Below are 72,089 nucleotides of genomic sequence, written 5' to 3'. Positions count from 1 at the left end.
CAGCTCACAGCCAGGTCCCTCTCTGGGCACTGTCTTTGGCAAAAAGAAGCAGCCTTGCCCAATATTACACACCTTTTATGAGAACAGCTCACACTCAATGACCAGTTGATATGAATCAGTGTCTCCGGATCTGTTTTCCAGGAAACGCTAAACTCTGGCATTTGTGTTCCAAAATTAATATGTGATAATATGTTACATTATAAATCACAGCGAGTCGTGCCTTGCTTCCACACAGGTTGTAAAGTAGGATTTAGAGAATGGACACACATAATGCTTTTCCTGTAAGACATTGGATGTGAAACCATAAAGCAGTGATGCACCACATTTCAGGGCAGGGAGTATAGTAATGTCAACACTGAGCGCCACAACCCCATATCCCTGTTCAAGTTGATAAGGTGATGTCTGTTTGGAGTCCTAGCCCTAAGCAAGAAGTGACTCTTCCAGCTGAAACGGTTTGAAATCCTCTCGGAGAGCATGCTGATCCGAGTGAGAGCTGACACAAACCACATGACTTTAACACAGAGCACTTGGTCTAGAGTCAATGAATTATGGCATCACAGAGACACTCAGCACAGGGCAGCCTTATGGGAGGAAGGAAAGTCTTCCACAGAGACCGATGAGGAATTACCTCACAAAGACTGTATTTTGATCAAGGACACATTTAGAAGATTAAGATATTGTGTCACAAAGTGACCTAAGAAAACTCAGTTATGTACAACTGTTAAGATATTTTAGGTGATCATGTAGCTGCCATTTCCTATACTTCCTAACCAACCAATAATGTAAGCAAGTGTCAGATCAAATTCGACCACTCACAGAGACATGTATTAAACAATCATGTGTTGGCAAGTAGGCATAGAACATTTCAAACAACTTACTCTATAAGAGGAATGAAACCTCACTCCCCTATATTTGTAGGTTCTATTATCATACTTTGCATTGGAGGGTAACTTGAAGCAGATATAACAATATTCTAGAGACCAATGGCTGGACACAAGACCATTAAAGGATCAAGCCTCAGGCATCATCCCTGTGGCTATGCCCTAAAGGGCTTGTTAGAATGTTATACTCTGTTCATGAGAGGGTAGCTTGTCTCTGAAATAATTAAGCCAGTCCACATAACTGAATAGCATTAATTTTACTAGAGAAAGATGATTTCCAAAATCCATTAACATACATGTCAAAGACACGAATTTTACCAGTGAAAACCCCTCTTTGAAAATGGATTAAGCTAAACAGCTAAGCCTCTATGTTGCTCAAAGTTATGAATTGCTGGAGTGATTATATTAATCTGAATCATAGGAAATGGACAATATTCAAGCATGTTTGATCAACAAAAACGGCACCTGGGAGCATCCTTTCTAGTTAGATATTGACTGCCCCTTGGAGTGAATTTATGATTAGGACAGCTGACCATCTCCAAATAGCTGTCACATACATAAATAACCTATGCCAAGATATTTTTAAATAAATTCTAGTCCTCATATGAAATAACAATAAGGACATTGGAATACAGAGCAGATGTTCTTGATAGTCCGTTTCTTGTAGAGATCTAGGAAGTAGGAGAACCAGAAGAGCAGTAAAACTGAACCACAGCAGTTTGCTTAGTCATGCCTCTGGTAACTATCGCCAACCTGCTGGTGAGAAGAAACTGAAGACCACCAGAAATCACACGCACTATCTAGGGTTTATTGTATGTAAGTACTATCTCATTAAAGAAAGTGGGATGAATCAATCTCAATACCATCTTTGATTATCTCCATTAAGTTCTGGGTTAAAGGAGCCCTTCCCAGTACTTCCTTGGGTAGATAGGTGGACCTATCTGACTATCACAATAAGGGGCCCAGCTCCTGGACCTCAGCTGTCATATTGTGGCTTTGGATGTAGAAAATGTTAAACAATAGAGCAATAGAAAAAAAGGAAAAAATTAAAGCCCTATGGTTAAGAGAATGTAAAAGTTAATACTTTTTTTAAGACCATCAAATAGTATTTTTGAACCATAATTACAGGTATAATAAAAACTCCATCAATAAAATAGACATAACAAGACTCACAAGACCACCATTTATTGATTTTGTAAGCATTACACTAGTATATTTGATGTGCTTGGTGTCTCCAAGCATTACTGATTCAAGATTCTGTTGAAGGTTGGAGAAATGATAAATCAATCTTGAGGACTGTGACATTTGTACGCAGTGATTGGCCTTTGAACATCATTTATATCTCAGAGAGAAAACACATTTTAGTACTAATGGCTAAGGATTGGATAGGTACATATCTATGTAAAAACATTTCTAACAAAAAGCAATCTAAGGGAACATCAAAGTCGTCTTACATTTTGGAAAGGAGCAACTTCCAAAGGAATAGCACCGCTTTTCAAATATCTCTTTGGTGCTTATTTTTGGCATTTATTAGGCTCAATACAAATATGAATACATTTTAATAATCAAAGCACCTGGCTTTATCAACATATTTTTCTCAAACTCTATGAGTAAAGATCTCCGAATAGAAATTATGAGAATCATAATTATTCTTATCCTTTGTTCCGGAATTGCTTTCTGGGGAGATAGTTTTCTCTGAAAGATGTTGAAACTAAAACCCAGAGATATTAAACAAATTGGTGAAGGACACAGTTCCTTAGTGTTTTTTTTTTTCAACATGCCATGGATCAATAAGCAGTCTTTCATGGCTCAACCCCTTTTTGCTGCAAGAAACTATTCAAATAAGGGAAAAAAACCAAAATATTTATTGAGTACCATCTATGTGTTAGGCACATTTTCATATAAATTTTAAACTGCTTATTATTTCTAATTTTGTCAATATTGACATTGTGATTCAGTGTAATTCAATTAACTTACCTAATGTCATAAGATGGCTGGGAACTCCCCATTAAAATCTAGTTATGTCTGACTCCAGAGCCCATACCCATTCCATTGATTAAAAATTTCTCGGCCTTCCCTAGTGGCGCAGTGGTTGAGAATCTGCCTGCCAATGCAGGGGACACGGGTTCCAGTCCTGGTCTGGGAAGATCCCACATGCCACAGAGCAACTAAGCCCATGCACCACAACTACTGAGCCTGTGCTCTAGAGTCCTTGAGCCACAACTACTGAGCCCGTGTGCCACAACTACTGAAGCCCGTGCTCCACAGCAAGAGAAGCCACCGCAATGCGAAGCCAGTGCACCACAACGAAGAGTAGCCCCCACTCTCCGCAACTAGAGAAAGCCCGCGTGCAGCAACGAAGATCCAACGCAGCCAAAAATAAAATAAGTAAAGTAAATAAATTAAAAAAAAATTTCCCTTGCCAAAATAAATAACCTGTGTCACCAGTTGCCTAGATATGCTAATGCCAATCCTGTTTTTCCTCTCCCGAGGCAGCCTTCAGCACTCAGCAAAAGTAATATCTGCTGTTCTATTTGACTCTCCTGCTCTGATTCTTCCATAATGAAATATAAAGAGTGGGAGCCAGGAATTGAACTGGATAGAAAACAAAGCTCAGTGTATTATTTGTGGGACCAGTGCCTTGTCCAGAAGCTGCCTTCTCCAGCATCCAAATAGGCTGCACACCCTTTAGATGCTCAATGGACTTAGAGGCGGTGGAAGCCCTCAGCATCTCTCATCAGGGCACCCAGCCTTCATCCCTGCATTGTCAGGACTGCTCTCAAGACCGGAAAGGCCAGGACCAGTTGTGGAGCCATTTGAGAGCATAAGTTGGCCTTTGGCTTCACGCAGTGAGGGATTTGGTCTTTGTTCTCCATTTGGCCCTTCCGTGTGGCTGCAATGATGTGGCTCTACCAACTTCAGGAGGGAAACAGGACGTTCAGCTACGTTAACAGGCGTTTTCTTGCTGGCCGGTGCTGCCCATCCAGGGAGATCCAAATTAGGCCAAACCGCTTTTTGATCTCCTCCCCTTTTTTTTAATGTCAGGAAAGATTTTTTTCTTCCTTTTCAAGTTTCTTATTAATTTTTTCTACTTTTCCCATAACTGTATTTACTTGTTTATTTTTCTTGCGTGAACATTGTGGATGAGGTTTTGCTTTTAAAGTGCTATAGAGGTTAAGGGGTGGGAACAAAAGTACGAAATTATTTTCTCTTCTAATACGACAACAACACAAATCCTAACAAAACCTTTTCTCTTTGACACGGTATAATGAAAAGAAAGTGGCAGGACTGAGTTTTGAATGCTGCATCTGCCACTTAAGATTCAACATCTCGGACTCTCAAATTTTATTATTTCTAAAATGAGGAAAACTACCTTGTAGAGTTGTTAAGAGCATTAGAGATGATAAAGGTATTCATCACAAATACCTAGCCTGTGCTCAGGGTTCAGTTAATTATGGCTACTCTTATTGACTCACTACTACTATTGTTATTTTCTCCACTAACCCATTAAGAAAGTTTCTCCGCTAACCCATTAAGAGATTTGTGAAATGCAAAGCCTTTCGCATGGTATCCAGCTGAGATGGAGGAAGACACCCACGGCTGCTATTGTCCAGGAGGCTCCAAGGTGCAGGGTCCACGCTGCAGGGCCAGTCAGAACTGCTCTCCCCAGGCTCTGCTCTCTCTTCCAGGTTTGCAGTTCCCAGACCATCCACTTGGGTAATGGAATGATATGGGACTTAAAGCCAAAGTCGCTTGGCTGTAAATAGTCTTTGAATTACATGAGCAAGAAAGTCCAGGGACCTGAAGCTGGTGTTCCTGCTATATTCTGGAGCCATTGCATCCTTTACAAAGTGGCTACGGTGAGATTTGGAAAAGTTAGTTCCTGTCACTTCCTTGCTTAAAGCCATCCCCACTTAGTATAAAATGCCAATTCCTCATCATGGCCTAAAAGTCTTTATGTGATATGGCAACTACCTGTGTCTCTAAGAGCATCTCCAACATAGGACACCTTGTTCATCCTGCTCAAGTCACCTCTTTCCTTGTCTTAGGGACTTGGCTCATCCTGTTTCCCCCCAGAGTGAAATGATCTGTCCTCTGTGCTTCAAACAGCCGGTCCTTCTCAAACTCCATATATTGTCTCAAATATCACTCATCCCAAGAGAACTTCCATGACTTTCTCTTCAAAGGGAGCCCTCTCCCCACTGACAATTCCCTATTATTATGTCATTTATTTTTGCAGTGTCATTCTTCTGAAAATATAAAATTTACATTTATTAATTGTTTTCCCTACATGGTCTAGAATAAAGCATTTGAGGGCAAGAACCACCACATGCCCAGCCTAGTACATAGTGAGCTGGCAACAAAACAGTTGTGGATTAATTCTATATGCCTGGAATGTGAGTGTCTGAGGAGAGACGGCAAAAGATGAGACTTAGGGAGAAAGACAGACAGAAGTTAGGTCATAGCAGGTCTTATTCTATACAGGAGGCTAAAGATTTTTAAATTTTCCTTTTATCTTTCTCCCCCGCCACAAATTAGAAGTTGAAGGACTTTGAATAGATGAATAGCATAGTCATATGTATGCAATATCTTAGGTATATGACTTGTTCATTGATGGGGCAGTAGTAGAGTGGATAAAGCAAAAGTGATAGAACCAGACATTTTAAAAATGCAGACTTCGTAGGATTTGGTGATTTCTTTGAACAAGAAGAGAAGATAGTATTGGAAAATAGTCTTTGATCATGAATTGTTGAACACTTATACAGAATTCTATTTATTTCTATAATTGATTTAAAATTAAGCTTTAATGACTGATTATCTCTAAAAGAGAGTCATATTTCATCACCTATCCAGGCATAAGCTTTTTATATTTTGAATGTCAGCTTTAGGGCTAATTTTAAGAATATATAGGAATTCACATGTATATTTTAAACTGATCTAAGATCATATTATTTCAAACAACCCCACAAACTCAGCTTGAGTCATAGTTCAGATTCATACCTTTGCATTAATTTGAAACTCTATTATTTCCCTTCAAAGAACTATTTCAATAATTCATTACTAAGTTCTGAGGCCAATGGTACCCTTCAGAAGTCTCTATGTACAATGGAGTCTATTATGACAGAAATGTTCTACAAATTTTCTGATGCCTATTGCTTACGGTTTAACTCTTTATCTAATTATCTCTTTCCCAAATTTATAAGAAAACACACTTGAGCAAAGTAATCAGATACACAAAACAAAAAATGAACTTCTGAGAGAAAATTCCAGGTTGAAAAAGCTACACAATCCAAATTACCTCAATACTCCTTTTGACTCTCTTTTTCTCTTTTTGCACTGTCCCCCTCTTGGTTTCACAGGTTCTGTTTTAGAGGTGATTATGGGTGAGCTTCATAGATGAGTCTAAGAGAGGATGAAGTATAATTCTAGATCACCATGGAGCTCTGCTACAGCAAAAGAGGTTTCTTTTTTAAAATTTTTTATGTTTTTAACATCTTTATTGGAGTATAATTGCTTTACAATGGTATGTTAGTTTCTGCTGTATAACAAAGTGAATCAGCTATACGTATACATATATCTCCATATCCCCTCCCTCTTGTGTCTCCCTCCCACCCTCCCTATCCCACCCCTCTAGGTGGTCACGAAGCACCGAGCTGATCTCCCTGTGCTCTGCGGCTGCTTCCCCCTAGCTATCTATTTTACATTTGGTAGTGTATATATGTCCATGGGACAAAGTGAGAGAGTGGAAAAGAGGTTTTAGATTCAAGCCAGGGAGCTTTGAGTTCACCCAGCCATTAGTCACATGGAGGCTCAATGTGCGACTTGGACCTGAACAGAGACCTCTTTTATTTAAATATCAGTGAGCTTATTACCGTGACTCCCTTGAATTGCTATCATTTATATTATGTTTCCCCTTCCTTTGTTTCCATTCTTTCCCTGACTTAAAACATTTCCATCTTTGGTGTGTAGAAAATTCAAATTTTTCTCAAATCAAAAGTTCTTGCCCCCCAAAGAATTACCCAATACATTCATATTTTGTGATTGAGGGCAGAGCTTGGTTTTACCTTTATAGATCAGTAAGTGTGGCCTACCTAGAGATTGTGACATCTGGTACATTACTAACTCCTGCTACTTTCCCAAGTAATCCTTGATAACTCATCCAATCTCATCTCCCAAGTTTCCTCTACAAGTGGCAAGCAAGTCTACAGGTGGATAATTACTTTCAATTTAGGGTCATAATTACATTAAAGAAGGACAAAATTGTAACCTTGCTTTTCAATGATTTACATTTCCCCCTATTCTATGTGTTATTTAAAAACAGATATTCACCAAGAAGGCTTTTTTCATATTTTTAAGATATTATTTCTTATAATAAAAGTGATATGTATCTTTATATTGATGTATTTGGAAATACAGGGAAAAAGAAAGATATCACCCTATAACTCTCTTTGGCTTTACATCTTCCACTTTTGTAGACCAATTGAACCTCTTCATTGGCCCACCTTATCCCAGCTTCTGCCATTTTCCTGGACTTGAATTTCTTGTTCCTTCTGCCTTGAATGCTCTTTCCTCAGAACTGCATAAGCCTAGTTAATTCTTATATTTCAAATGTTAGCTATAAAATTATTTCATCAGCATGCCTTGTATAACTATTCTATTTGACTATCATCTCAAGTTTCTCCAAATTTCTCAATTTCTCAAGAAAAGCCAGAAATTTGGATTTTTATGTGAAGAGTTCCAATTTTGAAAGATTACCTAATGCCATCTAATTTACACTTTAAAAAAAGTACCTTACAAGCCATACGAAATTGGCCATCTGCTATCCATATTTTGCTCACTGGTGACCAATTTGAGACTCCGATTTGCCACAATCAATATCTGTCTTGCTTATTTGCTTCTTCTCTAAAGTTATCTCTCATTGGAAATCATGTTCCAAGAGAGCAGAGACCTTATATGTCATGTTCTGTGCTATTTCCCTAGCATCTGGTATGCAGCAGATATTCAACTGATTGGTTGAACAAACGAGTCTCAAAACCATTAAATAAAATTTTAGTATCTATACATTCTCTTTTCCTGTAAATAAACATTAACAACCATAACAATATGAATTTTTATGGTACACATTTTTCTTGCAACTTGGTTTCTCACAATTTATCAACTACAATTTTCATCCAATATTACTGTATATTCTCCTATATAATAGACTCTATGATACCAGGTTTAGCCGCTACATAGAATTGCCAGAAGATTCGCTGATTCCCAGCCCCCCACTCCCATCACTCTACAGGTTCTCAGCACTTAGGTGCGCTGTGAACATTATCCATTGAATTGTGTTTAAATTGTGGTTCCTCTTGAGTCTTTTTCAGGTGCCCACATTTCCCTTTTGAGGCTGGATACACTTCAGGGGGACAGAGCCATGGTCTGGAAAGATGTGTGTGTTCAAATAGAGTAAGTTAAGGGATAGTCGTAGTGTGGTTGGGTGCATTGTTGACTGTCATTTACAAAACAAAACACAACCTGCGCCACTTTTGGAAACTTGAATTGAAGCTGTTGACCAAGAGACCTGGGTTTTTATCCCTGCGTTGCTACTAACTATGCAGAGAGAGACAACCTTTCTGGCCCAATGTTTTTTGATCTGCAAAAAGAAATGAGAGTAAATTGGATCTGAGGCACCTCACACTCATTCAGAGGGTTATTATCAAATAAACCAGAAAATAACAAATATTGACAAGGATATAGAAAAATTGAAAGCTTTGGGCACTGCTGGTGGAAATTTCAAATGGTATCATGGAAAACAGTATGAAGATCCCTCAAAACATTAAAAATAGAATTGTCCTATTATCCAACAATTCCACTTTGGGATATATACTCAAAAGAATTAAAACTAGGCTCTCGGACAGATATATTTGTACACCCATGTTCACAGTAGAATTATTCACAATAGCCAAAGGTGGAAGCAACCCAAGTTTCCACATGGATGAATGAATAGATAATTAATTCAACCTTAAAAAGAGATGAAACTCTGACACATACTGTAACACAGATGAACCTTGAGGACATTATGCTAAGTGGAAGAAGCCAGTCACAAAAAGACCAATACTGTGTGATTCCTCTTATATGAGGTACCTAGAGCAGTCAAACTCACAGACAGAAAGTAAAATGGTGGTGACCAGGAACAGGGGGAGAGGGAGGCTACAGAGCTATTGTTTAGTGGGTTTAGAGTTTTAGTTTTGCAAAATCAAAAGAATTCTGGAGATGGATGGTGATGAAAGTTGCAAAACAATGTGAATGTACTCAATACCACTGAATTGTATGCTTAAACATGTTTAAGGTGACAACTTTCATGTTATGTGTATTTTACCACAATTAAACGTAATTTTTTTTAAAGGAATTCCTTTATTTTTATTTATTTATTTATTTATTTATTTATTTATTTATTTATTTATTTATTTATTTATTTTTGGCTGTGTTGGGTCTTCGTTCCTGTGCGAGGGCTTTCTCTAGTTGCGGCGAGCGGGGGCCACTCTTCATCGCGGTGCACGGGCCTCTCACTATCGCGGCCTCTCTTGTTGCGGAGCACAGGCTCCAGACGCGCAGGCTCAGTAGTTGTGGCTCAAGGACTCTAGAGCACAGGCTCAGTAGTTGTGGTGCATGGGCTTAGTTGCTCCGTGGCATGTGGGATCTTCCCAGACCAGGGCTCGAACCTGTGTCCCCTGCATTCGCAGGCAGATTCTCAACCACTGCGCCACTAGGGAAGCCCCAAACGTAATTTTAAAAATTTTATCTCAGGATTCTTCTTGTTAGAATGTTTTATAATTCTAGAAGCTCTCGTAAAGACCATGCAGAGAGCTACTTGCAGGCTCTTTCTTTCTTAGACAGATGGTCTCTTCCCTAAAGGAAAATCTGGCTCCGTGACGGGGCTGGGCAAACAGTCCCCAACTTTGGTCATCTATGTCTCCCAGTTCTGGGTCCCAGCAGACCAAGGAGATTTTTAAAAATTCTGTCCACGAGGAAAAAGGAAATAAATCAAGTGTTCCTTGTTATTATCTTTTCTTCGGCTTTCCAACTGGAGCTTTATTTTCCCTTTCCCACATCGACGAATACATTTCCCGGCGCTCAGTTGCACCACCCACCCCGCAGGATCATGGCTATTTTCGTAGGCATTTTATCCTTGCATCTCAAAGAATCAATCTCCCCTCTTCTTTCTGCTCTTCTTGCACATATAGTTCCCCTGAGCTGTGTTCAGCTGTCAGCCTCGGCGATGAGCGGCACCGATTCCCCGAGTTATTAGGAAGCCCTCGGAGCGTCTCTGCAGCACAGATCCTGACAGTTGAACACCCATGAGCAGCTGGCTCAGTGGGGAAAGAGAGGGGAGGGGACGAGAGCTATTCATTGCAGTGTATTTATAACTTGGTCCTGAAAGCAAGGATGGCGGTGTTCAAATAGGAGAAGGTGAAAAGACATTTTATCCTAATTAAAAAGGTAATTAAGTAACACACCGAAGAGTTTAAATCAGTGCTCTTGGTTTTTCTGACAGTTCTGATGGTATAACTACGCAGAAACCTTTCTGGAACAACAAATGTTGCTTCTTACGCTCTGTTGCTTGCTGAATGGCCAACTATGGATGAGGAATTACAGTAGGAATTCCAGGCAAGAGTGTCTGAGATAAGTAAAGGTCCCTCTCAAAGGAAAACAATGCATAGAGGCATGAAATCTCCAGCTTGCCAAGATTAAAACTCTGTGCTCAAACCACCATCGCTGCCAACACTCCGTGCCTTTCCTTGCGCCCGATCCAAGCTGCCCCTCTCACTCTGAGCCTCTCCTAAAGAATCTTCTAGTCTATCCATTAGCCACTTCTTTTTCCGCTACCTGTTCTAACTCGTGGCAGTTCCTGGCATGCCCTTCACTGGGCTTTTGTTTCCAGATATATTCTAATTAAATGCAGCTTTATTATTACTTACGTATTTGTTTATTTCAACATTTGATGCTATATCTATCTTCCTGACTATTGATGTCAGCATCAAGTCCAAGTGCATGGTAATTCCCAACAAACTGCTGGCTAGATTTTGAAAACTTCGGAAGTCCCTTATAACTTGGCTCAGAGTCTTGAAATAATCATTTAGTTGTGGTTTGCAAATGAAGTTATTTTAATCAGTTGTGTCTGTAAACTTCTGATTGTTATAAAGTATCATCAATAAATTATTTTTTACTTACTCAATGCTTAACTCAATTCTGGGTACCTGTTATGTTAACAGCATTGAAATAGTTATTTTCTTTAGATTATTTCTATAACAAATGTATAATTATCTTCAAATTTATCTGAAGAAATTGTACAACATATAAAATAGTGATATATATATGTATTCATATACATGTACACTTTTACATATATATACTATTACATATATATATACATAAATGACTTTTCTTTCTGCAAAGAAAAAAACAAGACTATATATATGTTATATATATAATATAAATATATACACACACATTGACAGATTCAGTATAGTTATACAACAAATATTTTATCTTATGCTTTTAGACATGAATATATGGAAGAACCCTTAAATAATCAAGATGATATGACAATAAGATCTTAATGTGACTTGCCAAAACAAAACCCAACCAAAATATTTGCAGAAGAATTATTCCTACCAAAAGATAATCCTCATTAATTTGCATGTACATTCTTTGGAATGATTAGGTAACCAAAGAAAAGTTGAGAGAATCTTTATTATATTTCATTTGTTTCCTATAAGAATCATAACATGCCATACAAAGACTTCGGGTTGATGAATACTGAATTTGTACATTGCCTAAGAAAAGAGTAATATCAACAGTTCCAGTCTCACCTAAGAGGACTTACAAAATAATATATATATATATAGTCAATTCTTATTATTTGTGGTAGTGATGTTCTATACATTGCCGTGAACAGTGAATTAGTGAATACGGAACCATTGCTCTTAGGGGAAATACAGAGTTAGGTTCCTGTGAGCCTCTGGTCACAACATTTTAATCAACTGAGTAGTACATAACCTTGTTTTATGTATTATGTTTCTGTTTAAAGACACCTTATTTAATATGTATTGTTGATCCATTACCGATGAATCACAGCTAACAGCACTATAACTCATGCCTGAACAAAGTTTATCTGAGATACATATTTTCTCTGAAAGTCACAACATAGCCTTCTTGGGCTTAGGAACACTAGATAGCACTTTAGTGCTATGCTTGGAGACCATTTTACACAGCAAAATCACCAAAAAAAAAAGCTCAAAAATGTGAAAAACTGGCACTAAATAGACCTTGGAAAGGACACTTATTGACAGAATAAGAGCTGAAACATGGCAGAGCATCGCCTTGTATGACCTCGGCTGGGAACATGTGTGTTGGGCAAATTTTTTGCTACTCTATGCAAGAATACAAATGACCATGAAAGCCCTATGAGTAGTGATTTGCGGATTACAAATAAGTTTTTGCAAATATGGAATCCATGAAAAATGAGGATCAGTGGTACCTCCTTGTAAGTTTTTGGAAAACTATCAAATTACCATAATGACCATTATTTTTGTTAATACAATGAATTGTTTTATTCACCCATTTATAATTATTTTGATTTTATTATGAATGCCAAATTAAAACTAAGAGAAGATAAAGAATATAAATATTTGACAAGTGAAGATTATTGATCCGAATAAGAATCGAAGTTCTCTTGGATGTAATTTCGGGTACCGAATTGATTCCAGCTCCTTTGTCAGTAACTACATTGCCTTTTCATTTTCATGATAGTTAGAAAGTCTTTTGAGAAATATAAATGATTTTTATTTTTACAGTAAGACCAAATATCTGAATGGCCTCAGTGGGCACACTTGGAATATGGAGATTTCAGGGGTTTCAGGGGGCTGAAATCTCCCCATATCTTTAAAATGAGCAAGCTTACTGAGTTTACATGTTTAACAGGGAACTATTTATGATTTCAAAGAGACATTAGTAATGCTCTTGTCAAGTGCTAGACTCAATCAACATACAAATTTTTGAAATAATAAAATATGGGAAGCTAAATCGTTAAAGATATTTTTGATGATTGGTCTTTTAAATCCTCTGATTCCCAAGTAAAGATTGTACGATATGGTTACATATCTTTCATGCACAAAAAAATTACACAGATACTCAAATATTTTTTACTCTATAATTTACATAGTGATGAGAAAAGCATATTTTATGTTTTTGGAAAAGCTATTTTATTTGAAGGGTCCAAAGGTGTATATACTTGGGATCATGTAACTTTTGGGAACTTGGCCTTGATTCAGTTTCTTTGAATATTTCCATGGATTATAGTGTATGGGTCATATGTGAGTGTGGCTCATGCCTCCTGCTCCACAGATCAACATATTAGAGGAAATGGCATTTAGGAGAAAAATAATGTTTACATTCTCCTCTGGCTTTTTTTCGATAATATTTGTGCCCTGAAAGATGCTCCTGATTTTTTTTTCCAAAACCTGGGAACTAGATAGAAAGTCTTTTTTTTTTAAAATTTCAACCTTGTTTTTATTTTTTCTGAACTTAATTTAAAGGTAACACTGACATTTTCCAAAGTGAAGCAAACAGAACTTGCACAGGGCATTTCTTTCTCTCTTGCCCAGCAATCTTCATAACAACAACAAAAGAAGACATTAGACTTTCTAAACTCGCAAGTACAAATATTGGCAGTTTTCAGTGTTGTTTTTTTCTTCTCTGCATCTCAAGCTTAATGAGGGTGAACAGTAGTGAGTTCATGAGCTTCTCCAAGTGAGCCTAGAGGGCCGAGCTTATCCCTGATGAGCTATTCTCTGAAGCTCTGGTGTTTACCAAATGTGTCAGATGGATAATGTTCATTAATGAACCTGAATATCTCGAAGCAGAGCGATTCTTCCTAATATTATGATGCTTTAATGACACTTGTAATAAGACCGCCAAAGACTACCAGCAGCTAACAAGTACACATTTCCAAATGTAACATTAGTAAATGTTTGAGTGCAGCAAAATCCTAAAACTGGTAGATGGAAGTGTGCTTACTTTGCCTCCTGAGGACCTCAGAAATGAATAAGTGATGAGTAAGACAGCCCCGAATGAAGCATTGAGACTGGGAGAAAATGGGGCAGCTATGGCATTTCCAGTGATTTGCATTTAATATGTAGAAAAGGTAGCAAGAAATGAACTTAGATATAGAAGTATAGAAGGGAGCAGAGACAATAAAAAGGGATAAGAATATATCAAATTATATTCCTTCATGAGAAAGAAAATGAATGCCTGTATAGTCTCCCAAGAATCATCAGAAAAATGTCATTAAAGTGCCATTGTCCGGCCCAGATTCTATTGACCTCCTTACACCAAAGCGTTGCCCTGGGACTGCCTGTCTGCTTGTGACATTGCTTTCTTCTTCCTACACAACTCCATGGTTTTGTTGATCACTGAGTGTTGAAGTCAGTCCTTTACTAACTTCATCGAGACAGAGAAAGTACATTCAACTTTTCTATGGATCTCCGTGGAATTCCACAGGCAGCTTTCATATTCTTGAGCCTGTGTTGTCATGCTTCAGTTGAATATGATGGTTTCTTTTTTATTATTAAGTAACCAACATGATATGACTTGGAATCTATGTCTGTTCTTTTTTTCCCACAGCAATTTTTACTGTAAAACTACTAAAAAATAATAAATCTAATTTCTGCTTTGCCATAAAAGGAATGGTGAAATGTTTTCTGAAGGATAAGAAAGGACATGACTATTAATAATGTGTAAGATAGATTTCATAATCTTCTTCCCATTTTACTTATCCTCTTTGAAATAAGATCCATTGTACCTATCTTTCATTCATTCCATAAATATTTATCGAGTGCCTATTCAACAGAGTAATGTGTGGTTGACTTGTAAATTATTTATAGTAAACTTTTATTATAGACTACAAAAAGCAGTCAAACAGCAATTGCACATTCTAAAATTTAATTTCTCTTAGAAAATAAATTACTATCCACCCAACTTAGTGAGGCTTTTACATATAATTGTGTGTGCAATGTTTTCTAAAATGAGACAAACTACGTGTTTCTTAAAAATGAGATACCTTTCTTTCTTCCCTCCTTCCCTCTCTCTCTCTTTATTCTTTCTTTGTCATCTCTAATGAGCTTTCTTGCCCGCAGATACCAGAAAACATTTATAAAACATTTCTCTTTTCTCCTTATGTTATATGAATTTGAGCTCTAATTTTTACTTCTATGAATATCTAGGTAGTTACTGATTGAAATACACTCAATACAAATACTACTTACAGAATATAGTTGATCTAGACCCTCCAACCCCTGCAACCCACCATTCTACTCCCATCAAAGTGTGTCCTAATCAAGGAAATCTCCTCTGAGACTTCCATGTGCTACCACTAAAGACTATAATTATACATTTAAAGTTTATGGAAACAAAGATTAATTAGTCAAATAGTCTATTATACTGCTCCGCACATTTCCAATCTTAAAGGCAGCTAAAAATAACTAACAGCTGTTTTTATTATGCCTTTAGTAAATAAAAATAAGCCTAAATTTTGCCCACCATGATTTTGCAGTAATAATTACATTCAATAAACATTTTTTACTTAGCAAAGAATACTAACCAAGGTTATGATTTGGGAGTAGATTTAAAGACATAAACACTGTTTATGGGTATACATTTTGTTCTTTCTTGTTATCCTTGCTTCTAAATGTAATACCATCCCCACTAGTTAAGATTCCAATTTTTGAGCTCTCAGAGAAACGATTTAAATCATGGTACCTTACATCTAACTTAAAGTATTTGTCCTGAAGTTTTAAAACATTTATTTACTAAAAAAAGAAAAAAAATTATTTACTACCTCAGTGAACAGAAATATGAGTCCTAAAATCCATTGTCAAATACTCTATAACTCCATTTCTAAACCCTATTTTCAGTAATGTGGCAAAACATTGCCTCTAACATAATTTCATTTCTCACAACCATCTTCATTAAGTTATACTTCTTTTCAACTCAGAAAATCTAGGGCAGGGTGAAATTTTTCCTTGCTCCCCACTGCCATGCTTGTGGCTACCAGTTTCTCCTGGTGGAGCCATTCTTTCTGTCACCATCAGAACCTTCCATGTTTATACTGATGCCTCTTTAACATCCCACACTCTCAAGTTCTTAGTGTCATCTCCTCAAATGATCTCTTATCTCCAGTCACTCACCCACTGGCAAAAAAAAACCCCATCTCACAACTGCAACAATAGAAAAAACTTATTTGCCAATTTCTTGCCTTGAAATTCTTTTTCTGAGGACTCGTTTTTATGTTCTTTAGCTATTTACCACTGAACTTTTGTCTTAGAAGTCCTTTGATTTTCAATTTTTCACTATTCCCCTTGATTATATTGATTTCTCACCTCCATCTTGATTTCATGTCCCTTCATTTCTGGTCTGAGCCATGTTCCCCGTCATATTCGCTATTTACTTATGACCAATAAGGACTGATTCACTGTTTCACTCTTCTGCCATTCACAACCAGATAACCCAACATTTGGTATTCTCTCCTGTCTGCTTCCTTTGTTCCGCAGTACTCACCTCCCAAGTGTGTCTAATACAATTATGTATAATACTTTGCTTATACTCATGACATTCTGATTTCAACTCCAGGTCTGCTCTTTATGGAGTTTCTCTTGTCTTCCCACTTTTAAAATTCTTAGATTCCCACTTTAAAGATTCCTATTCAGAGAGTGATGAAAGTTGATCCAGTAGGATTTTTCAATTTCCCAATACCATAAAAGGAAGCACTAGCTAGCACTTCACTAAAATCCATTTTCTTTTTTTCAGGACACAGCTAGGATCTATTCAATATTTTTTTCCCTTCTTTTGCAGTTAGCTGTATCCTTGTCATTGAATTCTAAGCAATGGAATATGAATGAAAGCAATATGTGTTATTTCTGTCTAAAGGCTTTTAGAAAGCAGGTGAAAGAGAGCGGATTATGCCACCCCAATATATGCCATTTGGCTTGTGAGCTGAAGGCAATCCAGACCCAGCAGACTCAGGATAATCTTCTTACCTCCCCTTAACTGCCTAAAATAATTTAGTAAAGGGGCCTGTACCAGGAAAAGTGGTTATAGCACAGATAACTTTTTAATCTGAAAGACTTACCTGCATGGCAAAGCAAGCATTTATTTACCAAATATTTGCTTTTCTCATCTTCCTGTGAATTGTCTTCTTCTCCTTTAAAACCCCAGACCCTATCTATTTTCTTAGCTCAGGATGGTATATAAACCTCAATTGCCTGACTATCTTTGAGTCTCATATTTTTACGGGACTGCCATACATACAAACTTAAATTTGTGTTTCTCCCGTTAGTCTGCTTTATATCAATTTAATTATCAGACCAAGCAAGAACCTAGAAAGGCAGAAGAAAAATTATTTTTCCTCCCTTACACAGATATGCAGGCTGCACCTTCCTTTCCCTTTCTAAAGACAGATGCAAAGGACAATGAGGTCTTAAGGGATGGTAGATCCATTAGATGGAAAGGTACTATATCACCGAATCTCTACATGCAAGGTATACACCCGCTTTGAACTTTTATGTGTATGATAGATTATCTTCTTTTATGTGTGTACCATTATATTTTTCTGCCTATTTTCTGACTATTAACAAAACCCTAAGTAATATCTCATTTATTAACAACATATTGAAAGAAAAAAATGGTGTCTCAAAAACTTTAAATTTTCATTTTGTACTTTAGTCATTTGTGTACTTGTAAAAATTTCTCCTACTAGATTTTAAGTTTCTTGGTAAAAAATAGCTCCTTGGACTGTATCTGTTTCATTTCTAATAAATGGTGATATATCTATACTGTTCAATTAGAAAGAAAGAATATTATGTTCTATAAAAATTGTATGCAAATCCCTTAAGATTATATGTTAAGAACTGGCACAACCTTCATTTTAAACGTTCAATGAGAAACGTGCAATAAGGGACTTCCCTGGTGGTGCAGTGGTTGAGAATCTGCCTGCCAATGCAGGGGACACGGGTTCGAGCCCTGGTCTGGGAAGATCCCACATGTTGCGGAGCAACTAAGCCCGTGTGCCACAACTACTGAGCCTGTGCACTAGAGCCTGCGAGCCACAACTACTGAAGCCCGCGAGCCTAGAACCCATGATCCACAACACGAGAAGCCACCGGAATGGGAAGCCCGTGGACCACAACGAAGAGTAGCCCCCGCTTGCTGCAACTAGAGAAAGCCTGCTCGCAGCAAAGAAGACCCAACGCAGCCAAAAATAGATAAATAAAATAAATAATTTTATTTTAAAAATGTGAGATAAATTATTTTAGCCTAAGGTAGTATCCATGAAGGGTATCAGATCCCAAAACTGTATACCTGGAAAGTGCTTTATTTCGTCATTTACTCTTTGTCATCTGTCCTAATTATCATGATTTAATAGCTACTTACCATTCTTAAAAATCATTAGGAATAATTTTATATCGGCATTGGCTAGGTTTCTATCTATAGCGCTGATCCAATTAGGAATTATATTAAACTCCAACAGGCTATTATACTTTATAGAAATCCTGCGGCAAGGCACCTGGGTTTCTGGTTTATATATAACTTTGCACTCTGTTTTTTGGTAAATGAATTCACTTGGGCTATGTATCATTAAGGATTTTGTTTATGAGGGGTTTAGAGAGAAATAGTCAACATAGAGTAGCAGTGGCAGGTAATGAAACAAGTCATGAAGCATATGACAACACAGCCTTGAGAACCAGCTTATGGATGATCTGCTATCGCTGAGCCCTCTCATCTAATAGGTGTAAACACATAGCTGGCAAATCTTCCTGTATTTTTCAGAGCTTTTATTGATTTACGTAGGAATAACAAATAGGACCCATGGCAGGCATTCTCCTAAAATGATGTCGATATCATAAGGGAATAAAAAGTGTCTCTTGTTTGGTCTGATTTGGGGCACAATACCCTTAGGGTATAAAGAATTAAGTGCCTCTAAAACAAGCCTCTATTGACCACGCTGGAAATAGGAGGAAGACTACTTCTAGTAACGAAATCATCCTGGAAAATTTGAGATTAACAGCCCATTGACCTGCTATTAAAGTCCACTGCTGGGAATTTCTTAGAGAAATGAAGTTGCATTGTATGAGAAGTTAGCAATGACACCACGAAGGGAACTTGGCAATGGGAGTGGCCGAGAGGAGACGATTCTTATCAAAAGCCAGGCTATTAAAGAAATGAAATTGGAGCTACACAAAGCTGAAGCTACACAGGTGAGGGGTAATGGGGCAGAACCAAGTGCCACCAGCGTTGTGTTTCAGGCAGTTCCCCTCCCATTTTACCTGTATTCGCAGAATGTTGAGCCAGTGTCAGCTTGCACTTAGAATGCAGTCGATCATAGTGCTAGGGAAAGTCAAACTGACAGTTAAGAGGAAGCAAAAGTTTCAGGGTCATGTCTCAGCTGGGTCTTAATTTATTCTCATTAGATACACTAATAGAGCAGAGCATATAGTGGTGGTATTTTTTTTTTCATTCTTTCCTTTTTTTTTAAGACCATGAATCATGAATATTAATGCAGTTCTGTTCACGTTGCCACAGAGTTTACAGGATGGTGGCAGACGGGGGGACGTGGGCTACCATATTATCATATTATTGGATTTGTTTAAAGAAGGTTCTGGATACAGTTCTGCGAATGCAGCCGGGCGAGCAACCCTTCTCTCTTTGTGTTACATAATGTCCCATCTGTGCTCAGGGAGTGTGGCTGGATGAGAATGCCATCAGGTGATGCTTCGGACTTAATGGTGTTCTTTCAGAGCTGGAGCAATAAACATTAAGGGACGTTAACTGTATTCTTTGCAGGGGTGCAATAAACATTAGGGGCCCTCTTGTACCCTTTCCCAAAATGTCATCCAAGTCCAATCTGGGGAGTGTTTTGATAGCCAGTTCTAATTTCAAATCCTCCCTCCCATTCCATGGGTTTTGAAATTGATGAACTGGACAAACACACAGGCATTAAATTAATAGGCATATCTCCACATAACCAGTTTCTGGAAAGATACAGCAGTGCCTATTACTCACCTGACTCATCAGGACCCTAATAGAACAAAATGAGGTGAGCTCAGTGATCTGATTGATTTTCCTAGGGTGACAACTTTTGATAAACCGTAGCTACCAGTCACTGAGCTTCAGGAGCAAATGTTTACATGGTACCTAGAGATGATCCATGGGACAAAGGGTTCAGTTGCCTTGGAGACTGAGAAGATTGTGGGATTTCAAATTGAATCAAGCATGAAGTGATAACTCATGATAATCCCTGACTCTGTATTTCATCTACATATTTCTGCTTTTGCTTTTTTTTCTCTTTTTGATGAAACTATATGCTAAAATAACAAATCTTCCCTGTCCGTAGAGAAACCCACTTTATCACTGGTAACGTCAGATGGTCAACATGCTATCAAGGAAGAAAGACAGTCGTTTTAAGATTATTTTTTGAAGATCTGCTCCTGACACATTCATATCGGTGAGTCATTAGATTTAGTGGTTTTGCTGGAATTAATAATACACTTGTTTTACTCATTTTGTTGTACTAATTTTACTGTCTTCTCTTTGCTATCATTCTGTGTGTCTCAGGTGTCAGGCCTATGAACTGGTGTGTGGTAGCATAGCATTTAAAGTGAGAATCCTATCATTTCTTCTATTGTCTATTTTGCCATAGTTCCTCATAGATGTGATATTTAGCTAAGACAAATTTAGCACCTAGAAAATTTATAGAGTCATCATCGCCAAGATCAGACATTATTTGCCATGCAGAAGCTTTCCAATTTGAGGCTCTAAATAAGGAAAATTAAATGAACATAAATACAATTAGATGTTATATTCTGAAGAGTTTAAATAACCTTAATACTTTACTAATTTAAATGCTAGTCTTTACTCCAGGTTGGAAAGTTTTGGTGTCTTTTTATTTAACTGGAACTGTCACTTGCTACCAAAAATAGGAAACGAGCATGTGAGTAGATCAGAGCAAAGAAAGAAATAAATTCCTGTTGATTATTTTATTTAACACTGTGGTTTCTCGCACAAAGACATTTAATTTCAAAGTATTTGACTTGGCCACAGCTGTAATTGTGTATAATATCCATTATCTTTTAATTGGAATTATCTTTCATCTTTGGTTACATTTATCTGAGGATCCCTTCAGGAAGCCCACCAGAAGCACAGATTCCAATTTGTTCTCTCAGCTTGACTAATGATGAAAAGTATCAGAAACGACTACTATGTGTTTATAAATCACCTCTTTTATCCTGATGCGGTTCTGGGATTTTTATACTGTTAAGTATTGTTTCTCTGTGGAATAGAAATGCAAAAATAACAGCAACAAATTTCAGCATAAACAATGGCACAAAGTAAAAAGGAACAAAAAGTCTTTAAAGGAAGCATCACAAAAGCAAAGTGTGAAAAGAGAACAGCGTAAAATATCGATGAGGAAATATATTTCCCCAAGGTAAAAAAAAACAAAACAAAACTGAGTTAAAAATAGTCCCCGTCCCCTTAGCATCTAACAGTTCTATTCGGAAAAGCATAGAATCTGTGGCACAAAAGCAAATATATCTTAATTGGGCCCACTTTCATCCTCCTGCTACCGTTTCTTTTTAGTCACATTGAATTTGTCTAAGCACACTTGTTTACGTTCCTTTGCTATCACATTAGCATTTATTTAATTTTATAAAGTAAGAAATATGGCCGGTTTAAAATGTGGAAGACACAGTGGCCAGGAAACTTGAGGTCAGCTTGTGGAATGAAGCAATAAACACACACTTCTCGCTGTGAAGTATAACGCTTAGATCATAATGGGCTACCGAACAGCCTCGAGTAATTAAATCATTCATCCAACAATTCTTTATTGAGCACCTGCTGTGTGTCAGGCAATCTGCTACGAATTCACAATGAAAAGTGCACAGGGCAGAGCTCCAGCTTGCTTTTCTCCCAGCCTTTATCTATCTATCGTAGCTGCTCGCTGCCACCTCCACTGACCTCTCCCCTGCATAGGTTTTCCCCATCCCAGCGCCCCCTCTTTCCTGAGCTCTGAGCTGACATAAATAGGGACAGTCTACGACCTCCATGAACCATCAGCACTGTTTCCCACAGCCTCTGAGGCTATTGAATCACTGAGCGCCTCACTAATGTTCGCGGGGCTCCTGCATCGTTTCCTGTATCCCCTTTATTGTCAACTGGACATGATACCTACAACTACGGGTGAAGAATATGGGTACTTGGGATGTTTCAGAGGCTCCTGTAGCTGCAATTGGCCTGAGCCTCCGGACCCCACAGGGAGTACTTAGATGGGTCTACAGGGCTTGCCGTAATCAGATTTTGCCTTATTGGAACAACAGAGGCAACCTTCTCTGCTGCCAACACTGGACTCTCCAGTCTAGGACTGCTGTCTTTCATTCAGTCTCTTCACATCCCACCCCCAGCTGGCTACCTTCAATGTATTCAGATAGATGCAACCAAACTAAGTCCACTACCCCTCTGACTTCACTTTCTGGAAGCTGTGTCTCTCAGCCCCAGCGCAGCATGGAACGACCACTTATCTCTCCATCACAGCATGGGTCAATGGCATCTCCTCTCTCATCTTGTGTATTGATCCTAATCTCTCTTTCTTTAAAATGGGAGTAATACTTGGCATAGCTTACTTTTCACATATTACACTCATAATTTTTTATTCATCTTTCCTATCCTTTTTTTAAGATGCTTGACAACATGTTTTTTTCCCCAGATCATAACTCATCACCCTCCATAGTATTTCCATGTTGACTGAGTCCATAAGCCTTAGTTCCGACCCAGAAGTTTCAGCTGGTTACTCTATCTAATAGCAGATTCCCCTACAATGGACTGCAGGACTTCCCTGAGCCCTTGTTTTTTGGGAACCAAGGGGTTGGATGATGAACTTCTGCCTAATTTTCCTCTGCTATGGAACGTTACCTGCACAAGAGTATATTTGTGTGATCTTCCAACCTCTTTGTAACTCATTATCTCAACTTGACATCCCTGGTGCTGATCATGGGCTGAAGTTTGCCAGGCGTCAGACAGAGTCCAGAGATGTTCTCTCTTGACTCTAATTTGCAGCCCAGCTCTACTCCCCAGGGCAGTCACTAATCGACCCATCCACTAAGTCTTTTTTTGACCCAATGTGTGGGTCTTGTTTTTAGTCCCAGCTACTCCCTTTTTTCTACTTGCTTGATAGCAGATAACCCAACCTTGTCCAAATCCTAAAACACACGCTTCTAAGCTGCACAATTTTTATCATCCCCTCCGCTTATATAGAGTTGCATCAGTTAGGATGCTTTCATCAGCAAAGAGTAAACTGTGACTCAGCTGGCTTAAATAAGGAAAATTTATTGCTTCACATGAGTCTGGAGTAGGATAGTTCTAGGTTTGTTGAATTCGGCCGTTCAATGTTGTCAGCAAGAAACTGCATACTTTCCATCTTTCTGTTCTCCCTCTATAGCACGTGGGCTAGTCCTCATGGGGTAGGTTGCAAGTTGGCTGTCTCCGTTTCAGGTATCAGTGATGTCAGAGGCATAATGAACATTAATGGAATGTTAATGCCATCACATTTTCATCCACGAGGAAAACCAGTCCCAGCAGTTTCTCAGAAGGTATCTGCTAGAAACTCATTGCTTAGAATTGCTTCTTACATCCACACTTAAATCAGTTGTTGGTAAAGGGAATGGTGTGGTGATTGGCTTTGATCAGTCATAATTCAACCAGTAGGTCTAGGGAAGAAATGAGCCTCCCCCAGAGCACGATGAGGTCCAATGAGGAACAAAACTTCTGTTATCAAGAAGGAAGGGGAGTCATGCCTGTTGGATAAGCAGCCGTGTAAGCTGGCCCTATATGTTACATCTGCTTCCTCACTGCCCAAAGGTACAGGCAGGGTCCATTCATGCCAGCACTTGCTAACGTGGCTACCCTTTGACACCGCCCCCACGACGTGCTAGTAATCCTTCCCCTGCAGTCCTCTCTCAGAGCCTGGGGAGGAAGGCGCAGGCAGTTATTCTGGATGGGAGCAAGTTTCCTGCTTCCTTATAATAACTGTATTGTTAAACACAGCAAAAGGACTGTTCCCTTTCTTAAAGTATTTCATTTCTGTACAGTGACGAGGGAAGAAGGAGGTTTATAACGAGTCCAGTGAGTGAAGCACGGAAGGAGGAGAAGGGTGAGAAAATAAACAATAAATAACTCAATATTTTGGTTTTATCTCCAGCTTCTAGTACCAGGCCTGGGACTTACTGAAGGCTTGAGAAATACTTGTGGTAGAAATAAAGTGAACTCTATAGAATTCCAAAGCAGGCTCTCACCATTTTAAAATTAAATTAAGTAATCCAGATTTGACGGAGTTTTCAGCACTAGAGTTACTGAAATTCACAACTACTCATAAATAGAGTTGATTGATATTAAATAGGGGTGAATCCTTCTGAGCCATTTGGACACCTGTGTTCACCTATAGCCACTGTTTCCCTTTAGAAGGGAGCCTAGGAATTAGAAGATTTTGAGATAAGCGTGGAATCAAATGATTCTGAAAGATGATTTGCTGCGTTGAACCATAGGAAGTATCGATTAACTCTCCCACCCTCATGTCATAGGGAGCAAAAGTAAGGGGGTCATCATCTCAGCAAGGAGAACATCACCAACTTCAGAGTAAGAGGGTGCGAAAGAGGCAGTAGAATTGGATACGTAACAACACGGCTGTTCGAGGTCAAAGCCTCATAGATTGCTGCACAATTAAAAATTTTTTTCCAAATAAAAGCTATGTTATTTGTTGAATTTACTGATTTTTAAAAATTTACTGATTTTTTGAAAAAAAATATTTACTATCTTTATATGTATAGAGGTATGTAATGTATGATAGTTGTGTCTAAGGCTGTATTATCAAAATCTTTAAACACAAAGGAAAATTGAAAAAATGACGCAACAAATACCTATAGTCTCTCCACCTAGGTTCGGCAATAGTTGACATTTTGGAAAATATGTGTACATAATCACACACACATTTGCTGTACATTTGTATGCTGCAGAATTATAATACTCATATGTTTCAACATGCTTCTCCTAAGAATAAGGACATCTTTCTCCATAACCAAAATGCTATTTTCATATTTAGAAAAATCAACAACAATTCCCTAATGTCATCCAATATCCAAATCATATACAAATTTTCCATTTGGCCAACATAGTTTTTATAGTTTTTTTTTCCCCGAGCTTGGATATGTTCACATATTGCAAATGATTACTATGCCTCTTAAGTCTGTTTAACATTTTCCTCCCCAACTATCTTTTTATTTTTTTTTTGTAATATTGTCCTTTGAAGCGTCTAAGCCTGTGGTTTTGTAGCACTTCTCATGTTTAAGCTTCGTCTGATTATGTCATCATCATGATGTTTGTTTCTTCATCTCCTGTATATCTTGTTAACCAGAAGTTAAGTCTAAAGTTTTAATTAGACTCAGATTAAACATCATTGTGTATACATTATATTGCATTACTTTATGAGCTGCATAATTTCAAGTTGTCACACTATGAGTTATGCTAAGTTTGAATGTTTGGTTAAGTTATGATTTTCACATTTTCCTATTGTTAAAATATAGTTTTAAAAATTATTTCATAGAGACTATGTATTGAAAATTTTCCAGTATCTAATTTTTGTTATTACACTTGCTTTTAAAAATTAATCCTTTTCATTTCATAACACATCACCATGAAGTTATATATATACATATGTGTGCATACATACATATATATATATATATATATATATATATATATATGGCAAGAGAAGTTGAAATTTTACATGAATAAGTTATTTCTAAAGTATGTTTAAAATGTTATCTGTATTTGTATTCTCTAACATATTAGTGTAGTAACTTTATCTTTTAAAATAGCTCTCTTGCATTCCTGAGATTAATTTTCTTGTTTTGGAGAAAACATTAGTAGCTTTCACAGTTTTTCATTGATTTGTGGATATAATTTTCTAACAAGGTGTCCAGGTTAAGTAAGTGGGATGGTGCACGGCTCAGCCACCTCATGCCAGCAGGAGGGGTTTCATTGAGCAGTAACCACACCTGCTCAATCTGTTGAAATACAAATTATAAAGAAAAAATTGGAAAGTGAGTCGGTATTTTAGCTGGGAAAATATATATGATTTAGATTCTAAGGGAAATTAGCTGTAACCAAGAGAAAAATAGAAATCTAAGTTTCTGTATGAGAAAGCTAAAACCAAGAGGGCTGTGGGATCCTCCCTGTGAGATTTCTCCATCATTTAAGTAATGTGTACACTTCTATAAAAAACTACTGCTCAAATAAATAAATTCTCAAACATTTTTACCTGTAGCTATTCAACATTCTGTTTAAATAATGAGATTTGGCCTTTTCTTTATTATCTTATCATTTGAAGGGTCTTTTTTCTCTTCTATGGAAAATGTATTATGGGCATTAGAACTACAGAATCAAAAATGCAAAATTGTGATGCTGTTAGCAAATAGTCTTGATGTGCTTGGGAGACGTGAGTTGAGGATGAAAGCATCTTATTCAGAGACAATGGTTTTTTTGACTTCCTGGCTGCACAATTCAGCCTTTGCTTTAATTTTTCATCAGCTATATTTGTCATCTCTGAGGGTGAACATTATACAAAGTATAAAGTAAGAAAATATGGGTGGAAAATTTCTCTTCCCACCTTTGTCTACATATAGCTTTTTCAGGGTTTTTTGGACTCTTGTATAAGGTTTGGCAAGACATGAATATACTTCTTCAATTGTAATAAGGAGCCTTGCTGGATATATTTTATCCTTAGGCATGGCAGCTACTTTTCAAAACATTCCTTGCTGTTGTACCTGTTATAACCTTTGTGACCATAAATGTTCTTTGCTTGATCCAGTTATTTCCATGCAATTTTCTGAGGCTTCAGCACAGGCATGGTACTACATTTAGCTGCAAATCAGTGGACTTTCCTGGGGCTGAAGCTTCACCTCTGGAGTGGAGGAAATATAGGTTAATTAAGTTTGCCAATTACAACACATTTGCTGTCTGTGTCTTTTTGTTCCCTTTTATAAACATGGGGGAATTTTAAGAATAAATATTTGACATTTGACAATAAGGTTGAATAATCAAGTCTAAAATGGCATTTAAATGATGTCTAAGGCCATTTGTATCTTCATTTGCCAAACAGATAACCAAATAGTGGAAAAAAAGTGTCAGAGTAATTTTTTAATTTATATTCTCTTTAGGGTCGCTTACTCAGCAGAAACTTTCACTGCTTACAGCTTTCTCTCTGCCCTCCCTTGCTCATGCCTTCCACACAATCTATGTCTTCTTTACATGAAGGATGTTGAGGTTATTAGGCCTTAGAGCAAGGAACCAAATGTTAATGATGATGTTTCCAACTGGTCAAAAACTTTAAAGCACATATTATGTTCCATGCATTATTAGTGTCTAAATTACTTATAAACATCCTTAAAATCTTTCCAATTGGGCATGATTTACTTCCATAAATCTTCTTGTAGAGAAGAGAGATGGTTTTCTTTTCTTTTTCTTTTTTTCTTTTTTTCCAACAAGATTGTTCCTAGTGTGCTATGGATAGAGACATCTAGGTTTTATAAAACGAATACAAAAGTGCTTTGTAGCAGATGGCACTTGCTGAGTAAGATCAACCACACAACACTTAGTGACTTAAAAGAATGATTTTTTTAGTTCATGGTTGTATGGATTGGCAATCGGATCTGAACTCAGCTGGGAGGTTCTGATGCTCTTGGTTCGTGTATATATGTGTACATTAGGGTAGCTGCCGTATCAGCAGAGATCTGGCTGACAGTTGGCTGGGATGCCTTGGTCCTCTTCCAGATGGCCTCCCACCATCCAGCAGGCTAACTTAAGCTTGTACCCACGTAAGGGTTACAGTGTCCTAAGAATACAACAAAATGCATAGCCTCCTCATGACAGGTTCAGAATTTGCATATCATTTCCACCAAAATAATGCCAAAGCCCAATTTAGATGCAAGGAGCGGAGAAATAGATTCTACCTCTTGATGGGAGGGATCACAAATAATTGTGCCACTTTGCAACCCTACCACATACCTAAGAAAACGGAGGAATTTAAAGGATTCTTTTTGTGAATATTTTATAAAATACTTAACATATAGTGTGTTACCAGGTTCTTTTCACCATTTTTATTTCTGCAAACAAGATGTTTATATGTTAAAATTCTAAAACTAAAAATACCTGCTACTTTCATAGTCATGTTAGTTTTGCAAAGTATTCTCACCTTATTGTGCACTTAAATTTCCATAAAAAACTCATGAGATAAGTGAGATCATTATTGTTGAAATTGAACACCATTTCACCTGCTTTTATTCTATGCTCATCAAAATTTTAGCTACCCTTTAAGAAAACATTCCCCTAACAATATCCCTTACACTTGACCCTAAAGTATTTTCTCTTACCTTAGATAGAAATAGCATCTTTAGCAGAGTAGGAAAAAGATGACTAGAACGTACATAGCTAACTTAAACGATTAGATAATTGAATCTTACTATATACAAGAAAAATAATTAAATTTAAGTATCATGAGCAGTAGTTGGCTTGCTTGGTATATTTGAAAAAATGGTAGAAGACAAATTTATATGGAAGTTGATCCCTTACATACAGTTTTCTAACTCTGCATCATTCTAATTCAGAAATTATTGTTTAATTGTCTTTACTCCTAGATACAAAAAAGTTGTGAAATCAAGTAACAGGTCCATCAAATTCATTATAATGTCCTTATTACCGCCAGGTGATTCATAAATGGTTTTCAATAAGTAGAAGTTCTCTTAATATTAAACTACACACATTAATAATGGTATGATATATGCATATCAATTAGCTATTTTATGTTAAATGTTCTCACGTTTAAGAACAAATCAGGTTTATTTATTATGGGTCAGTCTGTTATGGAAGATATAAATTTATTTGGTAGAATTTAAATAACCCAGGAAATCAATCAGATTAATTTGGGCAAGGTGTATAGTCTTATACTTCATCATTATTTATTGTATTACTTATATAAATATGCTTACTATTTAAAGTAAATTTTATTAAAATAAATTTGCTTTGAAAATTGAATATTTAAAAAATATTCTATTGAAAAGAATGATGCTACAATACTACAAAATCAAGACGGGAAATCTATGACTCTAAAACATACTACTACTACTGCTAATAATAAAATAACTCATTGGAGAGTATAAATAATCAATTAATAATTACTCATTGAGATTGATTTCTAAATATTCTTTTGAAAACATTTGGTGTAAAAATAGTTTGTAAATGCCTTTTATGAAAAAAAAAGCTTTCAAGATCAAAATGTTTGGAATACACTGCATACCATAGTATTTTTGGGGGCTTCAATTCTCATTAGTATATCAAAGTTTTCCCAGTTTAATACAGTAGCACCTAACTTTTTGGACCACGCTACTTTAATAATATATGGTAACATAGTTCCACTAAACACATTTTTGTAAAATAGAATTACAGAAGAAAATTTCAGAGTTATAAAATACTTTAGATATCAGATAAATTGATTCAATATGTTCTGAAAATTTGTGGGGTGACAAATATCAAATACAAATTCAATTTGAATTGCTTTATAGAAATACATATTTTTTTATTTTTGAAAGGCCTTATTTCATCTCCTTCATTAAAGATTTGATAAACATATTTCTTAACACTGGCTTGTAAACCACATAAAAAGTTAAGAAATATCATGACAGTATGTTTCCACTGTGATTTAAATGACAGTTGAAGTGGTTGTTAAATATGATGAAACGAAGGTCTGCCTCTGGGAGTGGCTCATGGTTTGAAAAACAATTCTAAAACATTTTATGAAGACACACTAAGCACACAGATATGCTTTTAAGAGACAACTACAATTATGTATTATTCCTGAATGCTTAGAAATTACTGTTAGACATATTTTAGAGTATTGTGCAAAGATGCAAATAAAAACACGTTAGTACACATTATTATGGAATTTCAGATATTATTTGTATTGTTATCTATGTGAAAAATGCTATTATAATAAGTGAATTTCAATTTCAGCAGCATGGTGGTTTAACAAATATAAATTACATCTAAATGTATTGTTGGAAACAATCCCACTCTTTTTGATCTTAACTTTTCAATAAATCCAATATTCTCCATTTGTCTACACTGATATAAAAGATTGGCAGAGGCTGGAATTATATTGTTATGTTTGATCCAAAGTTATATTTAGAATAATTGTGTGAATTCTTCTATTGCTATAGTTATAGTAACATATTTCCTTCTATTTCTAATGCCAGTTTTGACAGACTGACTGTGTCACATCAAGCAGGCCACTTTTCTTTATTATTTCTATTTGTAATGGAACTTCCAATAAGTTGGAAGTATCACTTGAGTATTCTTGGGATTGATAAAAGAACTACCAAAAAAATTTGAGTATATTTGGTTTAAAAGAACCCTAATATCTAGAAAAACTGATATGTGAATTCCCATTTAATGTTTTCTATATATTTTAGAACATACAACATATTTATTTAAAAACCTCACATGATGTTCCAAATGTTAGAAAGGATTGCTTTTCAAACACTAAAGTTCTATTTAATTACAGGATTATATTATCCTTTGGGGTAGCAATAATAAAGGACATTAAAACAAGAAGTGCAAAAGTTTTTAAACTGAGGTATTTTTGTTTCCTAGTTTCTAAGTAAGGATAGTTGGAAAATTAGCTGATGTGCTGACATTCTAACACAAGGACTATGGCAGATTTTAAGCTGATCAAGACATCACCACAAATGAACTTATCTACAAAACAGAAATAGAGTTACAGATGTAGAAAACAAACCTATGGTTACCAGGGGTAAGGCGGGGGGAGGGGTAAATTGAGAGATTGGGATTGACATATACACACTACTATATATAAAATAGGTAACTAATAAGGATCTACTGTATAGCACAGGGAACTCTACTCAATACACTGTAATGGTCTATATGGGAAAGAATCTTAAAAAAGTGGATATATGTATACGTATAACTGATTCACTTTGCTGTACACCTGAAACTAACACAACATTGTAAATCAACTATACTCCAATAAAAATTAAAAAAAAAAAAAGACACCACCTGATGCGGTTGTGCTAATTAGATAGACTGGTGTCAAATAGCCAAACTGATGAATTTATATGTGATGTGGAAGTAAAATAGATTTGTTTCAGGCAGCGTTCTGTGTGAAACCTTACTTCCTAAATCTGTTACTCTGAGTGTCAGAATCTTGACTGCAAACTGCCACTTTGGTCCTCCTGGTTCGCATTCATTTACTTAATTAACAGCATCTTAAAGTTTCCTTCCTTCCTTCTCCTTTCTCCCTCCTTCCTTTTTTCCTTTCAACTTACGACTTCACAAGGAGTGGAAAAGTATCAGCAGAAGAACTAAACATTCATTATGGAAACAATAATTCACAGTGAACTCTAATAAGACCAAACATGTGATGATCTACTTAAAATAATATGTAGCATAGTGAAAACTAATATTTAATAGAATCAAGAGCAACGTAATTTAAATATTATCTACATAGTATTCATTGATATCTTGGGGCAGATATTTCAGCCTATTTTAGTACAATTTTTACCTTTACAAGAAAGAAAGCAGTTTAAATGTTTGAAATGGCAAAGCTCATAGGTCAGTCTGAAAGAAAGTATAAATGTTGGCCCACAGTAAAGAAGGCCTTTATCCATAATTAAAGAAAAACTCAGTTTTTGGCAAATTGGTGAGATTCATTTGGGAGTGAAAAGTCAGAAACCTGCTTCTGTACATTTTACTTAATCTGTCCCCTAACAATATTTCTACGTAGGCAAATTAATGATCAAACTTTCTGTGAATATTTCAGATTATATAGACTAGGTACCATTAAATCATATAATTCACAATTCTACTTAACAGGAAGAAAAATCATGCTTCTCTGTTCTTTTTCCTCTGCTCACTCTGCCACACCCATCTTGCTAATTAAGTTCCTCAACCTTGAAGATAATTGCACTAATGATAGTGCAAATTTTTTTTTTTTGGAAGAAAAAAATTTGAGGATACGTTTATGTCATATTAAATGAAAACAGCACTTGAGAGAATAACCTTGAAAAGCACCATAATATTTGCTCTTGCTACAGAATAAGGTCATTTGGAGAAAGAGATGAATGCAGTTGCTAGAAAGAAGAAAGTCAAAGTATTGGTAACTACTGATAGCCCTTGAATTTTTGTCTATATGTCTCTAATTAATTACATACAAGCTGATAAAGACCACATGCTTTGATGTCTTAGGTTTTGAGATTTTTCCGTGGGAAAATAATACACAAATTTAGTTACTCTTATTTATGTACTAAAAATATTTAGGATTTTATAGAATGTTACCCTAATCTGAAGATTAAATAAACCTTTTGAAAACAAAGCAAAGATCATATGTCATAAGGAAGTGTAGCTGATTTCTCACATAGATTATCTTATTCAAATAGGACTGTCCACATTCAGGAAGAAAATAAAAATCTGAACAAACTTTAGGACTCCAGGTTATTTATTTCAGTAAATCAACAAGAAACATTGTGTAGTTGACTATTCTCATTACTAGATTTTCATTAGATGTTTTAACCTAAAATGATTTGATGCTGAACTATAATGGATATGTGATATACTTCAAAAGCAAAATCGCTGTCTCAGTATAAAATGATCATAAATTGAATTGACATAGGTCCATTCTTTAAAACACTTAGCATTGTCTCTCCAGTAATTAACAAAATGGTAATAAAATAATAATCTTTAAGGCCTCTGTCTCACATTTAGACAGAAGTCTACAACAGTCTTTTTTCTGCTCAGTGGTAACAAGTTAACCGCCAGCCCCTAATCTGTCCATCTAATCTTTCACCCTGTGGAGACTCACCAGCAATACGGCAGCAGACTGGCTAATACTAAGCAGCCAAAAACGCAAAATTAAACAAACCAAAGATTTAAATCTGTGAACTATGAAGTTGATATTAGCAAACTACTGTAAAAATAACCCTACTGGCTTGGAGTAAAGGACAACTGGTGTCATTGCCCCTTTTCTTCCCTTGTTGCCCTTGTGTTTCCATCCATCCAAATCTCTACCCTCCACCAGATTCCACATCTAGTATTTCCGGAGACTCTGAGATTCATCAAGTTTCAATGATTTCTGCAATTAAGGATGTCTTCAAATTTGTTATAGTTTTATCTGACTACATATTCTGGAAGATTCTGAAGACAGTATTTTGCGGTCGGTTGGTTAATTGGGAAAACAGCAGATACCACAGAACTGTTTCATGCCTCTCCAAATGGCAGCCTTCCAGAAGTACGGTGAGGGGGTTTATGGCCCCTAATAAATCAAGATTATCAAATAAAGTTGAGCATTTGTTTTCAAACTGGTTCTAAAAACATATTCAAATATCATACTCTACATCGAATATTAGTTTGGAAAGAAAACAAATGAAGGAATACGTATCCTATGTCTAAATATCTTAAAATTGCAAATCAAAGTAAAGAGTGTTTTATCCTTCTATCTTGACAAATATACCTTCAAATTGACAATATCAAAAAATTGGTTTAGCTATGATATTTATATAACAGAATGCCAACAAATATAAAGACAATTGAACTCTGTTTCTGCTTTTCATGACTAGCTATCATTAAATGGGTTGGTGGCATTTAAATAAGAACTTAAGTAATAATAAGGTAATCCCATAAATTATGTCATGTTATTCCATAAAATATATTTTTCTTGCCTTTATTTCAGCAAAATAATCTTGTTATAATAAAGAACTATTAAATGCACTACTGATATTAAGGTGTGCATTTTGAATACAACTGTATTTTCTTTTTTAATCTTTTAACAGAATGTAAATGAAAGCAAATGTAAACATGTAAGGAATGTAAATTAAAGTAAATGTGAGAAATCAAATATTATTTTTCATGTTATCCAAAGTAAATTTTCTCTTAAGTATTCAAAATTTTATCTATGCCAAACATAATTTATAATTACTGAATCACAAATTATGCAAACAAAAACTTTAATTTTTGCAAAATTAATTAAATTTTATATAACATGTTTATACAAATAAAACCATTTACAGTTCTAGTGTCTCTGTAGCTGGCATTGTTAACAGTTGGTCCCATACTTCATGCATGTTAAATCCACAACAATATACATGCAAATTCAAGAATAATAAGAATTATTTAACATGGCAAAAAGTTTCTCAGCTGCCTTGTACATGATATGCTAATTTTTTAGTGTTCTAGAACCATGAATTGGAATGTGAACAGAAGCAAGAAAATGGGTACTCAGCACTCCTGGGAAACAATCCTTTGTCATGCAAGAATCTCTTGCATTCCTACTATCTGAGAGAAGGATTTGACAAGTTCATTAATTTGAATTTTTCTTACCTAAGCACATCCACAACTCAATTATCCTGCCCCCTGAAGTACTGTCCGTCTCTAAATTGAGCCACAACCCTTCACTAAATCCAAACGTGGTTACCTCTTGATGGGAAGAAATAGGGAAAAAGAAGTGAAGCAGAGTAACCCTGGAGCCTGAAAGATGTTAGTCACCAGAGAGCACGTGTAGGTAGGGTCCCAGGCTGTGCTGCGTGCTGGTGCTGACTGCTTGACCCTGAGTGAGAGGGGCGTCTATAGTCCTCAGTACATTTTTTTCCCCTGGGTTTGTGATCCCTGAGACTCTCTAAAGCAGCGGTCCCCAACCTTTTTGGCACCAGGGACCTTTTTTGTGGAAGACAATTTTTCCACAGATGGGAGGTGTGGGGTGGCACAGGCAGTAATGCCAGCGATGGGGAGCAATGGGGAGTGGCAGATGAAGCTTCCCTTGCTTGGGTCTTTAGTTATACTGTATCGGTACATAATTCTATGACAATTGAAATGGTTTTCTAAGGCAAATGCAAACAGTGTACAGAAGCAGTGTCGTAAATGTGAATACAGGTATCTAGGTATATACATGAACATATATATCTGTATATATGAAGTCTATTTATACTTATTATCAAAATGTGTTTCTTTTTAAAGAAGTATTGCTTTAGGATCAAGAGAGAAAACTACCTGGAAAATCAGAAATCATTGAGCATCTTCCTTGGGAAGAAATGGTAGGAATAAGAAAGGAGATGGGAGTAAGAGAAGAAAATGCTTCTCATTGCAGTTGTACACTAATATAAAAGATACGGTTATAGAGCATTTGAACCGTGAGTTTAAAGGCAATACAAACAATTCCACTAAATTTATACTCATTTACCTTCTTCTTTTTTAATTTTTTAAATTTATTTGATTGAAGTGTAGTTGATTTGCAATGTTGTATTAATTTCTGCTGTACAGCAAAGTGATCATTTATACATATATATATATATTCTTTTTCATATTATTTTCCATTATGGTTTATCACAGGATATTGAATATATAGTTCTCTGTGCTATACAGTAGGACCTCGTTTATTCATTTAATATATCATTTACCTTTTTCTTAAGCAGATTTGTACAAGTATATAAGTATTTTACTCCTCAATTTTTGTTATACAAGAAATAACTATGATTGGAAATATAGGAAAACTGCTCAGAAGCATTTCTGTTTGAAATCTAATAGGAAAATATAGGTCTTGGTTTTTAATGCTTATGGTATTTATCACATGTGCATTTATACCAACAGTATATGTACACGTGCAGGAAATACTTGAAGAGGAAACTTCTTTAAGAATGTCTCAGCTCCCTCCTCGCAGAACCATGATAGTCTCTTATCACCATCAACGGTCCTGGTCAAAGCAGAATGTGGCATCCTTGTGGGAGTAATGCAAGATCATAACATTGTAGCAGACAAATCAGATGCAAAATCTGCCTAAGAACTTGTCGGGAATTTACAGGTAGGGGTCAGAAAAAATTAAAGACCTATTCTCTGAACCTAACAATGCAGTTTTGCAGGGGAAAGGAATCTTGAGGAAAGAGTTAAGTGAGAGATAGTCATGGGAAATGGCAAACTAGCTGAAATAAATGAGTTAGTGAATCTCAGCTGGACTTAACCTTTTCAAAATTCTGTAATCCAAGCTGTATTTTTTTTTTTTTTTACCTCTAGGTTTATTCAGTCTGAAAGCATCCCGAGATCTTTTGGGGATGGTATTTTTGGGCAATATTTGCACGCTCATGTGGCATCACAAATAAAAAATAATTGTTATATTGGGGAAATAATAATGTTATATTGGGGGAAGCTAAGCATTCAAATAGGTGATCAGGGATTAGCTGCCTTCTGATTATAAAGAGGGCTCTTAGAGCTTAATCCCCAGGAGCTATTTGCTCCAGTATTTTTAATGGCCCTTAATAGCTGAAGCCTGCATGGAACACATATGCATGTATTTATATTTATATTGATACATATTTTATGTATCAATTTCTATTCCCTAGCTGGAGTTTGTGCTGTGAATTACTATAGTACTCTTTTGTCTAAAATGTAGTTATCTAATTATGTGTTCTGGGAGATGGCAGAGCTAGACTCATAGAGCACCAATTCACAAGCATTTAATTTTTGTTTTTAATAAGAGACTATGAGAAAAGGGATCTTTCTCCCTCTGGAGGGCATGTGCAGTACTCATGCTTAAGTGGTACTCTCAGAATTGGAATTTTCTTTGCCAGTTCCTCTGGGTATCTCATTAGGTGTTTCTAGTACTCCAGGACTGTTTCTAGTCTTCCCTCCAGTAGGACCCTTAAAGGAATCCTGTTAGGAAACCACAGGCTAAGAAGTCATGCAATGTGAACCTAAAGTAACTATGTAACATCAAATAATGCTAGCAAGATGTGGTCTTTAATTTTTTTGAGAGTGATACAAACCCCTATGAAGTCTCTTTTTCAGGTTCACTAAGCTAGTAATATCGTGAGCCCGCACGATTCAACCCAATAATCTGGTAGAATCAAAGGAGCTGATGGAAGCTTATGTGATTGGTAACCAGAAAAAGGATGAAAATGGGCCTGGATGGGAGCGGGTCAGCCCCCCTCCAACGTGCACAGGCCTTAAAGGATTTGAACCGCACGGTCATCTGTACTTTACACAGCTGAGTGTTACATGTCTCTTTCGATAATGAAGGCTCGGTTAAAACTACGTTTTGGCACTCTGAGAGACGAATATAAACCTATGTAAACTTGGTGTATCTAACACTCAATGTCACGTTTTACCCATTGGCACGCATTTATCACTTTGTTTCCCAGTAAACAACTTGTAACTCACCGGTTACTTTGATTGACAGCAGCCTTTGGCATTACTTAGCACTCATGTACTGTATTGCGTGGAGTCAAACTTTCATGGTAATTGGCTTCAACCACCACAATAATAATAGAAATAATCATTCCAGAGTTAATTTAAAGGAGCCAAAAGAAGTAAGTCAAATACGAGGACAATAAATTATGGGAATTTCTCATTTAAGTAGGTAACAGGTTTAATAGCTTTCTCTAGGTACTGAGATCATTCAATTGAACATCTGCTTTCCAGCTGTGTATATTGATATATTACCAGGTTTTTATTCCCCTCTACCCTAAACGTATCCATCAGTTTTTAGGAGTTTCACTACCTGAATTTTTGACAAAGCCTTGATTGTGAAAGATATAAAAATGTCAAAAATTCTGGAGGACATATTATGCCCAAGGTATTATTTTTCAATTGGCTCCAAAGACAGATGTCCATGAACAATTAAACCATTCTCCAGTCACACCTTGTTCCAGCTGGGATCAGAGAATTAAAAGGAAATAAGCCCTCCTCATTTACTTATTGCTGGAGTTCCTATAGTTTCCTGACTGTTATTAGAGTTTTATTAAATAATTCTATCAATGCAAAAGGTGTATTGTACATTGCTTTAACTTCTGAAATTGGCTTTTTGATATTAAATTTAGTATTTCTTCTCTTACAATAATTCATATACTGAGCAACTACTTTCAGAGAAAGCCCATTAGATGGAGATTAGGTTATCTTAAATTTGCTAAATCCCAAGTCAAGTCTTAGAGAGTTTAGTCATAAAGTACCACACTGAAACAATCTGTACTAAAAAAATGTGAGCCTTGATAATCAAAATGGTTGTAACCCAATATCTTGTCTAATAGGGCAACATGGAATGTGTTCTCCCCTCTCAACAACAGCAAAAATCCCAGATAAGATGTTACCTTCTTCCAATCAGCCTTTATCGTTACTGTCACCATAGCAACTAAAGAGTGTAGAGTTGCAACCTAAACAAGGGACCAAATAACATAAGCTTGTGAGCCACTGCATTATCAGTGTTCATAAGATACTAATTCAAAAAATGCTCAAGTCATACCCACAAAGACCAAGCCGTTATTCTCTTTCCCTGACCAAAAGTATGGTTAATAAAAGTATTTCACCATGTTCTGGGCTTTATGGATAAAACAGCTTAAGAAGTGGGATGATGTAACCTGAGGGGACCATGTACTCATCTCAGTCCCAGAACTCAGTTCACAATGGCAATCTGCTGGCTGGCAAACTAATATCAAACTGAACTTGAGATTTATTGATTGATTGGTTTAATTTTATTAAATGACCCTAAAGAAACACAGGTTGCTTTTTTTTTCTTAACAATATATATAATTAGGAGAATGCTCTATATGAAAATCTGAAGTAGCACAGATTTGATTGCTCCAAATGAGTTCTAAAATAGACCCTTGAGCCATCACAGCTTTTCAGATTCTTAAAGGAACATCATAATCTGTGAGATGTTTTCAAAATTCTCTACTTTATTATTTTTCAAAGAGCAATAAGTTTCTAAACACTTTAGAGGCATATCTGAGGAGAAAGGTTAACAGTAATAATAATAATAAAATTAATAATAGTTAATGGTACTTGCATACTTATAACATACCACTTGCCATATACTATGTCTTTTAATTCACACTATTGTTATCCCCAGTTTACAGAAGAGCATATTGAGTCACAAAGAGAATAAGTAACTTCTCAAGTTTAGGATGAGGCAGAGCTAGGATTTGAACCCAGGCATCTGACTCCAAAGGCTGCTCTCAACCACTAAGTTCTGTTCAATTTTTCTTTTGTGTTATGCCCAAAAGGCCCAATAGTGTAGCTAAAAATACAAATGGATGTATATTTCTTGGTCCCCTTTCATCACTATTTATTGAATGTGCTATCCTTTCTCTTATGTTTGCATCTTCTTCATGTCAAATTTATGTCTAATTTAAGTTCTGTGACCTTTACGCCATTCTTGGCAAGATTCATTTAGGTTACCTTCCATAAACTTTTATTTTTAAGGGGATAACCTCTGAACTCTTATAGCTTATAATGTCTATGCATTTAATACCTAACATATCCAATCTAATGTTATGCTTTAGCTCCTTAAAGACAGCCAAGATTTCCCTCTCCCCCACCTCTCAGAAAACAGACCTCCCCATGGAGAGGATATTACAGGCTGGATTATCACAAGGTGCCCTGGTCAGAGGGCTTGTCCCAGAGGTAGCTTAAAGCCACTGAATTTTTGGTGATGAACACAAACCAGAAACGAAGACAGCGATTCCTGAGGGTAAAACTTACCATGAGTAGGAGGGAAGCAAACAGGCACAGAGCAGCTCCATTCCAGCTTTTCACACTGTGTGACAAGAAGAAAAAAACCATCAGAGTCAGGGATCTGATGCACGGGGATTCTTCAACAGGCAGATAACAAGGCTTTCTCTGGCTGACTGGGGACGCATAGCATCAGAACCTGCAGTCCCTATAAAAGCAAGAGACCCCCAGTCTCGTGGGAAGTCAGAGAAAGAAATATGAAGGTTCTAGTTATATGTTGTAGGTCTGTTACCATTAAAATTATATAGTGAAGTAATGTATGAAGTCAATTTGCTTCTCTCCAAAATTACACAAAATTCTAGCTGCATCCCCAGACACTCAACGCTTTTTTTTTTCCTCCCTTTACAATCAGCTAAGATGCATTTCATAAGTAATACAATAAATGAGAAAAGGCTTTGTGCTTTTACCTAAAGGGCTTACTTTTCTCCGTGCTTAAAAAATTCTAGAAATATACTAAGCTTTTCTACCCAAGGTAACGGTCATTCTAAGACCTACAAGGGTTATTATGGGGAGAGAGAACCAGCCACATCCAGGATCAACAAGCAAAGCTTAGATGCAGATGGACGAAGAGAAGTTAACAGTTCATTAAGCCCCGAAGGTTTTGCAACTTAAATAGCAAATGAAGTATGAAGAGTTCATGTAATTACAACACAGTGTGACAAGTTCTCTGTCAAAAATGTGAGTACAGGGTGCACGGAGAACTGTCATTCCAGCCAGAATGGAAGAAAGAGGGCCAAGGAAGGAGAAGGCAAAGCAAGATCAGGAAGGGTTCTTGGTGAATATAACATCTGAGTTAAGTTTTGAATAATGAGAAAGAACTTACCAGCCAAGGGGCTGGGTGAGAGAAGTGATATTCTGCACAAAAAAGTCAACATGGCAATTTCAAAGATCCTTAAATACTTTAGTGTGGCTGGATGGTAAAACTTCATGAGTCAGAAAAGTCGAGTCTGCAGACTTTGGCAGATGCCAGATCACCAGCAGACGTGGCTTTGTTCTGGAGTTTGAATTTTATCCTGAAGGCATTGGTGAGTCACGAAGGGGTTTTAAGCAGTGAAGTCACAGCTCTTTAGCTTTTCAGAGGTTTGAATTTTTAATTCATCTTTCATCAAGTGGAATATCAAAAGGATCAGAAACCAAACCAGCCCGGGGCCAAGAAGACCAGTCACAATAACTCAGATGGGAAATGATGCAGCTGACAGAAGAGAAGCTGTGAGATTCAATAAGAAGAGATGCGGTTGAGCATGATTAAGAGTCCATATTGATGGGACTTGCTTACCACTGGGTTGGGAGAGGGGAAAAAGCAACAGATTGGGGAGTGTAGTGGTGGAAAGCCCCATTAGTCCTGGGACACAAGGTTTTTCTGGATCCTAAATTACCGAGCTCCTAATCTCTAGGTCAAAGTGCCTGTAAGTAGAGGTGGCTCGCTGTGGGCAAATTAAAGAATGAGTGGTAATGATGGCCAGTGTGTTCTAGGGAATTCTTGAGAGGTTAGCCAGGAGGAGTTTTAGCTTCTCAGAAAAAAGGAGGAAGATGAAGATGGCATCTTTTTTCAACACACTATCCTTCTCGTGCCTTTTGAGTCAGAAGGAAGAAATTGAGCCTGCAATCAGCATTCAGCTAGAGGTGTAGACCCTAGGAATAATCCTGCTGTGGTCCTTCTGCAAAAATGTGTATTACAGTTTTAAGTACCTTTTCTTCCTTGCTAGATTTTTCAGAGTAAGAACTGTGTCTTATACCATAGTAGTTCTGGAAGTGAGCCAAAAAAAAAAAAAAGTGTGCTGTGAGTTAAATAAGACAATCTTCTCTAAGGATGGTGAACTCACTCAGCATATAGCAATGTTAATAGGGAATTTCTTTGTCTGTGGGTCTATTTCTGTTTTATATATAAGTTCATTTGTATCTTTGTTTTTTAGATAGAAAACAAACTTATGGTTACCAAAGGAGAAAGGGGGGGAGTGGTGAGGGATAAATTAGGAGTTTGGGATTAACATATATATATACACTACTATATAGAGAATAGATAAACAACAAGGACCTATTGTATAGCACCGGGAACTATATTCAATATCTTGTAATAACTTATAATGGAAAATAATCTGAAAAAGAATAGATGTATATATAAATATATATGAAATATATATTATATTATATATAATATATGTAACTGAATCACTTTACTGTCCAGCTGAAACTAACACAACACTGTAAATCAACTATACTTCAATAAAAAAAAATTTTCTGTGCTGACACACACTAAAACATACAGCATTTCTAAGTTGTAATCATTCACAGAACATGTATTTACTGAGCACATAAAATGTGCTAGGCGTGGTCCTGGGGATGGAGGATATAGCAGTGAACAAAATAGGAAAAATCTCTTGTCTTTCTGGAGCCTACGTTTCAGAAAAAGAACAGTTAATAAGTAAGCCAGTAAGTGCATAGTATGTTAGATGATGGTAAATGTTGAAGGAAAACATGAAGCAGGAAAAGGGGACAGAATATCAGAAGGTGGCTGCAATTTTATTTTATTTATTTATTTTTAAAATTTTTATTGCAGTGTAGTTGATTTACAATGTCGTATTAGTTTCAGGTGTACAGCAAAGTGAATCAGTTATACATATACATATATCCACTCTTTTTTAGATTCTTTTCCCACATAGGCCATTACAGAGTATTGAGTAGAGTTCCCTGTGCTATACAGTAGGTTCTTATTAGTTACCTATTTTATATATAGTAGTGTGTATATGTTAGATAGAGTGGCCACATCTGGTCTCATTGAAAAGCTGATATTTGAATAAAGATCCAAAAGGGGCTACAAACAAGCCACACAGATACCTGGGGGAAGAACTTCCGAGTAGAGAGAGGAGCACATGCAAACATTTTGAGATGGGAGTTTGCCCAGCGTGTTTAATGGCCAGTGGGGGCAGAAGATGTGTGAGCAGAGAGAATGAGAGGAGGAAAAGTAGGCCATGAGAGCAGAGAGATGGTGAGTAGCCATATCAGATAGGCTCAGTCATTTTCAGGTAAAGACTGGCTTTTATTCTCAGTGAGACGGGAGCCCTTGCACAGTTTTTCACAGAGGAATTATATGGTCTGACTTATGTTTTAACAGGATCGCTCTGGCTGCTGTGTTGAGAATAGGGCTATAAGAGGGAAGGCAGGGGCCAAAGCAGAAGAAAAATAGGAGGCTTTTGCAATTATCTAGGCAAGAAATGAAAGCAGCTCCAAGCTTGGAGCAAGATTATGGCAGTGTAGGAGGTCTGTTTCTGGATATACTATTAAAGGTTCTGGATATACTATTAAAAGGACAGAAGCCCAATTCACAGAAGAGTATGTGGTGACTGGGTTTGAAACTGCCTTAGTTCCCAAGACCAGAAATTGCAAGATCTGAGGTTGACAATCTGGAGAACCAGGAGACCTGATGCGTAGGTCCAGTCTGAAAGCCATCAGACTCAAGACCCAGGAAGAGCCAGTGTTTCAGTCTGAGTCCAAAGGCCAGAAAAGACCAATGCTGGGAGACAAGCCATCAAACAGGAGTTCCCTCTCACTCAGCCTTTTTGTTCTAGTCAAGTCTTTAATTGATTGGTTGAGTCCCATCTACATTAGAAAGGGTGATCTGCTTTACTCAGTCTGCCTAATTCGAATGTTACTCTCATCTAGAAATACCCTCACAGACACACCCAGCATAATGTTCAGCCAGATGTCTGGGTACCCCGTGGCCCAGTCAAGTTGACACATAAAATTAACCATCACAAGACCACTCTTTGTCACCTTGGCACCTATATGCATCTTCTTAAACCATACTTAGGCTCCAAATAAGGACAATAACAAGGTCATAATTTTACCTAACATAATACAACTATCTTGTGTGCAACAGAAAGCACACCAACCCCTTTCCCAGAAGAGAAGGTAAAGTCCTTGAGTAATGTTTATTCTTCTCCTTGACATTCCATAACTAATTAGCAGTACTTAAACACTGATATAAAGCCAATACATCTTATGTTGCATGATAAGGGAATACAGAGGGAAGAAAACAAACATATCACTTCATATGCACATGCACAGATTCACAACAAAATAAGGAGGAAATACCCATAACAGTTACAGTCCTCATTTCTGTAACTGGTCACATGGCCCATAGCTGATATTGATAATTACCTTCTTCCACTATTCATTCTGTATTCTCTTTGCCTTCTACAAGCACTTCAGCTGGTTGTGATTCTTTACCTGGTAGGATGACTCAAACCTTCATTCCTAAAGAGTCTGGGCCATTAGCAGTTCTGCCTGAATTGGGTTGTTATAGTTTTCCATTACCTTAATCCTAGGGCATAATAATACTAGAGACACCATAAGGGATCGCCTACATTCCAGACATACTCTTTCTTATTTTCATTGTGGAGTAGGAGTCCAATTTCCCCTCTGTATTCAGAATTAATCGCTCCAGCCATCATAGTAAATCCCTTCTTTGCCTGTTAATCCAAAGGCATAAGGATCCCAAAGTGGCTGGGTTGCAGTCTTAATTTCTAGTTCAATGGACTCATCCTTGTGTCTCCTGACAGAAGTTCCTCCCTTTGGAGCTGAGACCTCAAGGCCAACAGAGCATAAAGTCATTGGAACAGGAAGCACACATTTTGCTAGTGGGGTCGCTAGGGGTAATATGAGCGGTGCCACTCTCATTTACACCCATGATTCCTGGACCTCGAAGCCTGGCTGTGGGTGAAGCAGCACCATATATCAGACACTGATTCAGAGCATACACAGCTTTCTAGAAAGAATCTTGCCCCAGCCCTTCAAGGTATTGCCACTCAGCTGGCACTGTAACTAGGGCTTTTAAAGGCCATTCAATCATTCTATCAAGGCAGCTTCTTCAGGATGGCAGGGAATATGGTAAAACAAGTGAATCCCCTAAGCATTGGCCCATTGCCACACTTCTTTGGCTATGAAGGGACCTCCCACTCACTCAGCCTTTTGTTCTGTTCAGATCTTCAGTTGATTGAATGATGCTCATCCACATAAGGGAGAACAATCTGCTTTACTCAATCCACCAATTCAAACATTAATTTCATCGAGAAATACTCTCACACACACTCCCAAAGTCATGTTTGGCCAGATGACCGGGCATAAAATTAACCATCACAGCAAGCTTTGGTCTAGCCTAGCTTCAAGAATGGATGGATGTGCACAGCAAATGAGACTGTCAACAACAACAACAAAAAACACTTCCTTTTGAATGGGAGAAGATATTTGCAAACCAGACATCTGATAAAAGGTTAATATCTGAAATATACAAAGAACACATACAAGTCAACAACAACAACAACAACAAAAAATCCCCAAACAACCCAATTTTTAAAAAGGGACCAATTTTTAAAGCAGAGGACCTCACTAGACATTTTTCCAAAGAAGACATACAGATGGCCAACAAGCACATGAAAAGATGCTCAATATCATTAATCATCAGGGAGATGCAAATCAAAACCACAACGTGATATCACTTCACACCTGTCAGATGGCTATTATCAAAAAGACAAGAAGTAATAAGTGTTGGTGAGGATGTGAAGAAAAGGGAACCCTTGTGCATTGTTGGTGGGAATGTAAATCAGTGCAGCCATCCACCATGGAAAACAGTATAGAGGCTCCTCAAAAAATTAAAAATAGTACCACCAAGCAATTTCACTTTTGGATATTTATTCAGAAAAAAGAAAAAAAATAACTTGAAAACATGTATGCACCTCTATGTTCATTGCAGCATTATTTACAATAGTCAAGACATAGGATAAATCTGTGTCGCTCGACAGATAAATGGATAAAGAAAATGTTTTATACATATATATAAAATGGAATATTATTCAGCCATAAAAATAATGACATCTTGTCATTTGTGACAACATGGATGAAACTTGAAGGCATTATGCTAAGTGAAATAAGTCAGACAGAGAAAGACAAAAACCATATGATCTCACTTATGAGTGGAATCTTAACAACAACAAATGAGCTCTTAGATGCAGAGAACAGATTGGTGGTTACCAGAGACGGGGGGAGACAAGTGAACAAAATGGGTGAAGAGAGTCAAAAGGTACAAATTTCCAGTTATGAAATAAATAATCCATGGGGATGTAATGTACATTATGGTGACTAGAGTTAATAATATTGTATTGTGTATTTGAAAGTTGCTAAAAGCGTAGATCTTAAAAGTTTTCATCACAAGAAAAAAAATGGTAACTCTGTATGGTGACAGATGTCAACTAGAGTTATTGTGGTGATCATTTCACAATATATACAAATATCAAATCATTATGTTATACAGATGAAACTAATAAAATGTTGTATGTCAATTTTACCTTACAGAATGGCTGTGCGTTTAAGCAGACCTGTCAAACCACCTTTAGTGGGGATAGAGTTTGTTTCAGAACAACCTCTATTCTGGAATTTGGGTCCAAGCACTACCTTAAGGTCACACTATGGAGTAGATTAATAAGTTAGACAGAGGATCTCAACATTTTAGCGTATCCTGTTCTGTAACCATAACCCCAGGGCAGGACAGAATAAAGAATGAAGGAGGTCAGAAAGGACATGCAGGCTTGCACCCTGGGAGGCAATAGCAATAAACTTAGTAACACATTACCTAGTAGAAGAGGCTATATCTCCATACTTGATACTGAATGCAATATGCACAATGCAGCTAAATTTTTTGATTTTTAGCACAGGAAGGATATTTGAGTCTGAACCTATACAATGGTTCTAGAAAATATAGTACCGTAACCTTTAGATGCTGACCTTGATGTTACATTTACTGCCTTATTGGCACCAACCTCTGTTTGATAATCTACCAACAGATGGTCAGGGTATCTTGGTATGCTTTCTAGTCCCTTGTCTCTTTGTGCATCATTTGACAGGATACTCCGGAGGCAGCAAAATTTAGCTGACGATGTTATGGTTCATTGTTTCCAGCAATGATTTGGCTTTATCTAGAATTCTTTGATTCAAATTGACATATGACTCTAATCTTGTTCAACCTGATTCTCAAACAATAAGGATGTGACAACTCTGTAAAGTTTCAAGATCAACTGTTGTCTTCTATAGTGTGCATTTTCAGAATGTTGTCATGCCGTGGATAGTAAACAGGAATGCTTTGAGAACTGATTTCAAAATGTTACGAAGGTTTGTAATCTTTTGAATTGAATGCATACAACTGAACGGTATTTTAATACTAGAACGCTGTATTCTTGTCAAATACAAAAGTATTATGAAATGTCTCATGATTTATTTATAGATAAATGGTGGCACACAGGTTTTTATCACAATTTTTAATGGTAGTAATTATTAGTACTTGGTATAGTTTCATTGTTAACATGCAAGAATAATGGAGAAATTCAAAGCCAAAAGTTGTTTGGGTTTTACACACTATAATGAAATATTTGGTAGTTTATAAATGATTTCAGAGCCCTTGTAAAGAGATATCACAAAAATAATTTGGCAATATGGGTTGCGACGGTTGAAATTTCACATCATTTGTCCTGAGACTTCAATTATTTTTTACCCTGATGAAATATAAGAAATGTGGATCAAATTTTAAGTACAAAGATGATTGTCACAGCATTGTATGTAAAAACAGAAGTGGAAAGTAGTTTTAATTATTGAATATTTGAATTATGGCATATTAAAATAATGAATTTTAATGCAATGAATATTATAAATCAGCTACATAGTGTTTCCAAAATATTGAAAAATGAAACCGGAAATACAATTTCTACTGCATGTGTGTGTGTGGTGTGTGTGTGTGTGTGTTCATGCAAGGAAATGTAACAAAATGTCAACAATGTATCTTTTTAAAAGGAATCCATGTGTTCACTCAGCAGGGAACAATGTATCCTTGATGGTGGGATTATCAGTGCTTTTTAGTTCTTTTTTGTTGAATTTTTGCCAGTTTCTACAATGATGTACACAATGTAATTAGAAAAAATCCATAATAGTTAAAAAAAATAAAGCAGAAAATAGTTTGGTTGTTAATTCTGTGCCATTAATAGGGTCTTCTAAAGTGTGTATTTCCAGGGTACTGTCAAGTTGTGGGTAGTAAATAGGAAAATTTTGAGAGTTGATATAAAAATGTTATGAAGGTTAGTTATCTTCTGAGTTGAATGCATACAACTGAAAATTATTTTAATACTAGAGGGTTATGGATCTTTTGATAATAGAAGATTTTCAATCTCGTTGATAGATGAATAGATGTACCTAGAAAGATCTGAGTTTTACTTACTTAAGAACAAGTCTTATTATGATATTCTAACAAACCATAAAGATGCCTTCTCTTATGTACTTTTTAGGAATTTAATAATTAAAATGAGTAAATATTGCTCTCTTTTGAAGTTCCCATAAGAATTAAGCAATACTCCTAGTGATTTAATCAACCTACCTTCTCAGTACCTTCTGAATTTGAATGGCACTTGCACCAGAGTCCGAAAAAAGAAAATATACAAACATTGACTGAATCAAACATTGACTGAATCAATAAAAACCAAACAGAGAAAATTATTATCTTCCCTCTTCCCCGTGAAGTATCAGATATGACAACAAAGGCAGACATGATGACAATTTATATGAAGGTTTACACGTGAGAAGGCATCTACTAAACCAAAGACATATGAATGACGAACATTCTTATCACATCAGCCTCAATAAGAATTTTGCTCTATGTAAAATACGCATATCGAGAAATGTTTATTGACAGGATGTGTTTCTTTATTTAACAAGTCAGGCAATCATTTTATTCCAGTCTTTTTGTATAAAGTATGGAAGTACTTCATTGTCATCATTTAACCATTTTCTAAGGTTTCTTTGTATCTGAATGTCTTGTTTTATCCTCATTATTGCTTGATCAGATTTTCACTTCAGTGAATTCTTCAGTGGAACCCGACAGCCTAAGTAACATTAGGAAGAAATGAATCTCTGATGCTGGCTGTCTTAAGTCTTTGTTCTTTATGAAATGTATAAAAAGAACTAGGGGAATAATAAGTCAAAGTTTCAACTCCACTTCTTTCTTGTTAGATGCATTTGATACTAAAGCTTAGTAATCAAATGGGTAAAGGAAAAAAAAAAATTAGTCCTAAAACTTTTTAAAAGTAAAATTGAAAAAGTGTGCTACATTTGTAAGTTTTACCAAAAAGAATTCTTCCAATTAAAGACCTGACACCATTCAAACACAAGTCTTTTTTATAACTCTAGGGTGTCACCATAATTTTGAGGCTACTCTGGTTCATTAGTTCACAGTTTCAATGCTACTGACACCATTAAGCAGACTCATGACACCAGAATGATTTACTTAATAAAAAGCTTTCTTTTTTCTAATAAAATATGTTTGGTTATCTATTCCTGAAATAATTTCTTTCTAAATTGTATAATCATAGTAATCTATAGCTTAAGTCAATTAAATTTAATGAAAGCAAAGCCCAGCTATTAAATGATATTAAAAGATTTTTATCAGTTGAAGTGGATCAGACCTAGAGACACGACCTAACTCCTAAGAGATCAGGCGTCTGCCCAACGATTTTCTATACCTTGTTTACATTATTCAGTGTAATTAATAAAAACATGTATTCTATAAAATGGATTTTCATCTCCCATCGCATTTATCAGAAGATGGTTGCAGAATTAGGAAAAGACGTTTGTGGCAGGATGGTCTTGTGTCAGAATCCTGTGATGGCCCACTGGTCTCATATGTTCGATAAAGCCTCTCTTTGAATATATCTTTCTGTTTATAACATTAACATGATCACAAACACCATTTATTAAGCACATAATTATTTCTGTGTGAGATAATATATATTATTCTTTGCTCCCGGTGCCTGGAACAGAAATCCTAAAACCCTTGTCATTTCCTGGGAGATAGGAATGTCTTCTGTTCTAATGAGACAACTCTGCGGGGCAGGGGCTCCAGGATGGCTCCTGAATGAGGGTTGGTCGCTGGAAAGACCAAGACATGGTTAGGAGCTTGAGATTTTCAGCCCTGCCCCTCATTCTCCTGAGAAGAGAAAGAGGCTGGAAATAGAGTTAATGATGGCTCATGCCTATGTGATGAAGCTTCCATAAAAATCCCAAAAGCTTGGGGTTTGGAGAGTTTTCAGATTGGTGATCATATTCATATACAGGGAGGTTGATGCACCCCAACTCCACAGGAACAGAAGCTCCTGCACTTGCGACCCTCCCAGACCTTGTCTTATGTATCTCTTCATCCAGTTATTCATCTGTATCCTTCATCATATTCCTTAATAAACTGATAGATATAAGTATCTCCCTGAGTACTGTGAGCTGCTCTAGCAAATTAATCAAACTTGAGGAAGGGGTCATGGAAACTTCCAATTTTTAGCCAAATTTGATCCACTGTATTACATGCAACATGCCTCCAGTATAGCATAATATCCCTAAATGTAGGGCGTGAGTGGTCAGTAACCTAAGGACTTACGACTTGAGACTGACATCTCTAGTGTGTGTGTTGGGGAGTAGCCTCCTGGGATGAGCCCTTAACCTGTGGGATCTCCAGGTAGACAGTGTCAGAACTGAGTTAAATTGTAGGACTCCCAGCTGGTGTTGCAGAATTGCTTGTCGTGGGGAAAAAGAATCCCACACACCTGGTGTCAGAAGTGTTGTGTGTGTGGTAGTAGTATGAAAGCAAAGGAGAGAAACGCAGGTGGAAAGAGGAGTAGAAAGCTGAATTTTTCCCAAGCAGTCTGGGACTGCACTCATCTGTTTTCAGAGAAGTTGAAGTCTGTAATTGCCCACAGTAAGAGAGGACCAAGCACTGGTCCGGCTAGCAGATACTCATCTCAGTAGAGTTGCTGAGAAGCATGTGGGCTTGGACAAGGGATCATGGAGGTGAGGATGGTTCTAGGAAGCAGGGGTTGTCAAATAAAACTGGCAGCTCTCTCACATGTCAGCAGCCCTGCACAGAAGCAGCTGGAGGTCCTAGTAGGAGATCTGAAGCAAAGGGGTAGAGCAAGATCCCTCATCAGAAGCTATGAAAGGATTAGAAGAGGGCAAGTTAGATGAGTGAGTGACAGGAGTCTTAATATAAATAAGAAATTAGTCATCGTATATTGACATATTTCCTATTGTATATCAAAGTAAATTGAGTAGATATGACATTTACTATCTCAGAAAAAAGTTACTTGCTCTTAAAAACCATGTTGACTTTAACCTTAAAGAAAACAAGAAATCCAAGTTGGAGAAATTGGGTTTGCTTTAGTATTCTGAGTCATAAGGGGTTGCAATATGAATTAGAGTTATAGTAACCAGGAAATAAACAATTAGTCCAGAAGTTCATATAAATTTTAAAAAATATATTTAATTATTATAAACAATACAACACAGCCTTGTATAACATTAAAATTATGGATTACAAATTATTGTATTTTTGTGTGTATGAAGAAATATAGCAGAGTAACTGAGTTTGACTTAGCTCCTCTGAAGCTTTTATCTCATGTGTAAAATCATGATACTAGCTGTCCTATCTAACTCATAGCTATGAGGTACCAATGAGAAAATGCACATGACAGCAGTGGAAAACTCTAAAACAGATGTAAGTAGGATGCTAAAGATTCAGATTACTGTGAATCATTTGCCACAGATGATGTTGGAAATGACATTCCTGGGGTGAAAAACAGAGTTCGAAGGATCATCCTGAATAAATGTTTTTAATGATGATGATGATGAAGAAGAAGAAAATAGTTTTCATTTAGACATTATCACTGATAAAGATAATATTTTATTTTAATACAAACATTAAAAAATCTACACTGCAGTGTAATGCCATTTTTAAACTAATCTCTAAAGAAATTGATATTTTTCCGAGAGCAGTTAGTTTTAAAAAATTAATGCAGAAGTTATTCTGGATTGGGGGTGGGATGATGGAGAGGTCACCTTCCAGGGGATGTGTCTGGGCTCTTGAAGGTAGATCCTGAGATAAGGACTTTGCGTGCAGGGAGTATGTTTGGGAGGGAATCCCAGGAAACACAAGTTGGAGGTCGGGGGAGGGACAAGAAGTGTGTAACTACTGTGGGCCACGGGGGCTCAATTCATCTGCAGACCTTTGGAGGAATCTTGTAGAACCTTCTTCAGAATGGTCCCTCACGGACAGTATTTGCCAAGATTCTCATGAGTCTTTTTTTTGGTGGTTGCACCTGGATGTATTAAATCTCTGCTGTCTACAGGCTGCCCTGCACTTGGGCTCTGCAAATTCCCATGGCGCTAGATAAAGCTCCCAAGAAGAAAAACAAAGAAGTGCAGGAGCTAAGGGTAGGAGGCTGTCAGCATGTATGGGAACTGTTCACTTGAGCTATATCTGAACTTGAACTTTCACTGAGGAGGCATGGAACATATTATCAGGAAAAACTCATGAGATAAAATACCCCAGGTATTTTTTTTTAAAGGGAAAATTATGGGGAACGAAGTAATCACATACTAGAACATTTACCTCATTTACCTATAATTTCCAAAAAGAAAAATTAATATAGTAGGAAAAGTAGCTTTTAAACCAGCAAGACCTGAGTACAAATCCTAACCCTGCCTAATTGTAGCTCTGCAACCCTGGCAAACATGTTATTTTTTATTCCACCGTTATTTCGTAACAAATACAGTAAGACAATGTAAAACTTCTCTGCAGCTTTTTATCCCCTGCTATGAACCGAATTGCATCTCCCTAAAAATCATATATTGAAGTCCTCACCACTGCCACCCCCATGTGACTATATTTGGAGACTGAGCCTATGAAGGGGTGTTAAAGATGAAATGAGGTCTTAAGGGTAGTGCCCCAACCCAATAGGGCTGGTGCACGTATAAGAAGAACAAGAGACACCCAAGCTCTCTCTCTCTTTGCCAGAGAACACAGTAAGAAGGGGACATCTACAAACCAGGAAGAGTCCTCACCAGAAACCAAATTGGCTGAAACCTTGATTTTGGACTCTTCTAGCCTGTAGATCTGTGAGAAAATACATTTCTGCTGTGTAAGCCACTCAATCTGTGGTATTTTGTTATGGCAGACCAAGCAGACTAAGATATCCCCCTTCTAAATCTATACATGTGATATATAGAGTATGGTAGTGTCTTAGTCTGTTCAGACGGCTAGGAGAAAGTACCACAGACTGGGTATCTTATAAACAACAGAAATTTATTCCTACAGTTCTGGAGGCTGGGAAGTCCAAGATCAAGGTACAAGCACAGTCATGTTCTAGTGAGGGCTCTCTTCCTGGTTCACAGGCACCTTGTTGCTGTATCCTCACATGGTGGAAGGGGCTACGGATCTCTCTGGAGCCTCTTTTTTTTTTTTTTTTTACAAATGTTCTCTTCTAGGTTTATTTGCAGAATTTATACAATTTTAAGCTTTAGGTCTGTGATCCATTCTGAAATGATTTTTTTTTTCAGGTTTTAAAATTTATTTATTTTTATTTATTTTTGGCTGTGTTGGGTCTTCGTTTCTGTGCGAGGGCTTTCTCCAGTTGCGGCGAGCGGGGGCCACTCTTCATCGCGGTGCGCGGGCCTCTCACTATCGCGGCCTCTCCCGCTGCAGAGCACAGGCTCCAGACGCGCAGGCTCAGTAGTTGTGGCTCACGGGCCTAGTTGCTCCGCGGCATGTGGGATCTTCCCAGACCAGGGCTCGAACCCGTGTCCCCTGCATTGGCAGGCGGATTCTCAACCGCTGCGCCACCCGGGAAGCCCCTGGAGCCTCTTTTATAAGGACACTAATCCCACCCATGCGAGCTCCACCTTCATGATTAGATACCTCCAAAGGCCCCATCTCCTCAGACTTTGGGGTGTTAAGATTTCAACATATGAATTTGAGTGGGGCACAGACATTCAGACCATAGCAAGTAGTTTTGACCTAAGTGGGGGGAAATGATTTTTGCTTTAATTTAGTTTTGTTTATGTATAGGCTACTTCAGAATTATATCATCATTGCCACTTTCTACTAAATTACAGTTTCTACGAAATTGACCTTTTCAGTTGCTACATTGTTTTTTGTTTGCTTGCTTTTTGTTTGTTTCTTTTAAGAACCACCTTTAGCTTAATTACCTTTTATTTTTATTGTATTTTATTTGGGTTTTTTTTTTGGCCACGTCACAGGGCACGTGAGATCTTAGTTCCCTGACCAGGGATTGAACCCACACCCCCTGCAGTGGAAGCACGGAGTCCCAACTACTGGACTGCCCAACTTTATGTTTCAAATACTGTATTTATCCCAGCTCACACACCCTTGACTAGTTCAGATGCCTACCTCTGTGATGAGATGTGGTTTTGTTTAATCTAAGATGCTTTAACACTGTAAGAATTTACTTTAACTTTGTATTTTATGAATAATATGTTGTAGATTTGCAATCTACAGAGAGTTCCTGATTTCCAGATTTTATCCCTACATCTATTTTCACTTACAGAAGCCTCACCACTAACTACTAATCAATTATATAAACACGTATTAAGTAACCTATAGGTGCTAGGTCCTGTCACAGGTAGTAGGTGTGCAGTGGATAAGCCCTACCCCTCCTACCTCCCACTCCACAGTTTAGTGGAACATAGAAATGGACTATTACAGTTCAGGGCAATAAATAAACGATAGAAGGATAAAAATGTTGCTTTTTTTAAGTGAAGCACACCTGGGCAGAAATAAATCTCTTCAGGGCAGAATCTGCAATGTGTGACATTGGCCTTATTTTCTCATGCTGGACACAGAAACTCGATACTAAATAGAGTCAACCCTGATTATAAAGGTTGGAGGAGTTTTGTTGGTCTGTATGAACGTCTGTCTTTTCCCTTAGGGCTTTGTAAAGGTGACAAAATGATTTGTTGACGATGCATGAGCACACACTCTGCAATGACAACCGTTTTATAGCCTCCTCTACGTATGAAATACGCATCCACAGACAGCAAGCTGGAAAGGATGTACAGATGATCCTCATATCCGCGTCTTCACCTCTCTCAATAGGAATAGATAATAACTCTAAACCAGTGCAGCCACAGGGAGAAAAGATCCCCTTCAGTGCGTCCCACGTGGCTCCCTCCCTACGTCATCTGCCTTGACATGTGCACACCGGTGCTTGGAAAAGACCTCTAGAGGCCCAAGGCACAGAGAAGCTCTGGATGCCCATCTCCTGCATGGACACTATGCAATTCAAATGGTCAGTAGAGCTAAATTCTAAGAGTTCAGAAAAATTCAACATGACCTTATTTTTCCATGATCACTATGACAATGCATTCTAAAGTTTTGTTGGAGTATATTTTATATACCATAAATACACCCACTGAAAGTGTACAGTTTAATGAGTTTTAGTAAATATGTGGAGTTGTGTAGCCATCATCACAATCCACTTAAAGGACATTTCCATTGCCCCCAAACATCCCCTCATGCCCATTTATAAGCAATCCCTCTACCAGTCTAGCACTCTCAGCCCTCATTAGCCCTTGATCTGTATTCTTTCTTTACAAATTTGACTTTTCCAGAACTTTATAGAGATGGAATCATATAAGATACAGTCATTTGTGTCTGTCAATGCAGTTTTTGTCTTTTTATTTTTGAAATAACTCTAGATTCACAGAAAGGTGCAAAAATAGTACAGAGAGGTCCCATTTACCTTGTATCCTGTCTTCCCCAATAGTAACATCTCCTGTAATGATAGTACAATGTCAAAATCAGAAATTAACATCGACACAGTGTGTGTATAGTTCTAGGCCATTTTATAACGTGTTAGATAACACGTAGATTTGTATTACATGTGTAGATTTTGTCATTTTGAGAATGTTATATAAAGGAAATTGCAATATGTCAATTTTTATACTTTAATTATGTGCAAGTTTATTTCATATTAATTATACCTCAAAAAGATGTTAAAATGGGGTTGGGCAAAGCACTTATTTACTTGAATCAGAAGGACTTTGTTTTATACTACTGAGGCAGTAGTGACCACCTGGACATAAAATCCCTTTTGCTCAGCTCCCCATAGAGCAAGGTTGACACAGGTTCTGTTTGTAACAGTATAATACATAAGCAGAATGATTATTATTTTATTTATATTATTTTTAACTAATATAAAAAATATTAAGGAGCGATAGACATGACAACTTGTAAAACTTGTGACAATAATCCTGCAAGCCAGTTCAGAGTGAAGGCACTCCCGTTTACTGAACCATTTCAGCAACATTCCAGCAACCCCACAGCAAGGGTCCAGTCCCACAGGAAAAGTGTCAGGTGAGGAAAGGTGATGGAACACAAGATTCCTCCCCTGGTTTTCCCTCTTACCAGTAGACAGGGGAGCAGTTATGGTAAAGATACAATCACGCTCATCCCATTACATTTCCCTATAGAGTGAGTTATTTGGATTTGTCCATAGTGTTTTTCAATGTGTGTCTTTGTATAGATATTTAATGATTGCTCTAGGCATTACATTATACACACAAGACTTACCACAGTTTACTAGTGTCATCGATTCACCAGTTTGAACGAAGTCTAGAAACCTTACCTTCCTTTTAGTCCCTTTACTCTTTCTCATTTATGATACAATTGCCTTAGCTATTAGCGCTAAATACATTGAGAACCAACATCAAACAATATTATAATTTTCTAGGTTGTTGACTTCAGTATTCAGTCTGGGATATATGTATGCATATACACACAAGTGTATATATATATCACATATATTTTATATATCTCCTACATATGTTTTATATATTTTATATGTGATATGATATATATTATATTTGAAATATATATTTTACTTATTTTTATACATATAATTTATATATTTCAGGGTTTTTAACTGTTGTCAGTAAGAGGAATAGGAAGAAGTGCTTCTTCTCCATCTTGCTGCTGCCCTCTCCCATCACATTTTAATTGTTTTGTGGGTGTTCATTTTATCTTTATTAGCAAATGATTATAGAATCATAGAATTTTCAGGCAGGGGCATAAATATCATAAATTCATTCTAAAAATACAGCACAGCTTTAGCAAATTGAGTTCAATGCTCCTGGTCACTGGTGCCCAGGAAGATTCTGAGTATATTGTTTGACTATACCTTGGCCTACCCTCACTCTGACTCTCCCTTGTTATGGGGCTTAGTCTTTGTTCATGCATGTGCTTAACATACAGCTTTAATTACTGAGCCCCAAGGTTTCATCACTGCAGAAATCTATACTCCATTCCAATAGACGTTTCAAAATGTTGTTTGTGATTGTGTGAGGTGACACCTCCATGACTTTTTTCTTTCCGTGTGGTCTTTTTTCTCTCTGTGTGACCACTTGAGTAGTTTTGATAATTCCCCAGGAGAAAGTTTTTCTTGAACTGTATCTGCATAAATACACCTTACTCTTTCCTTCCTCAGCTGTTGCCCTTGGCGTTTCCTCACACACATAGCCAGATCCACCTGTCAGTGTCTTAACCTCTCCTTCTCTTTCTTCTGGAATCAACCCCTTTCCACATCCGTCCTCTGCCAAGACATCACTGGACCAGTTCCAATCTGAGCTTCATTCACTCCCCATGTCCCCTGCCTGTCACTCTAACTGCCTTTCTCTTAACACCCCCATCCTCTCCTCTGCTTTTCCCGCCTCACATTATTCACCCACAGCAGGAAAAGAAAACGGTTCCAAAGTTTTCATTTTGAAAAGGTGAAACGTTCTTGATGCTGGATTTGGTTTCCACCTGCTCCCACTGAAGAACTCAGCAGGAGGAACAATGTCTTGATATTCCAACACAAATCCCTAAATGGGGACACAGATAAACCTGGATGTTGTGGTGTATCAGGCTCTTTGTATTTCTAGCATGTGTTTCTTTCTTCCAGGAAGTTTTCCTCCTTTAAATAGACTTAGTTAGCAAGCTTCCAAATTTAACAATCACTGATGTTAATTATACTAAAAATACATTCTGACTTTTAAAAGCTGACTTTTATAAGAACAATTTGAGCCTAATTAATTTATGTTTTAGACAATGAGATTCATAATGCGGCTTAATTATTTGGTTATTAAAGTGTTCAGGTTAATAAAGGACATCTTTTCTAAAAATAATAACACACAAGTCAGAGATGAGCAAATACAATCACATATTCTAGAAAGGGGATTTCCGGGGGCAAGCTGCTGGCCTGTGCCACTTCAGTAAGGATACAAAGATGTTTGACTGTCTTATGTGGACTAATGCTCAGTTTATTGGAAAATTCAAGTTAAAGTTTTCATTCCTTATTCGTAAAATCAGAAAAAGTAAATAAACTCTAACTGCATGTATTATTAGAGAATATGCAGAAGTATTTAGAAGTTTATATCTGGAATCTCATAAAACATATGGCCTATTATTACACGTAATCAACTTTATTGAAGTTAATACTTATCCCCTATAAACACCTATTGAACAACACGTGTTATGAATAGATTCACCAATGAGGTGGTTATTCATCCTGTTCTACAACATCAGTATTACAAAAAGTTTCCACTGTGTGTTTCAGTGAAAGAGAATCTTTAAAAAGCCTATCACCAAATAACACAGTTTTAAATAACTTTGGCTTCAGCTCTTTGTTTTATATTTATTTTGGGGCTATGACGCCTTGTTCTTCAGTGCTAGAATTGTACTTTTCTTATTTGACATGCACTGTCTCACCTGCTACTGCAGGTAATTACAGAGTAGAATTCCTGAAGTCCTCTGACCCCTTATTAGAATGTACATTCTCTTCCACCCATCAGTCACCAAGTGTTCACTACCTGTGGAGTCTTGATGACATAACTCAGTTCTGCATGTTAAATAGTCACTTTAGTCGAGTTAAATTCTCATTGCATGACATTCTGGACTGTTGATGAAAGCTGGAAGTAGTGGTACTTCCATTATGGGGTTTAATAGTATGGCTTTTGACACAAAGCAAAAATAAGTATTCCAAAGTTGTGCTGCATGGCTATTTTCTCTCTTAAAAAAATAATCATCTGACAGTGCAGTATTTTCTTGTCTCAAACACCATAATAAATAGGAATTTACCACAGTGGTTAATATACTAGCTCCTTGGACTGAGATACTGAGGTTTTATTTTTGACTTCTCACCAGGCATTAGAACTGCCAGGATATTTCACTGATTAAAACTTGGTTAATCAACTGTTAACTTGTCAGATTTTATTCACTTTGGCAAGGGCACTATCCATAAAGAACAGATGAAAGAAATACTAAAGAAAATACTATTTATAGCCAATCAGATCCTTAACCAACTCCCATCTCATGTAGTAGACTATTGAGCAGATTTTTAATCAAATATTTCTTTGAGTGAATAATACCACAGACAATTAAAGGAAAAAAATAATCTTTCATATTTAAATTCAAAACACAAAATTTTAATTTTTTGGTGTTGTAATATCAAGTAATGTAATGGCATAGATTGCGAGAGAGGACGATGTCTTGATATAGGAAATTGACTTATCCAATAAGTTATTTCAAGTAAAAATATTACTCAGGAGGAATTCAATGATTAAATAGCAGCTACAAATGGTGGGAAAGTAGCTGTACACCACAGGTTCTCACTACTAGAATGGCAATGTCATTTGTGTGTGAATAGGTAAGTTCGTGAGACTCCTTGGGCAATTAGCGCTACACTGTCAAGTTCACAGTGACCCAGAGCATGGGAAGGTCTAAATTAAAAGCTAAAATTCACACTCATCTTTCAAACCATGTCTCAGCCTTCTTTTCTCAACCTGATCCCTCCCTCCTGCCCTCACATTGTTTTTAGGTGACAATCCCACAGACATAACAAGTGCTATCATTTTGTCCATGGTCTTCAAGAACTGTGTCTTTTTCCTGGTGAGTTGCCTCATTTTGGCACTACTCGTCCTTGCTGTACTTTTTTAATCTCGGCTCCATCACTAGTAACAGTGGCTCTTTCTAAGTTTGAACTGCCATTCTGGGTTGCTTAAATCAGTAGGACTTTTCCTTCCAACAGCCCTTTTCTATTTGAATTTTATCCTTGTAGAAACCACATACATGTACAAAAATCAGTATAATATTCAAGACTTATGGCCAATTTGTTCATAGATATATGTAAAATCAGTTATGATATTAAATATATATATAGTCATTTTTAAGAACATACAGTGTTTTGATATTATTGTCTCCTGTATGCTGTTTTGATAGTGACAGCCAAGGGATGCTTCTCAAGCTACAGCTACAGCTGTCTGTGGATTTTTAACTTTTGGTTGTGTCAAACAGCACGTGCATAAACTCATCTAATGTTGCCTTCTACAACCCCTTGTCCCCAGAAGAGTGGGAGATGGGGTGGCATGGAGATTACCTGGCTGGAAGTTGTGCCCATCACATGGTCAACCAGGAGGGAATCAGTGCCCAGTAATCAAGGGGATGAAATATGTGCTCAGATTGACAGGAGCTGAGGGAGTACGGGAGGCACTGCTCTTTCTGTAGCAGACCTAGCAGGTAACACAGCACAGTGTTCTCATCCTCAGAGAAAGGAGTCATCATCTCCTCTTACGAGACAAGTCAGTTGTCACCAGGTTTACCTGGTTGGTTGACTCCTGGCTCCATCCAATCAGTGGAATTCAAAACAAAGATTAGAACCTAGAGGAATATTGTTTATTGCTTAGGCCCTCAGGCTTTACTAACTTATTCAGTGGCCCAGGGATCTTAGAAAAAGGGTCTCATTACATAGTTCAAAAGGTGTTGAGTTAAACACAAACCATGAAGGATTTTCTTAGGATTTCATACACATTGTTTTGGACCATCAAAGGCCATTAGTATATAAAGAATATTATAGAAAACATTCATGTTCTGCTTCCTATATGACAAAGGGTCCATATTGTAATGGTTTTACTAGGTTTGTTAAGTTTTTCAGTGCATTAAAAGAAAGGGGATTTGTAGTAACAGGGAAAAGATATCCCATCTAGGTGATTTTAGTCTTCTTCTACTAATCCAAAATATGGTTCAGAGACCTCACCTTAGGTGTTGCTGTTTATCACCATGAGGCAGAAAACAAGGGATAGAACTATGTAGGCATTGGTAAAAGTGAGAAACTACAAAAAGAAACCCCTACCAGCTATGTATTTTGTGATCATCCAATGTTTATACCTATTTTCTCATCTGGCTGATAAGCCAGCTCAGATAGGTGCTTTAGAAGAATAAGTGTCCTTCAGTTGGGGAAGGCGGCATGTGGGTTCCATTACAAGAGTTATTATATTCCCTATAGGAGTAATTCCGAAGAAGAACACTCATTTGGATGCATTAGCTATGTTGTGTTGGATAAGAAAAGTTGACAACATACAGTACGTCATTAAAATTGACTACAAGAAAAAAAAAAGCCAAAAATCGGTGAAAGTTGCAACACTGGGTTCAATTAAGAATTTGGGTAGGGGAAAAATCCTGATTTTTAGAGATACAAAATTGGTAGATTTAGAACACAGTGGCAAGTAGAGAGCACACCTGTGGCAAAGTAAGAGATTTCAAGGACATTGAGTTTAACACAGGGTTGTGGCACTATGGCATTGGAGTGTGGGCTCTGGTTTAGAAGGACAGGTTGAAGGCAGATTTCCTGGTCCATTTAGATATATAATACTTAATTCACTTTTCTGAATCCAGCTGCCCTTTACCCCTTTAAAAATATTAATGTGATCCATATTTCAGCTTACAACACACACAAAACTTGCCCTATATGTTAAATAACATATGGGGAAAAAAGAGAATATTAGAGACAGGTCATGCACTGGAAAGGTGTAGGACACGGTCTAGCTGCTTTTCCAGTAATTGAAAACTGCAGCAACAGGGAAGTTTTTGGCCTTTAACCTCATTGAAAATATCACAATGAGTCCTCATGACGCAACCTAAAATTAGAAGTTCATGTGCATTTTCAGTCTGTGTCTGATGAAATCAAACCTTTCTATAAAACAAGACAACCCACTGGGGGAAAGCCATTTGGTGCCTTCCACATAATATTCAGAAGTGTAGGTCCAAAAATACCTTGGCTTAAATATTTCCTATTGCAAACACAAAGGCTTCTAGCAGAGAGACAAGGTGATTATAGACGCTGGCATAATGTTGAAATAAAAAGATTTACAAATTGCTATTCAGCACCCCAGACTGAATGGGCCCTTCAATTTCAGGAACTCTATATATTTTAAACATAAAAGAAGGATGTAAAGACTGCTGTCTTTCAGGGGCTAATATTTGCAATCAGTTGAGAAGACTTAGCACATTAGTGAATGAAGAGTCTGAAATAAAAGCTATTGTCAACTCGATTATCCTTTTGATGTACACATGCACAGGCTACCTGGATGGCCATGATCTAAAATGAATGTAGTTTCTTCACTGAAAATTCACATCTTCACTGAAAATTTACTTGATAAATATATATTTACATCCTTATTTAAAAGACTGTCGGGTAGAAAAGATAAATTCTCGTTCTATTCTGCTTCTAAGTCAAAATTTTTAGCAAAGAAACAAAGTGTCAGATCTGGGCTCAACTAAAGATATACAATAGAAATGTGAAAGTCAAATTAATATTTGTAATTTATATCATCCAAAATTTTGAAATAGAAAAATTATTACAAACTTAGAAGTCAGAGAGCCCCGTGTTTTAATTCTACCTACATTTATTTATCATCTGAACATCTTATCTGTTAAAATGGGAATGATGAAAATGTCCACCTTGCAGAGTTTTATAAAAAGTATATGAGCGGGCTTCCCTGGTGGCGCAGTAGTTGAGAATCTGCCTGCCAATGCAGGCGACATGGATTCGAGCCGTGGTCTGGGAAGATCCCACATGCCGCGGGGCAACTAAGCCCTGAGCCACACCTGCTGAGCTTGCACGTCTGGAGCCTGTGCTCCGCAACAAGAGAGGCCGTGATAGTGAGAGGCTCGCACACCGCGATGAAGAGTGGCCCCCACTCGCCGCAACTAGAGAAAGCCCTCGCACAGAAACGAAGACCCAACACAGCCAAAAATAAATAAATAAAAAAATAAATTTATTAAAAAAAAAAAAAGTATATGAGCGAAAGATAAGACATTTAACACAATGCCTTCATCTTGGTAAGGAAATGTTTGCCACTTCTGCATGAATATAGCATTTACAGCATATTTTGATTACCCAATTATTTATTGAATTGAGTTATATTACCATCTTCTTGGAGGCACAGATGATACTAATAACACCAGAAATTTTAGTTCAAATAAAAAAGTGATTCCATATATACAATGGAATATTACTCAGCCATAAAAAGAAACGAAATTGAGTTATCTGTAGTGAGGTGGATGGACCTAGAGTCTGTCATACAGAGTGAAGTAAGTCAGAAAGAGAAAAACAAATACAGTATGCTAACACATATATATGGAGGCAAAAAAAAAAGTGTTCTGAAGAATCTAGGGGCAGGACAGGAATAAAGACACAGACGTAGAGAATGGACTTGAGGACATGGAGAGGGGGAAGGGTAAGCTGGGATGAAGTGAGAGAGTGGCATGGACATATATACAGTACCAAATGTAAAATAGATAGCTAGTGGGAAGCAGTCGCATAGCACAGGGAGATCAGCTCGGTGCTTTGCGACCACCTAGAGGGGTGGGATAGGGAAGGGGGTAGGGAGACGCAAGAGGGAAGAGATATGGGGATATATGTACACATATAGCTGATTCACTTTGTTATATATAAAGCAGAAACTAACACACCATTGTAAAGCAGTTATACTCCAATTAAGATGTTAAAAAAAAAAAGTGATTAGGACTGGCAATAAAAGTAGAGGAGCACAGTTAAGGGATTTCCTGATTGACTACTGTTTAGGCAGATGGGGATTCTAATTAGGCACAGTCTAAAAAACACCAAAACAATGGCTAACAGGTGAAGAGCGGGAACTATATAGTCTATACTTTCCCAACAGAATGGAAGCTGAACATTGATACTGTTTTTCTCTATCTCTGTATTAACATTAAAGAATGCAATGAAATTAAAATGATACTGTGACCTCAGTCTGTGTGGAAAGTTAATCCCCTTGGCAACTTGAAATGGTGAATGTTGCCAAACATATTGTAGTTTCAGTATTCATGGTCTCCAACCTCAGGACTGGGGAAATCATTTAGTCCATGTGTCTCATTTGAGAGATGAGGAAACTGAGACCCTTAGGGGGCATGTAACTTGTCCAAAGTCATACATTTAGCTTGTGGCAGACATCCTGTCCAGGGCAGCGTTTTGTTTTACAACCTGAAGATACAAGAGTTAATCCCTAGGTGCTAAATTAATGACTTTCAATTTGATGTCCTCTCATTCTTTTGGTAAAGCCTCATTGTTTTATGTGTATACCTAGTCTACCATACACTGTTTTCTATAAAATATTAGTAAATGTTTCTCTTCCAGACAAATTAACTCTCTCCTAAATCCTGGAAAATGGAAATTATTTTCTTTTTTTTTTTTTGGCCATGCCGCGCAGCATGCATGATCTTAGTTCCCCCACCAGGGATCCAACCCACGCCCCCTGCAGTGGAAGCTCTGAGTCTTAACCACTGGACCACCAGGGAAGTCCTGGAAATTATTTTCTATTACTCCATTAGAACTCATCTAACAAATTCAGTATCTGAAAAAAAAATGAATATGAAAAAAACTTTCCAAAATTATAAAACATCCCTAGGACAGATTTGACTTGAAAAAAATCATATCTTCCTTTTTGTTATTTCAGGATTCAGATTAAGGCAGAAAATAATATTGGGTACAATATGGTGGTTTCGATATAGCACTTCTCCTTGGGTTATTTTAAAGACGATTCTGGAGATTTCAGGCACGTCAGAAAAAAAAGAAGGAAATTAATGAGGCAAAAGAATAGTCAACAAATACTTTTATATTTTAGAACCAGAGGAAGGGCTGAACTATATTTTATGGGGCTCACCATCAGGCCTAAGATGAAGGCAAAAGGAAGAGAAAGGAAGAGAGGCATAGAAGGAAGCACAGAAGTGGTAGGGGGAGAGAGGAAGTGGGGCAGAGAGAAGAGAATTGTGCGTGGAGGGGTGTGTGTGCTGCCCTAGGAGGTGACTGCAGCTGTCACTCAGGGTTACCACTGCCCTAACTTGCCTACATGGATCTAGCTTAATCCTCTACAGCCCCGCTCCCTTTTATTTTTTTGCTGTCAGAGACAAAAATTTTAAAAATCAACAAAAAATACAAAATAAAGGGAGAGAAATTTTTCTAGATAGATTCCATTCTACAGAAAAGTTAATCTTTAACAGGATTGAAATACAGGAGGATTTTTTTAAACGTTTCAGGTAACATGTATTCTAAAGCCACTTCAAATTTTATAGTCAGAATTTGCAGTTACAGGGAGAAGACACATGCAGTACAAAGTAAATGTAAAATGCTACCAAAACTACTTTATAGCAACTGTTTTTTAAAGCTTTTTTTGGAGAACTGTTTTACTCATGTCGTTCTGCCATGTGGATAGAAAAGTAAAATTAAAGAGACTTTGTTCTGAAAAAAATAAAGTTGATTAAAATTCCTTTGACTTGTTTTCTTTCTATGGATCTTAAAACTTCAACTGAAGAAAAAATTGAAAGATGCCATCTGTATTATGCTTTAAATCTTTCTGCCTCTAAAAACCAGTGAATTTGTTAATTTCCTAATTAATTCTACTGTTTTAACTTTATAGAATAGTCTTTGTTTATATTCATGCACAATTGATGCATTCAGCTCATAGTTTTTAACTCACAAGACCATTAACATAGGTCATTGGGTAAAACCTGTCTGCAGACTGGCTGGTATCATTGGTGTTTGTAATACAGGTGGACCTAGATTTCTAAAATGCAGCGTGGAGAGGAAGCTAATCCAGGCTTTTGGGCAAGAAAAATAAAAAGAAATATAAGAATAAATAAGGAGACAGGAAAGTATCAGTACATTACATAAATACTACTAAAAGCAGACACCTTTTTGTCAGCAAGACCTGGAAGCAGAAATCCAGAGTTGTGGACTCTTCCATAGTAAGATACATTTAAAATAAAAATAGATACGTCTGACTCTACTGCTTCAACTTACATCTAAATGTTCCCTTAGAATCTCTTCTATAATTAAGACTGTCCCTTTGTGAGCTAATAATATTCATTTCATAGAATTTTTACATCCAGTACTGAAGAAGAAAGTGACTCTAATAATTAGTTTCTAGAGTAGACATAAGTTGAGACCAATATTTTTTATTTAGTTCAATTAAAGACAGAAGGTCTTTCCATCTATCATCTTAGAGACCACAATACTATTACTTGAATTCTTTTTAATGTCAGATAAGGAATTGGAGTTTCAGGATACCCTTCTACTTTCCTTGGCTATATAACCAAGTTGCAAAGTCCACCAAGAAATTTGGCGTGAACTGGAGTTTGTCCTCAAACTGGCTAAGACTGGAGTAACAGGAAAGGAGCAGGTCAAGATGAAGGAGGCTTTGCAGAGCTGCACTCAGACACCCACACGCCTGTCCGCGTTTTGCCTGGCTCTAGCGGAGAGCGTTATTAATCCTCCACTTTAATAAGAACCAAGCTTTCGCACAAGACTTAAAATAAATCTTCTACTCGTGTCCCCTCACAGCATTACTGCAATTTCATATGCTTCCATTAGACCTTACAGCTGGTAAAAAAAATGAGACATTTCAAGGCTATTGAACACAGTGAAGCAGGGCAAGTTAGTTAATATGGATTTTTCCATAATTCTGGCAGAAAAAGAAATCATTTGTGTGTGGACTTCATGTTCTCCCTAGCTTTATGGATCTACCTAAAAAAATATTGTCTACTTGCTTATTTCGTGTATGAGAATATAATTATATTTTTTTTTCTCCCATGTTACCCAATCTAAAGTAGATTCTCCAACTATTCTTTCTCAATGCCTTGCTCTGATCCTTTATAGAACTTAATAAATGATGGCTAAATCAACACATTCCTAGGTCTTTATTCCAGCTTTTAAGTAGGAAACATTAAACTACTATTCTAAGATAAGATTTTAAAATAGTTTGCTGTAAATACAAATTCAAAGCTAATATGGAATCACTGGAAACTGGAAAAGAAATCCCTTTACAACATTTTGGTAAAATCAAAATGGATAGCAAAATAAAATGGGTACATTCCAAGTGTGCGAGAGGGGACTTCAGTTTTATTATCTGTGTGGTCAATATCGGCAACTGACTCAGAAATAGGCAATGTGTTCCCTTAACACTATGACCTGATTTTAAACCTCACACATCAGAGGCCTGAAGAATCTGACTGGAAGGAAATCATGAAGCCTGGGGTGACACTGAGTTCTTTTAGGAAAGATGGATTATGAAACCTACCTCTCTGCTCCAGTATGGACTCCTTGTCCAACAAATAGCCTTCCTTGCAATATTTGAAAACAAATTTTAAAGCACTGAATTAAGCAAGGAAAACAGAAGAAATACTATCCATGTATTTTGACCTCTAAACAGTAAGACTGTCTTGAGTACCCAAGCTTGGTTATGCTACATTTTCACATGTTCATTCATTCATTTGTTCCCTGACCTTCTGCTGTTCAGAAGGATTTGGTAGAGAAAACACAGAGTATAAACTTTCTCCCAGAGGGTTTACTCTTAAATAGGAGGAGAAACTCTCTCTGAACTCTTTGGTGAAGGAAACTTGCCTTACACCTGAAAGGAATAGAGATAATCTCCATGCAATTGCAATCCATTCACGAAATGAAAAATGAAATCCATAGTTAAAATACTGATGATCAAACATGGATTTTCTTTGACTTTTCATGGAATTATTTTGATTTGATATCACTTGGGGCAAAATCTAGGGACAAATGGAAGATGAGAGGAAAACTAGGAAGAGACTCAGCTACATGTTTAGAGAGGGAGGGGTTTGTACTTGGACTCCTCCAACAAATGGGTAAAGTTGCGAGTCTGCTGAGAATGAAGTAGAGAATGAAAGGATACAGATAACTTCTCTGTCTATTGAGAAAAGAGTTTAGTAATTAAAACTGCAAATTAAAATTATGTTTGACAATGATTCATCTTGTTTGGAAGCTAGAATATCTATGCAGTTATTATATGGCGGAAAAACAAATAACCCTGAGTGTCATGTTTTTGAGTAATAACACACCAAGCAGTCTTGCGTACTCTGTGTCTTGTCAGGGACACCACAGCTTTTTAGAGTGTCCTCTGCAACTACACTGACCACGTTAGCTAACCTTTCACATCATCAACATTCAATGTCTATCAGACACAGACATGCCGGCTTACCCAGTCTCTTGGGTTTTAATAGCACAATTTAAGAGAACAGAAACAAGTCCTTGCTTTATTTTTCCCATTTTTTAATTTAAAAAATTTATAAATTACATAGTTAATATAAGCTCAAGGTAAAAAAAAAAAATCAAATAATAAAAGCATGTAAAAGTAAAAGGGCAAAGTTCTCTACCTTTCCCTAATAGCCTAATTAAAACCACCATTAAGAATTTGGTGATTATACTTTCAAAAGGTTTTTCTTTGCCTAAACATACCTGTACACATGCATTTATAGAGAAGCTGTAAAAATAACATATACATACATATATACATATATTTTAAAAGTTTAAATATGCCATTAGCATCTCTCTATATCATATATATCTCACTGAGTGTATTCTATTCTATGGATGTTATTAAATTCCTGTTGATCTACTAACAGACAGGTGGTTTCTATATTTTCACTACTCCAAACTATGCAGCAGAAAAGACATCATGGGTCAAGAAGTGGCTTTTCTCAGTAAAAAAAGAGGCATATTTTTTAGTTTCCAAAGTAATTATGAAATTACTCACTAGGAAATTTGCAGAAATTACCCTTCCACAATAAGTATATGAGAATACCCCTTTCTATGCTTTCTCCCAATGTTACCACAGTTTAATAGGTAAGACCTGAGTTATCCTTGCTTTTATTTCTTTTTCTCCAAAATAAAAATGGCTATGATCTTTACTTGGATAGTAATTAAAAATTACATAATACAGAAAAGTGGAAATGAGTTTATAATTTTTTCCCAAAAGTATAAAATTCATTTTAATTGATACCCAGGGTAACCAGTATTAACATTTTGGTAAATTTTAGTTACTTATAAGTTTATAAATACATAATATAATTTATTTATACTTTATAGGTATTCTCTTTCTTACTCTCCTCATTTTAATTAAATGTAAACGTATTAGATTTGCTCTATGGTAAACTTTTTGTTCAATTTCTTCCTTCTACTAGTTGGTAGGATTGATTTAAGACTAGGGAATGATTTCTCAATAACCAATATGATGTTGATTATTTTACTTAAAATTAATGCTTTTATAACAACTTTATATGGTTATGGAAGCAATTATCAGCATAACTACTCCTTAAGAGCTCTTACATTAATTGAAACTATCAGAATACCTGACAAAAGAGGTTTAAATCATTTAGATTCATTATCTCACATTTTAAGAATTCAGAAAGTAAATATTTCCATGATTGGTTAATCTATAAACTTCTGGTTTGGCTTCTTTGAAAAATCCCTTAGCTTGACCCCCATGATCCTAAAGATAACTGCCCTGTCTCCAGTTTATCCTTCTGCAGGCAATCTCTTTGGCAGGCAAGATGGAAGGCGTGCTTTCTCCTAACATTGTTCTTTTTATCAAGGTAGAAGAGTCCTTTCTCATAAACCAGAGGGAGAGTGATCTCTGAGATCCGTGCCTGTGCTCCAGCTACAAGAGGTTGGTAAAATGAATGGCCTTTCACTGTCTGCAGTGGCACAAGGTTTTTTTAACAAGGGAGGAAGGGGAAGAGTGGACGATGGTGATCAGCCGTGTCTGCCACAACTCAGAAGCCTTCAAGAATTGTAAAGTATTCGTAGCTAGGACCGTAGTATAGCCACATTTCTCTTTGCGGTACACTATTTTACTAATTGGAATTTTTATCTTGATTTTTTTTTTTTTTTTTTTTATAGAACAGAATTTTAGTTACTTTAATTTTTTTTTTTTTTTTTTATAGCTACTTTATTTATTTATTTATTTTGGCTGTGTTGGGTCTTCGGTTCGTGCGAGGGCTTTCTCTGGTTACGGCAAGTGGGGGCCACTCTTCATCGCGGTGCGGGGACCGCTCTTCATCGCGGTGCGCGGGCCTTTCACTATCGCGGCCCCTCCCGTTGCGGGGCACAGGCTCCAGACGCGCAGGCTCAGTAGTTGTGGCTCACGGGCCCAGCTGCTCCGCGGCATGTGGGATCCTCCCAGACCAGGGCTCGAACCCGTGTCCCCTGCATTAGCAGGCAGATTCTCAACCACTGCGCCACCAGGGAAGCCCTTGATTTTTAATTCCTTGACAAAACCTGCATGGGCATGAGCGTGTCCTTAATTCATTTAAGCTACTCCAGGTAATTCTCAACATAGATATGGTTGTAAATTCAATGTCAGTTTGTTTCAGTGATTTTGAACAAAAAGGGACAACATAATATATGGTAATAAACTTGAATTTATTATTAAGATAGCAGGTGTGCTCTTTTTCTAAAATAAACCAGTGATTTATCATTTCAACATGAAAGTGAATGTCAGTTCAAGAACTTGCATTTATATAGACATAATCTGAAAAGTCTGCAATGCCTTCTGTTTCAAGAATGCCTGTTTTACTTGTTGATGTTATTTTCATATATAGTTTCCATCATACAAATTACACCAGGAAGTGATATGGGATCTTTTATTTTATGTGTACTTTTTAAGCTATTTTTGGAATACATCCAGCTTTCTAGGGTGGAACACAGTAACAACCCATTAAATAACAAAGCAACTCTAGCCGTATAATATTTATTGCATCCTTACTCGACACCAGGCACTCTAAGAGCTGTGTGTGTACCGTTTCATCGGAGCTTCACAACAACAGTCTTATGTGGTAGGAGCTATTATTATGTCCATTTTACTGATGAGGAAACTGAGTCTAAGAGATCAAGTCATGTGATGAAACTCACAAGGCCACAGGTGATGGAGCCAGGCTGTCCTATATTGAACCCAAGTGATCCAAATGGAGACCCCATGTTCTTAGCTCCTGCCTTATGCTCCTCAGGGTTTTAGAGCAGGACTTGCTGACTAGGCATAACTCACAGGTACCAATCTGTGAATCATCACATTAAACCTCAGCTGTGGACAATGTTATAAATTTTTAAAATTTCACTTTGGACATGTTTCAAGGGCAATTTACATCATATGGGTCACAGTTAATGTGTAAATTTTAATGATGGTATGAAATTGGAAGTATAATTACTCATTAGCCAACTGCGCTTGCCAGAATTAAGAGAATTCCCAGAGAGATAGCTTCATATGAACAGGATCTGTGATTTTTGCTTGAACTTTGGGAGTTGCTATCTTTTCCATCCCCTCTTTTGTGTTACCAACAATGCTCTGCCCACTGGGTGCTCCACTGTGACTCTCGTTCTGATCAGGAAGATGAGTTCCTTTGATCATTGTTGTATATAGGTGGGGACCACGATATTGTACAATTCTTAAAAGCTGCATTCAACTTGACTTTTAACACAAACATCACTTTGAACCAACGAGAAACATAACATTGTCCAGCAGACAATAGAATTTCCCTGCATCCCCAAAGCAGGTGTCTCAGAAGTGTGTGTAAACTCGAGTTTTCCCTCAAGCAACTTGAGAACACTGCTGAGGCCTTTCTTTTAAGCCTCTTTGAAGTCAAAGAGAGTTTGCAACTGTTCGCGACTCATTGTTGTGAAGCAGACGAGGACACCCCATGCCCACTAATGACCTGAAGCCACAGACCCAGTGGAAGAGTGGAGAGCGCTCTGGATGATGCTTGCTCAGTCAACAGCTACTGCCTCTCACAGAGCAGCACAACTAAGAAGGGGCATTCAAGCAAAGGGAAACCCAAACTCAGAGATGATACTGAAAGCAAAACAAAGATACCCTGCCTGGAACCTCTGGGGTCATATAAGTCCAGAAGTGCCCCACACAGATATGATTGCCACACAGTGAAATGTTTACCTCTAGAATATTTTCACTGCAAATACTACAGAGGGAAATGTCTCGCATTATCACAATCCGGTATGCAAATAAAGGACTAATTTTAGGACAGAATTATCTATTATGGGTTTTGGGTTTTATTATAGTCTTTATTTTTGATGTCTTAAAATCTGACCACATACTGAGTCTGTTAAGGAATCAATACTCAAGAATCTCAAAATGGACAATTAGAGAGGTAAATTCTAATTTGATTCCAATAATCACTACAAATATGTAACCATACATATGTGGATGTATATAAATATAGAACTATAAAACATTTTTTTGGTGTCAGAGACCTATTTTATACAACCTTAAAACTCTTATTCACTTAGTACTTATATTCTTCATGATTATTAAGGTACTGTTATAGGTTGGCTTATTCCCCGCCCACCGCCCGCCCAAATTCTTGTGTTGAAGCTATAACCCCCTGTGTGACTATTTGGAGACAAGGCCTTTAAAGTGGTGACTGAGGTAAATGAGGTCGTAAGTATGGGGTCCTAACCCAGTATGACTGGTGTTCTTATAAGAAGAGGAAGA

General features: G+C 37.0%; 1 long non-coding RNA gene across 1 annotated transcript; it reads right to left on the bottom strand.

The window, feature by feature from the left end:
• Nucleotides 1-26,669: 26,669 nt before the first annotated feature.
• On the bottom strand, nucleotides 26,670-39,603 carry LOC130704770 (uncharacterized). The gene is made up of 3 exons (XR_009005251.1): nucleotides 39,552-39,603; nucleotides 38,162-38,224; nucleotides 26,670-26,928 (listed from the first exon to the last, which is right to left on the bottom strand). It is a non-coding gene; the product is annotated as an uncharacterized LOC130704770 (long non-coding RNA).
• Nucleotides 39,604-72,089: the final 32,486 nt, after the last annotated feature.

The sequence above is a fragment of the Balaenoptera acutorostrata genome, chromosome 14, assembly GCF_949987535.1.
Source record: "Balaenoptera acutorostrata chromosome 14, mBalAcu1.1, whole genome shotgun sequence".
Lineage (NCBI taxonomy): Eukaryota > Metazoa > Chordata > Mammalia > Artiodactyla > Balaenopteridae > Balaenoptera > Balaenoptera acutorostrata.
The sequence above is the reverse complement of the archived record's forward strand: the minus strand, read 5'-3'. Positions and strand labels throughout refer to the sequence as shown.